The 60,948-nt window shown below is 53.1% G+C and overlaps 1 protein-coding gene across 1 annotated transcript; it reads left to right on the top strand.

The window, feature by feature from the left end:
* The first annotated feature begins 10,712 nt into the window (after positions 1-10,712).
* Tpcn2 (two pore segment channel 2) lies at positions 10,713-42,939 on the top strand. Its single transcript, XM_075972937.1, has 25 exons — positions 10,713-10,840; positions 14,620-14,684; positions 15,480-15,556; positions 15,924-16,101; positions 17,067-17,183; positions 20,377-20,483; positions 21,199-21,274; positions 24,768-24,867; positions 25,697-25,762; positions 26,643-26,707; positions 27,198-27,298; positions 27,743-27,824; positions 27,966-28,052; positions 32,986-33,105; positions 33,234-33,293; positions 34,205-34,333; positions 35,292-35,341; positions 38,111-38,210; positions 38,802-38,873; positions 39,424-39,497; positions 39,863-39,944; positions 40,070-40,152; positions 40,668-40,749; positions 41,466-41,560; positions 42,373-42,939. Exons 1-25 carry the CDS (start codon positions 10,783-10,785, stop codon positions 42,449-42,451), a joined length of 2,205 nt encoding a protein of 734 aa, XP_075829052.1. The 5' UTR covers positions 10,713-10,782; the 3' UTR covers positions 42,452-42,939.
* Positions 42,940-60,948: the final 18,009 nt, after the last annotated feature.

Raw genomic sequence — 60,948 nt, 5'->3', positions numbered from 1 at the left:
TGGGTCACACACAGGGCCCAACGGAAAGGCAAAAGTTGGTCTTAGAAGGAGAATTATTGTGCCAAAGAGACGGCTCAGTGAGTAAAATGCTTGCTGCCAAGGCTGCTGCCCTGAGTTCAGTCCCTAAGACCACAGGGTGGGACGAGAGAACAGCTCCTGGAAGATGTCCTCTGGCCTTTACAAGCACAGTGCAAATCCCACCCCTAAGCACCGAATTCACTAACATGAAAAACACCCAAGGGCATCTGACAAAGACTCACCCAGAATCCTCAGATACCCAGACCCTCAAGGCCTGTGGGATCTGAATTCAAGGATGCAGAGGCTGTGGGCTGCTCAGCTCTGGCAGCCTTATGGAAACAGGGATGTGAGAGAGAGCACCCCCTGATGAGCTACATGCAACATCCAGGTCTGAGGGGGCCTGAGTGCTTCCTGCCTGTGGGCAGGCGGGGCCTGGTGCAGCCCCTGCAGCCTCCTCTTAGGACAGCTGCCTCCACCTGGTACCCCTGCATCTCTGCACATATCACTAAGGACCAGGCGTTATGTTCACCCTCTGACATGCTTGTGTTGTGGAATATTATTTGAAGATGTGTTACATTTGTGCATGCTGTAGAACATTTGTTTAATGATGCAAAGATGTATTGCGTTCTTTTTTGTTGCATTGGTTTAACTCTGTGAAACTGTCTAAAACAACTGATTGGTCTAATAAAAAGCAGGAAGACAGGAGAAAGGATAGGCGGGGCTGGCAGGCAGAGAGAATAAATGGAAAGAGAAATCTAGGAGGAGAATCAGAGGAGGACTCTAGGGGCCAGCCACCCAGCTACACAGCAAGCCACGGAGTGAGAAGTAAAGAAAGGTCTAAAGGATGAAGATAAAAGCCCAGGGACAAAAGGTAGATGGGACAATTAGTTTAGAGAAGCTAGCTAGAAATAAGCCAGGCTTAGGCAGGCAGGACATTCATAAGTAAGAATAAGTTGTTCTGTGTGCATTTATTTGGGAGCTGGGTGGAAGGCTCCCCAAAAGAGTAAAGAGCCCAAAGAGCAAAGAAATAACCAACAACATGCCCATGTCTTCAGTTCTCCCTCAGCAGCCATCACATCAGCAAGTTCCCAACTAAACAAACCATTTGGGTGTCTCCCCAGATTCCCATTGCTAGTGTCATGGGCAAAGGAGCCCAAAATAGCACGCACTGCCAGGCCTGGCCTGGGAAGGGTTTGGCTTTCCCAGGGGGTCAGTCCTCGGGGGCAAGGGTCAGTCCTTGGGTCAGGGATGTATGGGTTGCTACCAACACCCTGCTTTGGGTTCTATGCCCAGCCTACGTGCTCTCCCCAGGCATAGGCTCGGCAGTGTGTCTGCTGAGCCACCATGTGAAGCTTGGGGACACTTGAGTCTCAGTCTCTCCAAATACAGGAGACGGATCATCTCTGGCAGACTGTGGGGGTGGTTTAAAGGCTGAAGTGAAACAGGGCACTAGAGAAGGGAATCTGTTTGTTTTTGAGGCAGGGTTTCAGGTAGTTATAGTTATATTTTTGTTTGTGTCTTAATAAATAAAGCTTGCTTGAAGATCAGAGGGCAGAGCTAAGTCACTAGAGACCAGGGAGGGGTGGCTCACATCTTTAATTCCAGTATTTAGGAGTCCCACACCTTTAATCCCAGGACTAGGAGGAAGAGACAGAAAGGATATGGGTGGACAAAGAGAGGAATATAAGGTGGGAAGAGACAGAAGCTCAGATGCAGTCTGAGGCAGCAGACTGAGGATTAGTAGACAGGATTGCCCCTCAGTGTGAGGATGCGGTAGATGTGAAAGGTCTCTCTAGTGGCTGCTCTGCTTCTCTGATCCTTCAGTGAGACAGGATTGCCCCTCAGTGTGAGGATTCGGTAGATGTGAGAGATCTCTCCAGTGGCTGCTCTGCTTCTCTGATCCTTCAGCTTTCACCCCTAATATCTGAGTCTGGGATTTATTTATTATAACCAACAAGAATTTGTGCTACAGGTAGCACTTTAACTTTCTGTGTAGCTGAGGATGACCTGGAAGTCCTAATCCTCCTGCCTCTGCCTCCCAGCACAGGGATTATAGGTGTGCACATCATGCCTGGTTTATATGGTCTTGAGAACTTAAGCAAGGGCATTTTTCATGTTAGCTAAACGCTCTACCAACTCTATCCCCAGTCCCTGTTTTGTTTCTTTTCTTTCTTTTTAAGATTTATTTATTATGTATATAGTGTTCTGGAATGTACCCCTATATGCCAGAAGAGGGCACCAGATCCCATTACAGATGGTTGTGAGCCACCATGTGGTTGCTGGGAATTGAACTCAGAACCTTTGGAAGAGCAGTCAGTGCTCTTAACCTCTGAGTCATCTCTTCAGCCTCCCACCCCCATTTTGTTTCTTTGCTACAGAGTCTTGGTATATAGACCAGGCCTGGAACTCATGGTAATCCTCCTGCCTCGGCCTCCAGAGTGCTGGGATTACAGGCATGTGGCTTGAGAGTATGATTTTAGAACTTCTCGTGACTGTTTGCCCCAAGATGGGTGTGAAGGGAAGGAGGCGGGGAGGACAGGCTTAGAGACTGAGGCCTCTACTCCCCGGTTTATGAATGCAGAATTGAGGGTCCTCAAGGCATCAGACTGGGGGTGATAACGGCCCCAAATTGTTCACTTGATAAGAAGTAATGAGTTTGGAATTCGCTTGATGCTGTTCCACTTTGCTTGAACAGAGTGTTGGGATTGTTCTTAGCGTGCAGAAGATAGGTGCTCAATAAATGCACATATAACTGGAAGAATGAATGAACAAAAACAAAGTTACCTGTTTAGATCTGTATGGGTACATGCTTGCTGCTTAGGTCACTCGTGAAACCCAGCTCTAGTGTGCAGGAGGCCCCAGTGTACCTGGGAGGGGAACATCTGGACCAGGCATGATTTGGACCTTAGTCTGTCAGTCCGGGTCATGAGGATGCTTGGGTCCCTTTGGAAGGACCCTGCAGGGTGCAGCCTCCCTGGATCCCTCAAACTTTCTCTCTCTCCAGGAATACTTGTGAAGTTGGTTGGGGGTGAGTTGGGATTCTGGGCTTTGTTTCCATTTCTGGAGGGTTCCTTTAAAACTCAGAAGCACTGAGGGGGTGGGTGTGCTCTGAGTAACACCCCAGCAGTGAGGGGAGTCTGACTTAGAGCCACTTTTGGCATGGTCTCCAGGGCCCTTGGGAGAGAAGGCTGGCCCTGGCTGGGCAAGCAAGATTCCTACAGGGACTCTGGGAGGGTAGGAGTGTTGGAGGGCCTGAGTCCAAGCCAGTGTCTCCACCAAGAGGTCATTTCTCTACACTGCAGGATCCAAGACGCAGGTCACAAAAGTACCTCACGGTCAGTGCAGCTGTGTGCAGTGGGTGTGGCAGGGTGTACTGTATGGTGCCCACGGGGAAAGGGGGGGGGCTGGGTCCCAGCATGAATCTCCAGTCTGTTTGCATGCCTTAGGGGCAGGGAAGGGAGTTTCCAGCAAGGTCCTCTTTCTCATCTGCACCCCGAACTCCTGGTTCAGGCTGTTTGAACTCCTCTGGCCCTGCACACTGACAGGAAGCATCCTGCTGTGGCTCTGGACAGCCCTTTCTGTTGAGCTGGGGGCAGCTCGCCTGCTGCGCCTGGGGCTGTGGGCTGAGTAGGAGATAGGCTGCAGCTGTTGCGGGACCTCGGTCCAGTCTATCCAGTGATCCAGCCGTGGCGGAGAGCCTTACAGAGCCCCTCCGGCCTCAGTTTCCTCATGGGAACTCAGGAGTGACAGGCCCCTTGGCCTCCAGTATGAATGAGCAAACTCAATTCCCCTGCCTCTGCCTCCTGAGTGGTGGCATTGAGATGCCTCTGTGTCCAGTGAAACTTCATTTACTCAGCCTCACTCAGTTACAGTAACATAGACCAGGACAATTTCCAAGAACCCCTGTGTTAGAGATGTATTCGCAGGCTGGGTGTGGGGGTACATACTTTATCCCTGCACTTCAGAGCCAGAGGCAGGTGGATCTCTGAGGCCAGCCTGGTCTACAGAGCAAGTTCCAGGACAGCCAGGGCTACATTGAGGAACCTGCCAGAGTCCCTTTTGAAGGCAGGAGCCATTATGCTGTATTGGTAAATGTAAGTGTCTATACACTGTGAGGGCTGAGTTGCTCTTTTTCCTGGAAGCTGAACTTCCCCAACCCATGACCTGGATCTGTTTTTGAGAATACCCTGACCCTCCCTGACCCCTCCCTAATCACATGGTGGGTGACCACATGTTTTTATTTAAAGATTTTTTTCTTTTTTGTATTTGCTTATTGCTCCATGTCTCCCTTCTGTAAAACTACTGGTGATTTTTACTCCTTAAAAGGGGCCCAAGAGGTGGATTCGGGGTTGCTCTCTTTAACCTGACTTAGGAGGCAGTGGCTGGCCAGCTCTTGAGTACACCCCAATAAAAATCAAGCTTGCTTCAACTTTGGCTCCAATTGTGGTAGTGGTCTTGTTCCCACCATTGGGCTTAGCAGTGGGCTGGATCTGGCCCAGGCCCAGAACTTGGTGGCTTGCAGCTAACCACAGGACACAACAAGAGTGACAGATATTGCTTCTTTGACTAGGTTATGAGGGCGGTCCTTCTGTCCTGCTGGCTCTCTCTGATGATAGAGCTGGCTGTCTTGTTGGGAGCTGCTTATGAACAGCATACAGTCTAGAAGGGATGCGGTATAGCCAGCCACTCCAGAGTGTGAGTGGAAGGGGGCCTTCCCCAGAGGAGCTGCACAGCTTTGTAATATAATAAAATGCAATTGTCTCCTGTTAATCTTGCTCCTGATTTCTGACCTGAACAACAGGTACAGACACCTTCAAGTCTGATCAAGAAACCTTGGAAGTTTCAGGAAGGTGATGTGTCTTGAGAAAGCACAGGCCCCTGTCAGACCTCATCTTCTGGGCCTCTTCCTTCCAGCTGGGCCAGAGCCTGTGCTTTTATAATAAAACCAACAGTAGGAGTTGGTGAGATGGGTCAGTGGCTAAGAACACTTCCCACTCTTGCAAAGGACCCGAGTTCAGTTCCCAGCACACGTATCAGGTGGCTCACTAGTGTGACTCCAGCCTGAGGGGATCTGATGTTTACTCTGGTGGTCTGATACTGCTCCTGGCCTCCTCGGGCACTGCACTCAGGAGCACACATACCATGCTCGCTTACGCATGCAGTTAAAAATCGTCCTGAATTCTGTGAGCTGTTCTAGCTTTTTTTTTTTTTAACTTGAGAGTGGGTAGTGGGCACCCTCTGTTTATAACCAGTTACCTTGAAGTCTAGGGAGTCTTGCTCTTAGCATGGGAAGTGGTAGTTTTTGGTGACTGAGGTTTAACTTGTGGATTCTACTGTAGAAACAGTGTCAGAATTGAACTGTGTTTTAGGGCACCATTGGGCATCCAGGGAGTATAGACTAGTCCCTGGTCAAACCCCGTGGCCAGCACTGCCCACTTATGCTGTGTCCTAAGCCAGGCTAGCAGAGTCATATGTAAGAATAGCCAGGTAGGAATCTGCCACCGCCTGTGAGAACTCCAAGCCTGACTTCCTGGATGCCGTCTGTCTGCACACCAGGGACATTCTAGCTGAACTAGGAACAGGACACGCTGTGTCTGAGACTCAGAGCCCTCTTGTGGTGCCACAAAGCTCCTTGTAGTTTATTTCTGTGTCCTATCTGTGACAAAGCCCCTCTGTGAGCCCTGCGGCCCCCAGTGGAGGATGACTAAAGGCAGCCACTTTCCATTCCAGCCTCTGGGAGTTCTAGAAGTACCAGGAAGTTCTTTAGTTGCAATAGACATTTCCCTGAGGCTGTGTGAACCCATTTCCCTTTTCTTAAAAAAAAAAAAAGTTAGGGCTGGAGAGGTGGCTCAGTGGCTAAGTCCTGTGTTCCACCCAGCGCTGAGTAAACTCGGTGTGGTAGGGCAGACCTGTGATTCCAGCACTTCAGAGATGCAGGCAGGAGGCTCCGTTCAGGGAGAACTAGACTACACAGTGAGTTTGAGGGCAGCCTGAGCTATGTGAGACTTGGTTTAAACCGAATTAATAATAAATTTTTACTTTTATCAGGCTTTATTATGCATGCTCTTGTTTAAACATATCAAAACAGATAACCTTGAAATCATGGCTTCTTTCTACCTGCCCTGGAATAACCACAGCCCTGACTTCAAGAACTGAATCACCCCATGTGCTGATGGGCTCCATGGAATCAATTTGCATGTATGTATTCTAATGAGGCAGAGCTGCCTGGGGGTGGGGGTTGTTGGGAGATGACGCTGGGTTCAAATTCAGGGGCTTAGGCATCCTGGACCAATGCTCTCCCACTGAGCTACATTCCAGCCTCTTGCTGACATTTCTTTCCTTTGAGCATCTGGTTCATTGGGGCCTATTGGGGACAGTTTCATCTTTAAACTTTATTTTCTGGGCCTGAGTGTTTTGGCTGCATGTGTGTGCACCACACGTTAGTGCCCTCAGATCAGAAGAAGGTGTTGGATCCCTTGGAACTGGGGTTATAGATGGTTGTGAACAGACAGGTGGGTGCTTGGGTCTGAAAGAACAAGTGTTCTTAGCTACTCAGCCACCTCTCCAGGACCCAGAAAATTTGATCTCGAAAACCATTAGATTTATTTTGTGTCTGTGCACACGTTTGCTGTGTGTGTATGTGTGTATGCGTGTGTGTTTGTGTGTGTGCACACGTTTGCTGTGTGTGTGTGTATGTGTGTGTGCACACGTTTGCTGTATGTGTGTGTATGCGTGTGTGTGTAGAGGTCAGGAGGTAATTTTCAGGAGTTGTTCTCTCCTTCTTCCACATGGGATAGGATATGGGTCCTAGGGATCAAATTTAGGTTGTCAGGCTTGGTGCCAAGTGCCTTCATCTGCTGAACCATCTCACTAGCCTGAACTACATAAGACTCTTATTCCTTGTGATCCTGTTTACATTAGGTTAGATGGTTTAAAAAAATTAAAGGCCAGGCGATGGTGGCACACACCTTTAATCCCAGCATTCGGGAGGCAGAGGCAGGCGGATCTCTGTGAGTTCGAGACCAGGCTGGTCTACAAGAGCTAGTTCCAGGACAGGCTCCACAACCACAGAGAAACCCTGTCTTGAAAAAGCAAAAAAAAAAAAAAAAAAAAAAAAAAATTAAAGAGCTGGCTGGTGTTGTACAATATTATTTTAAGACGTGTTACATTCGTTTATGCTGTGGAACACTTGTTTGATGATGCAAAGATGTGTTGTGTTCTTCTGTGTTGCATTTGTTTAGCTCTATGAAGCTGTGTTACTGTGCCTGTCTAAAACACCTGATGGTCTGTCTAATGAAGAGTTGAACGGCCAATAGCAAGGCAGGAGAAAGGATAGGCGGGGTTGGCAGGCAGAGAGAATAAATGGGAGGAGAAATCAAGGAAGGAACAAGAAAAAAGAGAGTACACCGGGGGCCAGCCACTGAGCTACACATTCAGTCACGGAGTAAAAGTGAAAGTAAGAGATACAGAAGAAAAATAAAAAGTACAGAGGCAAAAGGTAGATGGGATACATTTAATAAAAGGTGGCTAGAAACAAGCCAAGCTAAGGCCAGGCATCTATAATTAAGAATAAACCTCCGGCCAGCTGGTGGTAACACATGCCTTTAAACCCAGCACTTGGGAGTCAGAGGCTGGCAGATCTCTGTGAGTTAGAGGCCAGCCTGGTCTACAAGAGCTAGTTCCAGGACAGGCTCCAAAGCTACAGAGGAACCCTTTCTCGAAAAACCAAAAAAAAAAAAGAAAAAAAAGAAAAAAAAGAAAAAGAAGAAGAAAGAAAGAATAATTCTCTATGTGTGAATTATTTGGGAGCTGGGTGCTGGGTCCCTAAAGAGTAAAGAGTAAAAATAACCAACAACAGAGTGGAGGTTAATCCTTCCTTTATTCCCAGCACTAAGGAGACAGAGGCAGGCAGATTTCTTTGAGTGTGAGGCCAGCCTGGTCTACAAAGTGAGTTCCAGAATAGCCAAGGTTAAACAGAGAAGCCTTGTCTGGAAAAACAAAAAACAACAGCAAAAAAACACACACACACTGTCAAAATGAATAAATAAATAAACTTTAAAGAGACAGAGATTATCTGGATCTAGGCAGGAAGATTATAAATTTGAGGCCAGCCTGGGCCAGCCACTCAGCAAGATGGCTTTTAAATAAATACCATTAAACTATAAAATCAGATTGAGGACAGGGTGGAACGTCAGTATCTCGAGATGAACGAGGTCTAACAGCGAGATGACCCTGCTCAGTATTGTGAACGGCTCTACACTACCGCTGTGGACTCGTGAACTTGAATGTGGTAAACTTTATGAAAAACTGTTTTGCTTTCGGGTTTTTGTTTTTTTTCCTTTCTTTTTTTTCTTGTTCTCCCCCCTCCAGTTTTTCAAGACAAGATTTCTTTTTTTAAAAATATTTATTTATTTATTTATTTATTTATTTATTTATTTATTATGTATACAATATTCTGTGTTTATGCCTGCAGGCCAGAAGGGGGCACCAGACCCCATTACAGATGGTTGTGAGCCACCATGTGGTTGCTGGGAATTGAACTCAGGACCTTTGGAAGAGCAGGCAATGCTCTTAACCTCTGAGCCATCTCTCCAGCCCCCAAGACAAGATTTCTTAACCCAGCAGTGGTGGCACACACCTTTAATCTCAGCACTTGGGAAGCAGAGGCAGACAGATCTCTGAGTGTGAAGTCAGACTTCTAGAATAGCCAGGGCAAGCCGGGGGGTGGTGGCGCACGCCTTTAATCCCAGCACTCGGGAGGCAAAGGCAGGCGGATCTCTGTGAGTTTAAGACCAGCCTGTTCTACAAGAGCTAGTTCCAGGACAGGCTCCAAAACCACAAAGAAACCCTGTCTCGAAAAACAAACAAACAAAAAACAAAACAGAATAGCCAGGGCTGCACAGAAAAACCCTGTCTCAAAAACGAACAAACAAACAAACAAAAAAAACCCAAAACAAATAAACAAACAAGAAGAAGAAGGACAAAAGACAGGTGTGTCCTAACCGCCCTCCTCAGGGTGGTGAGTCAGAGGGCTGTAATGTCTTGTGTCAAACGGGAAGTGGTGTGTTTGGAACCAGAATTCAGTCTGTGCATGGATATAGTGACCCGAGGAGCTGGGAGCCACCCCAGGCACCCCAGTCATACATCTAGTAAGTGAGCATGGATCTTACCCCTGCCTGTCTCCAGTATGAGTCCAAAGCGGATTTCCCCATCTCTGAAGAATATCCCGGAGTGCGGCTGAAGACAGGGCCCTCTGGTGAAAGGTGTTGACTGTGCAAGTGTGGTAACACCCCAGGTTCAGTCCCTGGAACCAGAGGAACACTCGGAATGGAGAGAGCTGATTCCTGAAAGTTGCCCTGTGACCTCCACATGTGCAGTGTGGTATGTAAGAGCATATCTGCACTGACATACACACAGTGACACACATCACAAATACACACCACACACACATCACACACACCATACATCACACACGTCACACAACAGCAACAAATAAGAAGAAAAGAAAAAATTGGGAAAGATCTCAGCATGGTGGCCATAGCAAGGTTTCAGCCTTCTGAGGCCCCAAGAGAGAGAAGAATTCTGTCTTTGGACTTCTGACCTCTGAGATTGACAGGCAACAGATGACAGCTGTCTCTGTCTGCACCCCTCCTCCAGAACTAGCTAATAGCAGACTGGCATCAATTCTCTTCTCTCTGTGACTGGATTCCAGCATGTCCAGCTTCATGTTTTTTTCTCTTTCTTTCTTTCTTTCTTTCTTTCTTTCTTTCTTTCTTTCTTTCTTTCTTTCTTTCTTTCTTTCCTCCCTCCCTCCCTCCCTCCCTCCCTCCCTCCCTCCCTCCCCCCCTCTCTTTCTCTAGTTTTTTGAGACAGAGTTTCTCTGTGTAACAGTCCTAGCTGTCCTGGAACTAGCTCTTGTAGGTCAGGCTGGCCTCAAATTCACAGAAATCCGCCTGCCTCTGTGTCCCGAGTGCTGGGATTATAAAGGCGTGTGCCACCGCCGCCCGGCCCAGCTTCACGTTTTCAATTTTACCCTTAATTATATTAATTTTTCTTAATTTTAGAGGAAAACACAAACTCCTTTGGGGTGGGGGTGGTAGTGGTAGTGACCTCTGTGGTCAGTCTCTTGTACACAATACTCACGTGTGTCAGAGTCATGCAAAATGCTTGTTTAAACACCTCTGGGTTTGGGCGTAGCTAGAGGGAGATGGCTTGTTGGCGTGTCATAAGGACCTGGAAATAAAAAACGAACAAACAAGCAAGGAAATCTCAAAACAAAACAAGAGGTCCAGCCCAGAGAGTTGGACGTTCCTAGAGCTGGAAGAAGACAGCAGTAATTTGCACTGGTAAAATACTTCCTTAGGGCAGGGCGGTAGTGGCGGCGCGAGCCTTTAAACCTAGCACTCAGGAGACAGAGACAGACAGATCTCTGAATTCGAGGCTAGCCTGGTCTACAAGAGCTAGTTCCAGGACAGGCTCCAAAGCTACAGAGAAACTCTATTTCGAAAAAACAAAAACCAACCAACCAACCAACCAACCAAACAAACAAAACTTCCTTAGGGCTCAGCTTCCCGCACCTCTTTCCTTTCCTCCTGGAAGAAAACGGAGCTCCACCCACTGGAGGCGGGGCTTGTTGCTTCCGCCTCCCAGCACGATCCCTCCGTTCTCATTGGCTGTCGCTGGAAGTCATCACAGAACGATCGCTCCTTCTCCGGAACGCCGGGCTCAGTGCTGGGGCCAAGTCCTGCTTGTGTTGGCGGTGGGATGGCGGCCGAGAGGCAGCCCCTTCTGGTCAGGGATCGAGGTAGTGGAGCCCGCTCTGGTGAGTGATGTGGTACTTTCATTTTTACTTTTTTTATCTCCTAACTTTGAGACAGGATCTCAAGTAGCCAGGCTGGCTTTGAACTCCAGATCCTCTTGCCTATACTTCTGGAGTGCTGGGAGGGGGTTCCTGCACCACCAGTTCACCGTCTTCCTCGGGGGGCGGGGGACTGAGGCTTAGAGAAGAGTTTTTTAACCCACGGTACCCAGGCCTGAGTGGCAGAATATCCTTCTGGGAGTGACTTTGCTCTGGCTGCTAGGGACTGAAACTGGTGTCCCCAGGCCAGGGTAACTTCCTTCCTTGTCCACTTAAGTGAGTGGGGGAGGCTTATCCTCTTTCTCCTTCTCTTCCCTTCCTGTGGTCAGGGACATTGGTGGACTCAGGGAGAGTCATCCTCCCAGCCATCTTCAGAGGGTTAGGTGATTAATGCCTGAGAGGCAGAAGGTTCTTGTTCTCATTTTCCAGATGAGGAAACTGAGGCCGAGAGAGAGGAAAGGAGAGGAGCCCCCCACCCCCCCACCTCTGACCTACCTAAGGTCACAGTCCTGCACTCTGATGTGGTCACGGCCAGTACACTGCCCTGTGTGTGCACGCCTGGCCATTTAAAGTTCCCTTTCTGGACCTCCTTCCCTCTTCTGTTTGGGAGCAGACTAGATTGGCACAGTGGTCCCTGTCTGCCCACAGCTCATGTCTAGCCATTGAATAATGCCACGGATGGAGATGAGGAAGTCAGAAGCTGAGGTGACCACACATCTAACCCCCAACTCCCATCCCAAGTGTTGAGGTATATGGTTCAGGGACACCTGCTTTGTGTGGGGGCATCTGGGGAACCTTTCTGGGTGTAGGACTTTGGCAGATTGCTTAACTTGAGTCTTAATATAAGGGGGTAGTAATGGACTGGTGGGGTGGGGGACACATTTTGGGCATCCAAAGAGAGATGCTGTAGTCTGGTGTGTGGGTCCTGACAGATGTTGAGGATGGTAACATCATGATGTCTGTAAGTTCTGGCCCTGAAGAATGGACAAGTGACAGATTCAGTCTTCTCTGTTGAGACAAGACCCAAGGCTGGGGCAGCATCACATGAGAGACCCTGAGGGCTCTTTGTCCAAACACTGTGACTTTGGCTGAGGCTGTTGAGAACCCAGACAACGCTCTTGGTGTTCGCATCTCCTGGGCTGGGCTGTCCATGAGAATACATCTTTAGTCTCCACACAGCATCCTGTGGGTGAGAGATGGTCTCCAGGCTCTGGGTTTGGCTGTTCTGTAATCAGACCCTCAGAGCGGGGAGCTGTCGCTGCAGGCCTCCCCAAGGACCCCAGGGGTTCCTGCAGTTGTGACCTGCTGAGTCAGGCCTACCTGACTGTTCCCCCCTCCCTCTGCCAAATGTTACATAGAGTAGTTTTTTTTTTTTTTTTGGTTTTTCGAGACAGGGTTTCTCTGTGGTTTTGGAGCCTGTCCTGGCACTAGCTCTTGTAGACCAGGCTGGTCTCGAACTCCCAGAGATCCGCCTGCCTCTGCCTCCCAAGTGCTGGGATTAAAGGCGTGTGCCACCACCGCCTGGCTACATAGAGTAGTTTTGTCTTGTTCCTGGATCGTATGAGAAAGGACGAGGGTGCTTATAGACTTGTGGGCTAATTGCAAAGCTGGGGAACTTCGTCGTCGGATCCTGCTGGGAAGGGTTGAGAGGAAGCTACAGAGGGGTAAGGGACTTGCCCAGGTCATACAGCATGCTAGGCAGGGGTCCAGACTGGTTGTGTAGAGTCTAGAGTGAGAGGCAGAGAAAGTCTAGAACCTGGCTGTTGGGAAGTAGATATCCATAGGTATTGTGGGGGACACAGTGTCTGAGCCCCTGTCATCGTCCCTCACTTTGCCTCATCTGACCCTATATGCTCAGGAGAAGTCCCCTGGCCCTCGTGGTTGGAGTTATAGGTAGCAACAGGTGATTGCTGCCTAAGTTGATGAGCTCAGGGCAGGATAAGTAGCCCTGGGGGAGTCTCTGAACCCTCAGGTTGGAAGAGGATCCTCTGGCAGAGACAACGACCTGGGCATGGGCTTCGAGGTTCTGGAGAGCCAGGCCTTGACAGGGTCAAGTTCAGAATCTGTGGCACGGATGGGGCAGGGTGGCGAAGCAGCAGGAGACAGAGTGAGTGGACAGAATGGGTTCCCAAGTGTCGGGATGTGGTGCAGTGTGGACCCGGGGCATCGGGGACCCCCAGAAACCTATGACCTGCTTCCTAGAGCTTGTGACAAGCTTCCTAGAGCCACAGGTGGGAAGAATGCTGATGGGAGTGGGCAGGCCTTCTTCAGGCCCCTCATTCCTGGGTGAGCTCAGATAGCGAGACTCAGAACCTTCCCACCAGCAGGCAGAAGCTAGATGAAGTGGCCCCTGGTACAGAGCCCTAGGGTGCTGACCCACACCTGTGATGGCTTGTCTGAGTGGACATGAGTCCTTATTGTCAGTTCTGGGCCTCGGCTAGTGTCTTGTCTGAGAAACTTTTGTGGTTCATGGCTCTAGGCCCAGGCTACACTCTCTAGGGCATGACCGGGTTTCCAGACTTTACCAGGCTGCCCTCAGCTGCCTTTCTCTTTGGGCCAGTTGGTTTTCAGTTCTGCCATACAGGGAACACAGCAGTATGGCTTCTTCTTCATAGCCATCCCAGGAAGGCTTCAGGAGTGCCAGTACCCACAACCCTCAGAGCCTCTCTGAGAAGCAGTTAGGGTGTCTTTAGGATAAGCCTAATGGGCTTACATGCGGGGAAACAGATCCTGGTTGATAAGGACAGAGCCAGGAGTGTGGTACATCTCCGGTCATCCTCTGGGGTTTACTGCCTCTGTTCTGTGACCCTAGACGCAAGCCCCAAGAACTAGAGCAGGTGGCTCTTTAGAGAGGGCACACTGTGTAGGCTGCCGCTGGGGCTCTGTACATGTCTGTGCACTGCCTCAGGGCTTCTTGCTGTGTCGGCTCTGTTCTTAGCAGGGCATGGCTCCTGCGGGTCCCAGGAAGCCAGATTTTATAAAACCCAGAACTGCATAGTGAGATAGCTGGATGGTTCACTCTGTTTCAAGCATGCTGTTATGTGAACTGTTGGAGCTGTGCAGTCCCCTGGTTCCCTTGCTCAGGGGTGTATTCGGGAACCACCGGGTCCTGAAGGTGGGGAGGGGAGTGAGAGCTCTGTGGTTGTTGGTGATGGCGGGAGAGTGAGCAGATACCTTCCATTCTAGCCGTAGCTCCCATTTTGGTGTGAAATCTTGTGTTCCTTGGATAGAGATTGCCCCGACTCAGAGTGGAAGATTCTGGTTGAACAGGAGGTGGAGGTGGCATGGGTGACGATGGCAGCCCCTTCACTGAGCCCACTTGTGCACCAGGGGCTCCTGTGCCACATGGCTTCCACCCGAGAGCTAAGCAGGTGGCCACTGGCACGCACTTGGCAAGAGTGACCATTCCTGTTCCTTCCATGTGAGTAGATGGGGGCGGGGGCTCTGAGTATGGTGCCAGGGTCCTGCAGGTCACTACTGCCTCTGTGTCCTTGTGTGTGCTGTGCCCTGGGCAGCGGTGCTGTGCCCTGGGCAGCGGTGGTCATGGGGTAGAGCTGCCTTTGCTCCAGGCCTGATGTCTTCCACCCATGCCATATGTTTTTCTTCCCCCTGCTTGGTGCTCTGGCCTAGACAGGTACCTGCTGCAGAATGGAGGCCCCTGCTCCCGTCCTCCATGTGCTTGTCCTGTAGAGCGGAGGCTGCCGTGTTCCCTTGCTCACCTGCTGTGTTCCCTCTACCTGCAGGTGCCACAGCCAGACAGGAGCTCTGCATAGACCAGGCTGTGGTCTTCATTGAAGATGCCATAAAGGTGTGTGTGTAGTGGCTGCCCTACTGACCAGGAATCTGCCCTGTCCTTTGTCCCTTACTGTCCTGGGGCAGGGCCCTTCATTTAGGACAGACACAATGGCAGGTACCTGGACCCAGCTCTCCCTTGTCCTCTGATGGAGGCCGTCACCTTAGTGCTGGAGTAATGGTGTCGTTGATTTAGTATGTACTGAAGCCTGTCATGGGCCACTCTGTGCTAGGCTCAAGTCTGAGAGATACCTGCAGGATGGATACAGTTGAAGAGTAGAGCTGGCCTTCCATGCACAGCCTTAGCCTGTACTGAGGGAGGAGCTCTCTCTACTGGGCAAGCTCTGTAGCTTGTACTGGTCTAAGCCTGAGACTCAGTGAGGGGCTGACACAGACTCGCTATAGCACACCTAGATTAGGCCTGACTCTGGGGAGACTGGGTCACTGGATTGGGCCATGTGTGGTATGTGGGTACAGTCAGTGGACTGTGGGTACATATATGTATGAGCCACATATTCACATATGTGGCATTAAGGGAGACCCCTCCGACTCCCATATGTGTGTGCCACTGAGGGGAACCCCACTCAAGCCCAGTGTGTGCAGCACTGGGGGAGTCCACTCACACCCCTGAGTGTGATGTGCTGGAGAGACCCAACTCAAACCTCTTTGTGTATAGACTTGGGGAGACACTGGGCCAGAGACCCTAGTCCCTTCCCTGTATTGTGGCACTGGAGGACCCTGCTCATTTCGCTTTGTGCGTGGCTGTGTGGCGGGAGAGCCTGTCTCATGCTCATGTGCCCTTCGTTTCCAGTACCGCTCCATCTACCACCGCATGGATGCTGGCTCCTTGTGGCTTTACCGCTGGTACTACTCGAACCTGTGCCAACGGTGAGACTGCTTCCCAGTGGAACCGGGCTGTGCAGACCTACATGGTGGGGTGTGCCAACCCTACACTGTCTTGGACTAAACGTGCTCCCCATCCATGGACATAGGTGATCCGTGGTCCCTCTTCCACAGAGGAGCCATCTGTGTCCAGAAAGTTAGTGGTGGTAAGGGCTTCCTCCCCAGAATGCTGGGTCAGCCTAGCCCCTGAGTCTTGGGCAAGGCTGTGTTACTTGGCCAGGCATGGTAGCCCCAGCCAAGAAATGCCAGCTGCTGCCTTCTAGCCCCTGGACCCCAGTGCACCTCCCATTTGGCATCCTGGCCCAACAGGCAGCAGCCCTTTACCCACTGACAGTGTTTGTCTCCTTCCCAGAGTGCTGGGCTTCACCATTTTCTTGATCCTGGCCTTGGCTTTTGTGGAGTTCCCGTCATCATTCACAAGAACAGCAGATGTGCGCTACCGCTCCCAGCCCTGGCAGCCACCCTGTGGCCTGACGGAGACCATCGAGGCTCTCTGCATGCTGATCTTCTTGGTTGACCTCTCTGTGAAGGTGAGGTGGGTGGTATCAGGTCCTATTCACAAAGCTCCTGGTGTTGTCCAGAAGGCCTGAGCTATCATTGTGGGGCTGCTTGGGAGCCTTGGCACGTGACTGAAGGCGTGGTGTGTTGTGCTCTCTTAGGTTGTTTATATCTATTCGTGTGTGTGTGTGTGTGTGTGTGTGTGTGATTGGTGTGCTCAGTGTGTTTCTCATATTTTTCTATCCTTGCCCATGATGTGATGGGCAGCTCTAGGTTTTTGTTTTTGTTTTTTGAGATAGTGTTTCTCTGTGTAGCCCTGGCTGTCTTAGAACTTGCTCTGTTGACCAGGCTGGCCTCGAACTCACAGAAATCCACTTGCCTCTGCCTCCCGAGTGCTGGGATTAAAGGTGTGCGCCATCACCGCCCACCAGGTGCAGCTCTAGGTTTTAACTGGCAAGAATTTGGTATGCAAAAAAAAAAAAGCCAATTTTGTATTCACTGGTCCAAATGGCCTGGTGTGAGTGCATTCTCAAGGTGAAAGAGAGCAGAGATTGCTATCTACTCTGGAGGCAGGCGTGATGATGGGACATCAAGAGGGCAGGACGGGCAGGACCCCCACTCCTGCATCACCTTCCTGGCGTGGCTGTCAAGCCCACCCGGTGCTTGTCCTTTAGTCCTCCTGTCTTGAATGCTCTTTTGTTTGCTCGGCACGCACCGGTGGCTTAGATACACAAAGCTGGTGGGACCCGTGATACCGATGAGGAACCAGAGAGGCTGAGTGCCACCCTGAGTCACAGCTGTGAGTCGCTAGCAGCCTTGGCAGGAATGCATGCTTCCTGACCCTGCTCAGCTCCTCACTCCCCGCCAGCAGGGCACGGAGACTGAACTGTGAACCCCCCACTCTGTCGCCCATGGCCTTGTGCGTGCACCGATGTCCTCTGCCTGGCTACAGACCTGTCTGCCTGGCTTGCTGTTCACCCTTCCCCGTCTCTTGCAGGGTTACCTGGTGGGCCAGGCCCAGTTACAGGAGAACCTGTGGCTGCTGGCCTACTTCGTGGTGCTGGTTGTGTCCGTGGTGGACTGGATTGTTTCACTGAGCCTGACTTGTGAGGAGGTAGGTGGCGTGTCAGCTCCGAGACCGAGGCAGCCCTGTGGGTATGATGTGCAGGTGCAGCTGAGCCCTGAGCCATGTGTCCGTCTGCCTGGTGCTGTTCATGTCCTGGAGGGCCTTGGTTTCCCCCATCGTAGGAAAGGGACGGGCTCCACAGCCAAGGTTTCCCCTGTGGTGACCCATTGGGGAGAGGACCTGGAAGCAGGGTCGAAGTTGCTGTGACTCCTTATCCTTCAGGTTGTCACCTGGTCAGGTCCCTGATAAGAGAGCCATCCCAGGGCATCACTGTGCCCATAGGTGTTTGAGCTCAGCCCTAACAAGCCTCATCCACTGACTCAGCACTGACCACAGTGCCGTGCTTCCTTGGAAGCACCCAGGACTCTGGGGGGTGGTGTGGGCACTGAGGCAGGGGCAGGTTGGTTTGGCCTTCATGGATCTGTTAGTATGTGATGGGAAGATGGGTGGGAACTTAATAGAGGGACTAAGACTTAGTGGAGCCTAGAGGGCTGATGGGAAACTACACTTGGAATCCCAGCTGCAGAGCTGGCTTGTCCTCTGCCCTTTGGGTGGGTCCTGCCTGATAAGGACAGCCAGTGATGGGAAGGAGGGAAGCTTGTTTCTCACCACCAGCCCGCAGCCTCCCCCAGGCCCTACAGGGAGCTGGTGGGAGAGTGGTGGGCGGTAAGTCCCTGCCCCTGTACCCAGCAGATACTGAGGGGCACGGAGGCACAGTTCTACAGCTATTTGGCACCTTCCACTTCCTGTGTGTTGTCACCCCCACCCTCCGTAAGATGCAGCTCCTCTTCTGTTGAGGAAGAGGCGCCCATGCCTTCCTGGAACAGGAGGGAGATGGCCCTACAGCCAGTATTTCTCACTGAAGCTTCCCATGGGTCTCCGCACCTGGCTGGTTCCTAGTGTGCCTCTGCCGGGGTTCTTATGTGCTGCCAGGAGGGAGGAAGGTGAGGAGAAGAAGCTCCTTGTGATGTACGAATGAGTCCACCCGGTAAATGAGCCAGGGTTGGGGCACAGAGCGGCCTGGCCACTTATGTAGTTTATATAATGTCCCTCGGCAGCCTGCTCTTATCGCTGTGCCTCGTCCTTGTTAGCTGGCCAGGTTTGTTGTGGATACTGAGACCTTCACCCCTAGAGCTAGATTCTCTAGTTCTGCCTCCCCCTCTCCCCCATAGCTGAGTGCTGTGTCAGCCCTTCCAGGGCCTTGTGCATGCTGGGCAATGTTCTCCCGCTGAGTCACTCCCTGGCCCCGCAGCTATAGTTTTCCCTGGAGGACTTGGGGCCTCCTTATCATTCCTGAGTGGCAGTGTCCTGTTCTGTGTGCTGTATGGGTACTTCCAGACTAATAGGGTCCAGCACGGCAAGATGAATGTAGCCATGTGGTCACTGAAACCCAGTTTCATGAGCCTGAACCCTCAAACTCTGGACCCTTCCTGTAGGCTCCAGATCTGGTAGCCACAGGACAGGAGGGTTCCTCTGCCTTCCAGTGGTATGTGTCATACTGAGGTAGTGAGACCTGCTCACTGGGCCATTTCCAGGCTCTAGGATGGGGGTGGACAGAAGGACAGAGCTTAACTGGCATAGCTGTCTGTCCAGGGATGGATTGGTGTCCCACACGGGGAAGGGCACAGTGCCATCTGTCACCAGGAGCCATGCCTTGTGCTAGGCTCTGCTTCTGCAGAGTGAGTGTGTCGTTGGCCCCAGGTAGAGCCTTCACTCCTGTCCTGGTGGCTGCTTCATGTGTAGCTGAGGTCAGACGCTCAGGGTGTTTGTAGGACCTGCCGAGTTGATGTGCTGGTTACACACTTCCGGAGCCTGAACCCCCTCAGCACCCTGTGCCTGTTTGGAGGGACCTGTCCCTACAGCCCTCCAAACTCCTTGTTCCCAGGCCTTCAGCTCTTTCTATGACATTCTCTGCTCTCAGGAATCGTGCTCAGTTAGCAGACCCCTGCCTGCCACCTTTCTAAGGGACTTTCCCACCTAAGGCGGTCATGTCACATGAGGTCCGTCTCTGGTTAGGTACCTGTGTGACTCAGAACCTCTGTAGCTATCCGGGCCCTCTTGAAGCACCCCCACAGATGCCGAGTGGCTTGATGGGGAGGGCCAGACCAGGTTTGGCTTCTGCCCAGTTAAGTCCTCATGGTGAAAGGGTTGGGCGACATAAGGTCTGCCAGGCACTGGTGGTTGTGACCGCATGCACTGTCTGTCGCCGGGTGCTTGAGGTTGTGACCGCATGCACTGTCTGTCGCCGGGTGCTTGAGGTTGTGACCGCATGCACTGTCTGTCGCCGGGTGCTTGAGGTTGTGACCGCATGCACTGTCTATCACCGGGTGCTTGAGGTTGTGACCGCATGCACTGTCTGTCGCCGGGTGCTTGAGGTTGTGACCGCATGCACTGTCTATCACCGGGTGCTTGAGGTTGTGACCGCATGCACTGTCTGTCGCCGGGTGCTTGAGGTTGTGACCGCATGCACTGTCTATCACCGGGTGCTTGCTTCCACTCTGGGATCTGGGTTCTGATTCTCAGTGTCGCCATTTTTGGAGATGGTCGCCTGGCTGTGTTTTCTCTCATCCTTAGTCTGTGGCATTGCTAGGCCCACACAGCCAGCAAGACCATAAGTAACCTTTGTGTCCCCGTATGGCTGGAGTTGGTCCAGGCTCCAGAGGACTGGAGACCTGGGCTCTGGCCTGCCAACCATGGGTGGTATGTGGTGGTCCAGGGAGCTGAGGGCACTGACCTCTCAGTCACGGGAGCCAGGCAGGGCATCCGGGTTGGACCAGAGTCCTGAGCAGTTTTCTGGCTGCTGTGGTTCCTGTTGTCCTCTGATTCTGTCCCAAGCTTCTGTGTGAGAGCAGCCCAGGAGGACCAGCAAGTCCTCACAAGGTCCCTTGGGAGCTGTCATGTATGAGTACGCGTGGGCCATTGTCCTGTGTTACCAGGTGCTAGAAAGAGGCTGCTGATAGACCTTTGACAGGTGCTGTGATGGAGAAGAGCAGGACAGTGGGCAGGCGATGGGAGGCATCAGGCCAGGATGCAGGAATGCTGCGAGCTGTCAGCTGTGGCCAGCAGGCCTCGGACGGCTGGAATGGTTGGCAGGGCTGCTCACTCCCTTCTCCAGGGTCTGGGATCCCTGGAAGGAAGGGATGCGTGGTCCTGGTTCAGTGGCTGGCTTCTTGTCTTCCAGTCCCTGCGCATACGCCGGTCACTCCGTCCCTTCTTCCTGCTCCAGAATTCCTCCATGATGAAGAAGACCCTGAAGTGCATACGGTGGTCACTGCCAGAAATGGCCAGGTGAGCACTGGGGCCGGAAGCTGCAAGCTCTGCCAGAGGGACCAGAGGGATCAGAGGGTAGGCCCGCTCCAATGTGGGTATGGTTGGGGCAGCCCTCTGGGTACTCCCAGCCCAGCATCCTGCAGGAGTCAGTGGGCAGCGTTTGGGGTCCTGGTCAGACCTGGTCAGACATTATAGACTCATACCTACCACACCCATTGCTAAGTTGAGCAGATGCCTCATTTCTTGTCTCTGGGGTCTCCCATTGGTTGGTTGCACCTGCATCTTTAGTTCAGCTGCCTCTTACACTCTTTGTGGCTGTGCTGACCTGGAAGCCCTGTAGCGCTTGGGTTCAGTGCTATGGAGCTTCAATTCCCGAGCCCTCTCCCAGTCCTCTTGGCTCATGCCAGAAAAAAATATTATCCATGCTCTTCCTTTGCTTCCAGTCCCTTCTTTGGTAGGGCACTGCCTGTCTGGCCCCAAAAGATAGAAGTGACCTCTGTCCTCTGTGTTCTGGTCCCTGGCTGGCATGACCCACGGGTTGTATCCTACCACAAACAGAGGATCCAGGGTAGGCCTGGCTTCCGGTCCCTGTCCCAGGGCTAAAAATACTCAGTGTCTCCAAGGAGAGGAGGGAGCACTGTGCTCATACCCGAGGACGTGGGCAGGATGGTGTCATGCCTCTTGGGATGTGTGGCCTGTGCCGTGCCAGGCTGAGCACCACCCTTCCTCCCAGTGTCGGGCTGCTGCTGACCATTCACCTGTGCCTCTTCACCATCATTGGGATGCTGCTGTTCACCATTGGTGAGAAGGTGAGTATGGCTTTGACTATAGGTGAGGCTCATAGGCCCTTGTCCTGCAAAGCCTGCCTGGTCTGGAGTAGCCGGGGTGACCAAGGGTGACAGACCAGGAAGTGGGTCATGACGCCTCTTGAGGGGCTGTCTCTGCATGTCCAAACTTCCCATCACTGAAGCCTTTGTCCACCCCTGCCCTCTGTGCTGGTGACCTTCTTCATGTCCCTGTATGACAGGCTCTCCACGGAGGGTGGCTTGAAGAGTCCTCTCTAGTCTGACTATGCCTCTACCAGGGCTGCCCTTCCTGGTGCCTGCTCCAAGCCCCAGCAATGCTTGGCTAAGTTCCTGGCCTCTGACTCTGGGCCCCTGCCCTGCCCAGCTGCAGTTGAGACTTTGACCCTAGCAACTTGATGCCATGGAGAGGTGTCTAGCTGTCTATCTGTGGGGACATCTGCCTTGGCTGCTCACCTGTGAGTTCTGTATGTCTTGCCTCACATCTAGCAAGGGTTATGTCCAGGCCAGGTCACTGTCCTCCAGCATGGTCCATCCTGCATTTCTGCATCTGTTGGGGGGTGGCTGGTGTGATCACAGCTGGTCACCTCGTGACATTGAAGTGATAGAATGGAGTTGTGCTGCCAGGGCAGGAGTAGGCAAGATAGTGCCTTCCAAACATGGGGTGCTGGGGTGGTCCCGTGTGTTCCTGCATGTTAGCGTCTCTGTACCTGTGTGCCTGTCATGGCTGTATGACTCTCTGGAAAACTCTTGTCTGTGGGCGATTCAGGATGTGTAGTGTGGGTGTGTCTAGAAGGTTTCCCAACCCTGTAACTTCTTATGACATCCGTGTCTTCCACCCTTAGTCATTTGTGGCGCGTGCAGGTCTGTGAGTCTGTTTGTGCCATTTGTATGCCTGCCTGCCTGCGTCCCATGTGTTGTGTGTCTGTTGACGTCTCTCTGTGGACATGTCTGTGAGTGTCTCTTTGTGTGTATGTGAGTATGCATGTCTGTGTCTGGGTGTGTCTCCATGTTTATTATGTATGTGTTTCTGTGTGTCTCTCTGTGTGTATATGGGTGTGTCTGTGTGCATATCTTGGGTATGTCTCCATGTATGTATATGGCTATGTCTCTATGTACAAGTCTGGATGTGTCTCCATGTCTGTGTCTTTGTGTAGTATGTCTCTTTTTTTTCAAATTTTTTTTAAAGATTTATTTATTTATCATGTATACAGTATTCTCAGTACTCTGCCTGCAGGCCAGAAGAGGGCACCAGATCTTATTACAGATGGTTGTGAGCCACCATGTGGTTGCTGGGAGTTGAACTCAGGACCTTTGGAAGAGCAAGTGGTGCTCTTAACCACTGAGCCATCTCTCCAGCCCTGTGTAGTGTGTCTCCATCTCTGTTTGTAAGTGTCTCCATGATGTGTCTAGCGAGTGCCTGGGTCTATGTATCATGCCTGTGGTGGACAGGGGCAGAGACTGGACTGCCTTCCACACCCCTGAGACCTGTGTGTGACTGTCATATGACTATGGTCACTGCTGTTTCTCAGAGCTCAGGCTAAGCAGGCAGGCAGTGTGGGGGCTGGCAGTGGCTAGAGCCTCAACCGCAAGGTGAATGTGGGGGCCTTTCCCGAAGAGTGCTATATCCAATGCTACCAGAAGATTCCTCCTACAGACTGGGTTTCTGCCCCGGGAAGGGGAAGCAGGCTGAGCAGGATGAGGGTTGTGTAATTGAGGGTGTCTTCCTGTCATGGTCATGACAAGCATCCCGTGGTCTTGACAATCATCCCATTCCCTGTCTTCTGTTGTAATGGGGAGGATGTGAGGACCGACCCATGCTGAGTTCCTTGTCCCTGGTTATCTCCAACCTTGCCAGCCTGGCCTAGGGAACAAGTTGAAAGCCTGCTGCATGTCCCCATGGCCCAGCCTGGTGTCTCCAGGCTTTAATAGCTAAGGACACAGTAGCTAACCTTGTCTGAGCCCGTCTGTAGGCGTTGTCTATAGCTGGCTCGCTTGATACCCACATCTTCCTCGCCACATGGTGCTAGATTTGGGGCATGTTTTCCCTAACATCAGTGCTGTCATTGTACCTCACGGGCTGTGTGCCCCATCAGGGCTGTGGCCATGTGTTGGCAGTGAGCTGGATAGGAACCAGGTCCGCATAGCCAGGGTGCTCCCTCTGCTGCTGCAGGCCCATGGCTCAGAAGAGCTTATGCAGCCTGTGGAAGGAGTAGATTTGTGGGGCTGCTGCAAGAGACCTGCTGGGAGAAGGGCCAGGCTGGGAGCTCCTGCCTTGGAGGTTTCTCATTCCCTTGTCCCCCAACCTTAGTTGCCTTGTCTGGAAACTGATGCAGGTGCTAGAACCTTCCTCAGCCAACATGAAGCCTTCCCTGAGCTCACTCAGTTAGGGGATTGCTTCAGGCCCTGGAGGGCTACTTCAGTCCTCTGATACTGTCCCTGGACATGTCCCTGGGAGATGGCTTATCCTCTGGATTCCTTAGCTGAGCAGTGTCTTTGAAGGTGTTTGCTGTCCTGTCCTGAACCCATACAGGGCTCCCTGGTCCTCCCTGTGCCCAGCAGGTCTCTCAGCCTTGTTGCTACTTGTGACATTCCTGTCCCCCACTTCTACTCATTTGTGGCATCTGTTACCACTGGTTGCTCATGGGTGGCAGTGCTATTTTGTAGATGAGACAAGTGGGTTCTATGGTTAATGCTTGTCCTGGAGCCTGTGTGGCAGAGAGACTGCATCAGGTGGCTACTTTCTGGACTGTTGGCGGAGCTGGCCTTTGGGTGGCAGGAGGAACTTTTCTTTGAAGTTGTTTTAGGAAAAAGTTGGTTCTGTGTGCATGAAGTCTGCTTCCTATATGTCACCGGCCCTGTTTGCATTGCCACCCATTTTCTGGCTGGAGTCTGCAGCTTGGTAGACACAAAGTAGCTCTAGGGGACAACCCCGAGTTGGGGAGTCTGTATTTGCTGCCCTCTGTGTCAGGGAGGACAGAGGCTGGGAGTCAGGCATGACTACCCCTGCTGACAGCCACAGCTGTGTGGATAAGGCCTCTGAGTGCTGTGAGTGACCAGGAGCAGTGAGTCTCTCCCAGGGGGTCCCACCCAGATCACTAGAGACACCCCACTACCTTGTGGCAGCTTCCTTAAGGCCACACTTTCCAGTCTGGGTCTTTGCTCATCCCGCCCCAGCTCTTCCTCACTGTACACACAGCTCAAGGAGGCTGACTGGTCCTTCATGTTGTTGCTTGGCTGCCAGGCTGCTTTGCTCAGCTAGGCTGGCTCAGGGTTTCCTTCTGGGTAGGCCATGGTGGTCAGAAGCCTGTGTGTGTGCCTTCAGGCCCTGAGCTCAAAGCCTGCTGGGAAGTGATGGGCAGATGCAGGTCAGGGGTGCTTACCCCTCTCCCACCCCGAACCTCTGTGTGGTCCTGGCTGTGGGTCTGAGGGGGAGCTGTGTCAGACTAGACCTCAGCGGGGGGACAGAGGTCCAGGTGGATCCCTCATCTCCTCTTAGGATGAAGCACAGAATGAGGAGAGGCTGACCTACTTCCAGAACCTTCCAGAGGCGCTAACCTCACTCCTGGTGCTACTGACTACTTCCAACAACCCAGATGGTGCGTGTGGAGTGTGGGAGCTGGGGCGGGGGACAGAGAGCCTGGCCTGGTGTGTGTGGAGTGTGGGAGCTGGGGCAGGGAACAGAGAGCCTGGCCTGGTGCGTGTGGAGTGTGGGAACTGGAAGGAGCAGAGGGGCAGAGAGCCTGGCCTGGGAGGACCAGTTGGGATGCTGAGTTATGGCGCCCGTCCTGAGTGTATGAGCGCTTTTCATTAGCATGGGGATATGATACTGGGGTCTCCCTCTACCTTTCCTCCCACCCCTTGTGTTCTTGGTCCCTTCCAATCCCTTCTTTCTCTTTTGGTTCCCTTTGTCTTTACTCTTTGGGGACACTGGAAGTGTGTGGCAGTATGTGGTGCGGTGGCCTTGGTCAGTGGTTCCTATTGTGGCCTCTCTGGGGCCTGGCCACACTTCCTCTCACCACCCAGGCCTGCTGTGAGCTGTGTGCCATGCAGGAGCACCAAGTGTGGGAGATCCCAGGTCTTACCTGGCCGTGGTTGGGTACTCTAGCGTGGTCTGTGCCTGGATGGGAAAGCTGCTGCCCGATATCTGCTGGTCTTATCCTGGTCTCTAGGAGACCTCCCCTGAGGGCAACCTGCAATTCCCACCCCAGAAGTGCTGTGCACCTGACCCTAAGCTGGTCTCTGTGAGGAGAGCTGTGTAGCTTGGGGTGTGGTCACAGTGAAGGGGTGAAAATCTATCCCGGAGGGTACCAGTAATGGAACATGAAGTCCTCAGTCCCTCTGGGAAGGCAAGATGATGCAGGATCAAGATGGAAGTGGGGCAGCTGCTGCAGTGTGTGCTTACCTCTGACTCTTCCTTTGTCTCAGTGATGATTCCTGCGTATACCCAGAACCGGGTCTCTGCCCTCTTTTTCATACTCTTCACCTTGATAGGTAAGTGCAGGTGGGTCTGCGTGAACACCAGGCGGGCACTCACCCATGCTCCTCGGCTTGCTTCTTCCTGGAACTTTGCCTCCGTCTGCTTGCACCCTATAACTTCCCCTCCCCCACACCCCTTGACTTTACTAAATTTAACCTGTTTTCTCTTATAGCTTTACCGCAGTTCATCCCCTAGACCTTCACCTTCACCTGACTTCTCAGTGTGTCCCTACCCTGTAATTCCACCTCAGCCTGTCCTGCCATGGCTTCACCTCAGCCTGTCCTGCCATACCCTCACCTCAGCCTGCTCCCTCAGCTTGCTCCCAACTTATCCTTCATCTCAGCTTGTCCAGCTGTGGCTCCATCTCTGCTTCCCACCCTGCTATCTTTACCTCACCGCGCCCCCCATATACTTCCCTGCTCTGTCCCGTCTCCTCAGCGTGGCCCTTCTGGATACCACAGACACATCCTTCATCCCAGTCTAGCCCACTCCTCTAGCTTCACCCCAGTTTCCCATCCTGCACCTGCGTATGCCCCCCTGCACCTGTAACTTAACTCAGTCTGTTCCCCACCCCAGCTCCATCTTAGCCTGCCCTCTCTGCTCTTCCCCCGATATGTGACTGTTGCTGCCCCTGTCTGTCTTGCTATCCATGACTAGGGATGCTTGGCCTTCCCCCCTTGGGTAGACACGGATGCAGGAGTCTGGGGTTGTGTGTGTCCCCTGTTATCAGGCAGAAGGGAACTCTGGGAATGTGACCGTGGTTGCTCATCTTGTGCTCCTGGCCACCATGTCCAGGCTGGCTGAGACCTTTGAGCCTGGGGACGGTTGTGGCGTAGCTGCTGCAGGCTCTGCCTCACTGGCCTCTGGTCAGGTGCTTGTTTTATTCTTTCACAGGAAGCTTGTTTCTGATGAACCTGCTGACGGCCATCATCTACAATCAGTTCCGTGGCTACCTGATGGTGAGCCACCCTGAGCCCTGCTGGGCTCTGCCAGCGCTGGCCCCAGAGGCCAAGGCAGGGTTGGGCCCTGAGTCACCTGACCCTGTGGGACGGGGAGCCGGCTTGTCATTGCTTGTGGACCAGCTCAGACACACTGTCTCTGCTATGGGCCATTTCACGAGCACAGGTATTGCCATGGCTACCCTGCCTTTTCATAACAAGAGGAAAACACCCATGGCGTGCAGGTCCTGGGGTCTGATCTGCACCCTAAATACACAGAAAGAAATGCACGTCTTGGAGGCTTCTCTAGTGAGCTGTGGTCAGCAGCCATCCCTGCCTTGCCTCTGCTCGGCCCTGTCCTTTGAGGACTGTCCCCTATAGTGGTGCCCAAGGAGTGAAGGGCTTGCTCCCTAGGCTCCCCCTTAGCCCACTCCCCAGGGCAGGGTGGACGAGGATAGAGATGTGTGTGGGAACTGCCAGAGCTAGGTGTTCAGAGCCATCCTCTTTACAGAAGTCTCTACAGACCTCGTTGTTCCGGCGGCGGCTGGGGGCCCGTGCAGCCTATGAAGTCCTTGCATCCACGGCAGGGCAGACTGGAGCCATCCCTGAGGCGTGAGTGCTGGGTGGGGTCCTCCTTCTGGGAAGGGGAGCTGGGTGCTCACTAGGGGTTTCCCGAGTAGCCCCTGCTGACTGGCGCCAGACTGGATAGTCCATTTGGAGCTGTGTAAACTGCCAAGCCGTCAGTGCTTCCGTTATCCTGTTTACTAAGGCAGGCACCCACACTGCCAGGTGGGCAGAGAAAGGAGACAGACAGCTCTGGTGTGTCACTGAGAAAGTTCTGGGCTTGACCGCTCAGTGGCAGCACAGCCTGCTGTCCCTCTTTTCCAGGGGCGTCTCCAGGGGATCTTGGGTGGGGCCTGTAGGACCCTTCAGCTCACCCCATGTTGGAAGCTCACCAAGTCTCCTTTGCATGCAGCAGGGTGGATTCATAGCCAAGTTCAGGCCGGAGAAACTGGTGCTGGACATGCTCACTGGGGTGGGGTTTCTTTGCCGCAGAGTTGGGGTAAATCCTGAGGACTTTCTGCGAGTACTTCAGAAAACCCAGCTGCCCAAAATCTTCAAAGAGGCCATCATGCAGGTTGCTGCTCCTCCTGGGTCTGCCCCAGCTCTTGTTGGGTGGGTCGTCAGCCCAGTGCTCACCGCCCACGGGTCGGGAGGGGCCCAGGCATTGGGCATTGCTCTCCCATTGCCAGTGGCAGACCTGGCTTTTCTTCTGCAGAAGGTGCGTTCCTATGACGGCCGCCCGATGCTGGCTGATGAATTCCAGAAACTCTTCGATGAGGTTGACAAGGGTGTGATCAAAGAGGTAACTAGGTCTGGCCTGTGCCACCTGTCCAGTCTGGGCTAGTGGGGTTCCATTTCCCATGGTTTCTAATGACCCCTGCCAGGACTTGCCTGCCCTGGGGTCCCTGGGTTGGCAGTGGGAATCCTTTGGCTCTTGACAATTTGGGCTGAATTTGTTGGCTGGAGACATTTATCATTTGGGGAAGTGGCCTGGGCAAGCCTGACCAGAGGAACATTCCACAGCATTCTTCTGTCAGAAACAAAGTCCTTTGGCCATTCCTCTGGGAGGTCTAAATGCTAACCCTTTCCAAGGCCTTTGCCTCTCACTCTGGACGCTTGTGTACTGTCCCTTGGGAGTCTTAGCTTCCACTTCAGCCCCAGTCAGAAGGCAAGAATGTCTGTACGTGCCAGTGTGGGTTTCTGGGGTGAGCAGCCTTGCTGGGCATAGCTCAGGTACCCAGGCAGGCAGAGGGACTACTCTCCCTGCCAGTCCTCCCTGAGAGGACCAGGGCAGGTCTCGGGCTGGACAGGCTAAAGTGGGGTCAGATGTGTCCTGCTGCTCGAAGCCTTGGCAGTTCCAGGGCTGTGTGACCTGGCTGCTCAGCCTGCCTTAGGACACACGTTAGCCACAGCAACGGACATTTAATACCTTACGGAGACATTCCAGGCCCAGTACCTCTCAAGGCCTCTCCATGTGGCTGGCCCATGGTGGCTTCAGGTGGTCATCCCTGTGTGTGTCCCCAAATCATCTTCTTACAAGGACATAGTCATGTGGAATAAAACCCTCCCCACACCCTACCTTCCCACGGTCAGTCACCCCAGAGAGGCAGTATCTACAAATGTATCACATTCTCTAGGAGTAGGGCTGGGCTTGGGTGGAGAATTCTGTGGCGCATGAAGGATCAGCCTGTCTGTCCACTGCCCTGGGAGGGTTGTTGGCTTATGTGACCTGGTCGCCATCACGGTGGTTGTCCTCAGGCCTCCCCAGGCCTTCAGGAGGCATGCACTTGTTGCTGATGTCCTTGGGGGTGTTGCTTCTGCCCCCACCTTGGGACACAGGAGTCTGGTGAAGGTGACGTATCATCAGGGAGCACTGTGCATGGACTCTGCCATCAGCCCTCTGCTTGGACCAGGTGGGCACTGAGGTGTCAGAGGTCCCCTCGATTTGGGGCGTGTGAAACAAATGCTGTTGGATGCAGACTTGCAGTGATTAGAGCCTGGGAGGCTCAGGTGGTGGTTCCCCGCCTGGATAGGAGGTCTGCTGCCTCAGGAGGCTGCCGTGAGAATCCATACAGGCTGGGTTTGCTGTCCTTCAATCTAGGTACAGTCAGACCTGGCAAGAGCGCCATCTCCATCTAGGTTCTGTTTCTTAGTCTTGCCTGGTGCCTGTTGGGCTGCCCCTTCTCTTAATGCTGGGGCTTGCCAAACTCTGGGGAGCATAGCAGCTGTCAAACTTGACTCCTCTCTCCCGCTGCCAGGGTATTTTGGCATCCTGTCGCAGTGCTGCCGAGGAAAGACACACAGACTGTGTCTGGCAATCGAGGCTCAGTAGAGCAGGCTCAAGCTGGGGACAGCCTAGCACTTGAGCCGTATCCCTCCTCTGGCCCCTTTCCCGGCTGCTTTCTGGATTCTTTGAAATGGAGTCTTCCTGTGTAGCCATAGCTGTCCTTGAACTTACTATGTAGCCCAGGCTGGTCTCGAACTCACAGAAACTCACTGTCTTTGCTCAAGAATGCTGAGTGGAGTTAAAGCAATGCATGACTGCTCAGCTTTCCCAGTGACTTACCTGCTCTGTGGCCCATGCTGTTACTGGTGGTCCAAGATTTGAAGACTAGGATTGGGTCTTGAGATGTGTGCTCAAATCTGGAAGTTTTGAGAGCCTTGGGTCCTTACCCTTATAGTATGTCCCTCTTCCCTCCAAAACTGAGTGAGTGAGTTCAGTTATTTGGGGATTGCTAACTTTAGGGGCAGCCCCTTTTGAGAGGTGCCCTGCTGTAGGCTGGGCTGCTGCAGCTTGCGTGATCTGCTTACCTGTCAGCAGAGGGCTGGGTGCATGCTGGTGGCTGCTGGCGCTGTGCAGCTTCCAAAAAGTCCTTCAGTGAGTGTAGTCACCACTGTAGATGTGAAAGACTAGAAAACCCCCTCTCTTCCCTCCCCAGAGGCAGCCGCTGTCACGTGGGCACTGGTTGGTTCAGCTCTCAGGAGTGTATGGCTATGTTCTGCTAAGTTTGAACATGATGGAGATGCTGAACCTCTCTCAGCAAGGTGTCAGTGTGCTTCCAGTCAGGCAGAAACCACAGGGGAGCGAGCGTAAACAAGGCCCCATCCCTAAGAGGAAGTCTCAGAGGTGATGAAAGACCTGGGTAGAGAAGGAAGAGCCCCGGGGCTGAGGGACAGTGCCCGAGCAAGGATGACCTTAAAAGGGGACCTTCCCCGGCCGGACTCAGGCCTCCCTGGAGAAGTGTAGCTCATACCTGTAGAAAGAAGGTGGCCCAGAGCTCTTTGGGGAAGGTTTCCAGACATCGGTGGAGAATGTGGCTGAGATTCCTGTGCAGAAGATGATGCGGATCTCTGGGGAGCAGACCTCTGGCCTGCCTGAGCCAGTGCCGCTCTGCGGGCCATTGGCAAAGTGAGAGCATCTGCATTGGGAGCTGCGGGGGCCACGCTATCTGCCGCAGAGGCCAGGGTGTGCAGAGCGCTAAAGGGCCTCTGGGCAGCCAGCCCCTGCACACCAGCTCACTTGTCAGCAGGTCAGGCTGAAGCTCTAGGTGCCGGGACTACATGTCTGCAGAGTCACCATGTGTCCTGATGCCACACCACTGCATGATACCTGAAGCTGCAGGGGCTGCGCATTGCTGTCTTCTCCTGCGCTGTCTGTTGAGAGCCACCCCGTGCCTGCTGTAGGTAGGGATGCTGGCAGGCTCTGTAGTCACAGTGGAGCTGGTGCTGACAGTGAACCAGAGCTGAGAAGTAGCAGCTGCTTTGAGGACCCTTCCCAGAGGAGTCATTCTGTTCAGCACAGTGTGTTGACATCTTTCTGTGTACAGTGCCATGTGCAGTTGTAGGCATGCTTGTCCCTGATACGGAGTTCATCAAGTTTGAGATCTTTCCGTGCAAACCACTCTTGGTGATGAACTCTCTTTCCTGCACCCCGCTGGCAGCCTTAACTATTCTTCACTTGGAGCTGTCACCTGAAACGTGGCCTTTGCTAGTCACTGAAGAAGTCAGTGGTTCTGTTTCATCATAGAAACTTATGGTGTGTGTGAGGTGTTATTTCTACCCCTGGGTGTAGGTGTTCTCCCAAATAAACACACTGAGGCTTACATTAGTTACAAATGCTTGGCCAATAACTCAGGCTTGTTACTAGCTCTTGTATTTAAATTAACCCATATTTCTTATCTACACTCTGCCATGTGGCTTGGTACCTTTTCTCAGTACTGCACGCCCAGCTTGCTTTTCCCTGCGTCTGCTGGCAACTCCTCTGATTCTGCCCTTCTTCATCTGAACATCCTTGGTTTGGTTGTCCCGCCTATACTTCCTGCCTGGCTACCAGCCAGTCAGTTCTTTGTTAACCAATGAGAGTCATACATACTCACAGTGTACAGAGGATTATCCCATGGTACCTGGGGGGAAGCAGGAGCATCCTCTCTGCCTCCTTAGGGTGGACGGGCGCATATCAGACCGCTCCCATGGTTTGCTGCGTCAGTCTGCTGCGCCACCTCCCACTCTTTCCCTGTACCTGTGCCAGGGGTGCCACAGGAAGTCATGGACCTCAGAAAACACTGGTCTTGTGAGGCCGCCCTCCACTGCTGTCCACTCTGGACGGCCACAGTGCCCCTGGGTTGTCGTTCTGTTGTCCTAGCACTTGGCGAGCCAGCTTTAGGAATGTCTCACAAAGTACTGCCCATTCGATATGCCTTTGCAGTTTTGGTTATTTGTTTATTTATTCAGTTATTTTTGTTTTTCAAGACAGTGTTTTCAAGACAGCCAGTAGCCCTGGCTGTGCTGTAACTTGCTCTGTAGACCAGGTTGGCCTCGAACTTGGAGCTCAGAGATCCGCCAGCCTCTGCCTCCCAAGTGCTGGGATCAAAGGTGTGTGCCACCACTGCCTGGTGCAATTTTAATTTTTACTGTATTTTATATATGTTTTGTGTGATGTATGGGCGTACACGCATGCCACAGTGCATGTGTGGGTCAGAGGACCACTTACTGGAAGCTGTTCTTTTCCCACATGGGTCCTAGGGGTAGAGCTCAGCTCATCAGGCTCAGTAACAAGGCCTTTTTGTGCATGAGGGGTTTGTCTACATGTATGTGTATATACCTCTTGTGTGCTTGGTCCCTGCGGAGGTCAGAAGAGGTCACTGGATCACCTGGAACTGGAGTATAGATGACTGTGAAGTACCATGGTGGTGATGGGAACTGAGCCTGGATCCTCTGCAAGAGCAGCTAGTGTTCTTAACTGCTGAGCCATCTCTCTAGCTCCCAAGCGTGCATCTCGTTTTTTAAAACTATTTTATTTATTTTATGTATATGGGTGTTTTGTCTGCATGCATATCTGTGCACCGTATGCGTGCTGGTGCATCCAGAGGCCAGAAGAGGGTGTTGTATCTCCTAAGACTAGAATTATAGATAGTTGTAAGCCACCAAGTGTGTACTGGGAATTGAACTTGGGTCCTCTGGAGAAGCAGCCTGTCCCCTTAACCACTAAGTCATCTTTCCAGTGCCCCCTCCCCCTGCAAGCATACATTTCAAATGACTCATGTGTCATGGTTACATACAGGGCGTTAGACATTTAGGTCATTTCGCTATATAAGACCACTGCTATAAAGGTCACTGTGATAAGGCTCTCGTGTGTTTGGGATTACTTCTGAAGCTACATGGGTCAGAGCAGGAGGTAAGGCAGGAGGATGTCTCCTGCCTCACCACAGCTCTGAGAGTGTGGCTTCCCTTTGTAGCACCCGCCAAAGCCCCAGTACCAGTCTCCGTTTCTGCAGAGCGTCCAGTTCATCTTCAGTCACCGCTACTTCGACTACCTGGGGAACGTCATTGCTCTGGGAAACCTCCTGTCTATCTGTGTGAGTGGGGCTTACCCTGTGGTGGTGTGGGAGGCCCTCTCCTGCAGCCAGCCTTCCCCTGTGCCCGCCTCCCCGCTAACACTGTGACTGGCCACAGTGATAAGCCATCCTCCTCTGTGGCTCTGCAGGTATTCCTGGTGCTGGACTCAGACCTGCTGCCTGGGGAACGTGATGACTTTGTCCTGGAGGTGAGTTTAAGGGTGTCTGCTGGCCTGTGGAACTGTCAGCTCTGCCAGGGGCAGAGCAGTGAGGAGGAGGAACAGGGCGGAGACAGAGTGGCTGAGTCCAAAGCAGAGATCCCTTATGGGGGTGGAGGCTCTGGTTAGATGGGCAGAGTGTCTGGGTGGGGACTCCCATGGGCCCCTGCTTAGAGGGGTGGGAAACCGAGGGTCCTGGGTCTTGTAGAGAGAAGAGACCAGCTAGGCTGCAGTGCCTACTGGGTCCTATGGACTGTGTGGCTTCAGGCTTTGGGCCTTGCCTCCAAGAATTAACCGTGATCTCTTCTGATGTTGAAAGGGTCTGTCAAATCCCTTGGGAATTGAAGCATTCCACTTGGAACTTTAAACAGAAGCCTATTGTTTATGTTAGATTCTGTTTGTGGCTGTGTGGAGGCTGTCTCACAGTTCAGAATGAACAGAACTGTGTACACCTGGGGAGTGAGCCTCCCCTTGGTCTGTCCTGTGTGTGTGGGGGAGTCTATATGACTCCCTTTAGAGGAAGAGTTGCTTGTGTTTCCTTCCTGGTGGAGGCCATCTTCCTTGATGAGTTCTCACCCCAAGCTCTCTGTCCTGTTGGGGAGAAACTTCTGCAAGCTCAGGTTCCCCAGGCAAGAGCTGGCCTAGAATGTTCCCTTTCATTGCCCATTGGTTGGGGAGGTGTGGGCCAGGTGCAGATCTACATTCCTGGGGTGTCTGTGGACCTCAGAAATAGGACAAAACAAGAAGCAGAAATGCCAGCGATGCCCTAAGCACGAGGGACGGGGTCCCGGAAGGGCAGCAGCGGAGGTGGGGGGGAATGCTGTGGCCACAGGCTTTGATGTCCTAGGATCAGCTCTGGGATGCAGCAGTAAGGCTGGTGCTGGGTTCTTCTGCCTCTTCAGATTTTTGACTACGTCTTCATCTTGTACTACGTGCTGGAGCTACTTTTCAAGGTGTTCGCGCTGGGCCTGCGGGGCTACTTGTCCTACTGTAGCAACGTGTTTGATGGCATCCTCACCATTGTCCTCCTGGTAAAGTCCGTGCAAGCTGGGGTACCTCTCCTGGCAGCTGCGTGAGCCTGGCTGGCAGCTTTTACTGGGCCCTTTGGGTTTATAGTGTAGTATAGATAGATATATCAGATAGTATTTTGGACTTCCCAGGAGAAAGTGGGGCTCCTGGTTTGAGGGATCTAGGGTGAAGTGCGCGATTGGATGCAGGAACTTTGATCCCATTGTGTGTGAGTGCTACAGGGGCTGGACTACCACTTCTCATCCTGAGGGAGGTCCAGCAGGACCCAGCGCTATCGGCAGCTAATGCAGCCCCTGGCGCAGCCCTCCAGTGCCACTGATTCACAGTGCAGCCTGTAAAGTGAGTGTCAGGGGTCTCAGCTACCCAGGATGCCCTCGAAAATCCATGAACTTTCTCTTTTTTTTTAAAAAAAAATATTTCTTATTGTTTGTTTACTTTATTTTATGTGCACTGGTGTGAAGGTGTCAGATCCCCTGGAACTGGATCTTCAGACAGTTGTGAGCTGCCATGTGGGTGCTGGTAATTGAACCCGGGTCCTCTGGAAGAGCAGTCAGTGCTCTTAACCGTTGAGCCGTCTCTCCAGCCCCTCCATGAACTTTCTTTTTCCCACTTTCTGGGAGTGAGGGGCTCACACTTGGTGTGGGTATTAACAGCAGTGACCTCAAGTGACATTTCGAGAACCAGTGGCCCCTGAGGACATGCATAGAGAGACTTACTTGAGCCAGGAAATTTGGTCCATCTATGACTAAGTGGCTTCTGAAGTCCTGACTGAGTGTTCTGGCTGGCAGAAGTCTGACATCTGGATGTATGGGGACAGGCCTGAGCTCTCGAGTTCCACTGCATGCTCAGGAGATGCACTGAAGTCTTGGGATTCTGTTGCACGCTGCCTGGGATGGCACTGCTGGAGGTGCCACCTGGGTTGGCACTGCTGGACGAAGCCCCCTTCTCTCTGTGGTTTAGGTTTTGGAGATTTCTACTCTGGCTGTATACCGATTGCCACACTCAGGATGGTATGTGATTGCAGAGAACCTGGGGATACCACCTGAGCAGTGACCTGTCTCACTGCATCCTGGTGACAGATTCCAGTACCACACAGAGCCCCTGGACACTGGCATGTGCCATTTTACCATAGAGTTCTTGGACTGTGGGCTGAGTCTGCCCTGAGTGGGGGACATGCAGAGACGGACACCGCTCCTCGTTCAGGCAGTCCCCTTTGCAGTGGCTTGCTGGACAGTGGTGTTCCCTTGTAAGGTATTCTAACAAGTGGCCATGTCCCTTCTTCCCTGCCATCCAGCATGGAAAATGTGGCTCAACTCAGGTCTAGGGAGTCTGGGGTCAAAGACGGATTGGTCTGGGTCCCTTGGCTGTAGTGTGGGAAGATCCCCTTGCTAGTACCTGCCCAGCATGTGACCTTGGCTCATCCCTGTGCTCTGAGTGTCTGTTTATTTTTTGTAAAAGGGTGTCCCTGCCTTCCTGAGGTGTTAGGACATTGTTTGAGCCCACTGAGACCCATTCTTACTCTACTGACAGACTTCTGGGTAGGGTCCGAGGACTTTTGGCATAGCCAATGGGTGCTAGGCTTATACCGGTGCCTTGGTGGGTGAGGCTGCCCTGTGCCGAGGATGGCACATTAGATTGCTATGAGAGGCTCCTATGAGTCAAGACTTGGCTAGCATAGGCCTGTGGCCACTTCTGTCTACTTTGGATCCCTGCCCTGCCTTGACTTAGACAGTAACACAGTTGGGAGAAACTTCTTAGGGCTGGGGGTTCAGCATAGACCTGCAGAATTGCCTCTGGGGTGTCTGCTGGGATAGCTTGGAGATGGGCAGGGACAGTCCACCCATGTTGCCAGGCAGGAGCCGTGAGAGAGCAGCAATCCTGTTTCTGATGTGAGCCAAGCCCTCCTCAAGCTTTGTCCCATCACCTTGGGAGTTGTGAGGGTGACATTTGGGGCAAGAATGGCTTCAGAGAAGCCATGGGGACACCGGAGTCCAGTGGCAACCACAGAGTTGGGTCAGGACTAGATCATAGGATAGGAGGTTGTGCCAGAAGTCATAGGCCCAGATGGGACAGGGTCAGTGATGGGACAGAGCCAAAGGTCAGATAATAGGTTGAGGTTGGGACAAGCTTCCTGTTAGTCCTTTCGGAACTGAGCTTGGCAGATCTGGGACCTGGGGCATTGAATACCATCTCTGCCTTCATGCTATGGGGTTGCTCTGGGAGATGTGACCATGGCTGTCACTGCTAGGAGGTGTGACCGTGGCTGTGACTATGCTGGGAGGTGTGACCGTGGCTGTGACTGTGCTGGGAGGTGTGACCGTGGCTGTGGCTGTGCTAGGAGGTGTGACCGTGGCTGTGACTGTTCTAGGAGGTGTGACTGTGGCTGTGGCTGTGCTGGGAGGTGTGACCGTGGCTGTGGCTGTGCTGGGAGGTATGACCATGGCTGTGACTTTGCTAGGAGGTGTGACCGTGGCTGTGCTGGGAGGTATGACCTTGGCTGTGACTGTTCTAGGAGGTGTGACCGTGGCTGTGACTGTTCTAGGAGGTGTGACCGTGGCTGTGGCTGTGCTAGGAGGTGTGACCGTGGCTGTGACTGTTCTAGGAGGTGTGACCGTGGCTGTGACTGTTCTAGGAGGTGTGACCATGGCTGTGACTTTGCTAGGAGGTGTGACCGTGGCTGTGACTGTGCTGGGAGGTGTGACCGTGGCTGTGGCTGTGCTAGGAGGTGTGACCGTGGCTGTGACTGTTCTAGGAGGTGTGACCGTGGCTGTGGCTGTGCTAGAGGTGTGACCATGGCTGTGACTGTTCTAGGAGGTGTGACCGTGGCTGTGACTGTTAGGAGGTGTGACCGTGGCTGTGACTGTTCTAGGAGGTGTGACCGTGGCTGTGACTGTTAGGAGGTGTGACCGTGGCTGTGACTGTTCTAGGAGGTGTGACCGTGGCTGTGACTGTTAGGAGGTGTGACCGTGGCTGTGACTGTTCTAGGAGGTGTGACCGTGGCTGTGGCTGTGCTGGGAGGTGTGACTGTGGCTGTGGCTGTGCTAGGAGGTGTGACCGTGGCTGTGACTGTTCTAGGAGGTGTGACCGTGGCTGTGACTGTTCTAGGAGGTGTGACTGTGGCTGTGGCTGTGCTGGGAGGTGTGACCGTGGCTGTGACTGTTAGGAGGTGTGACCGTGGCTGTGACTGTTCTAGGAGGTGTGACCGTGGCTGTGGCTGTTCTAGGAGGTGTGACCGTGGCTGTGACTGTGCTAGGAGGTGTGACCGTGGCTGTGGCTGTGCTGGGAGGTGTGACTGTGGCTGTGGCTGTTAGGAGGTGTAGCTGTGGCTGTGACTGTTAGGAGGTGTAGCTGTGGCTGTGACTGTTAGGAGGTGTGACCGTGGCTGTGACTGTTCTAGGAGGTGTGACTGTGGCTGTGCTAGGAGGTGTGACCGTGGCTGTGACTGTTCTAGGAGGTGTGACTGTGGCTGTGGCTGTGCTGGGAGGTGTGACCGTGGCTGTGGCTGTTCTAGGAGGTGTGACCGTGGCTGTGGCTGTAGCAGTGCTGGGAGGTGTGGATGTGGTTGTGGCTGTGCTAAGTATGGCTGTAGTTACCATGTGGCTGTGGCTTTGGCTACCTGGGCACTAGGTGTGAGAAGGGTATGGCCAGGCTCAGTCTCCCACCTCCTGGGAGCTTTTTCTGTCTAGTGTCCATACAGTTACTGTTGCTGTCTGTTCGCCCCTGCTACCTAGCTGCTCCGTTCCCCTGGACCTCCTAACATGGCTCCTGTGTCTTCCTAGGAAGCCCAAGCAGTATGGCCCACTGTCGCTGTGGGACATGACACGGCTGGTGAACACACTGATTGTGTTCCGTTTCCTACGCATCATCCTGAATGTGAAGGTATGTTCACGCGCTCGCGTGTGTGTGCGCTTGCGCACACACACACACACACACACACACAGAGTGATCTGGGGCAGGGGCAGTCATCACCAGGGAACACACCTTCAAGCCCCCTTAGCATTCTTGAGCTGCTGGGGTGGGGTCACTGGATCAAGAGCTCATACTTCCATTTCTTTTAGCTTCTGGATCACAGAGATGCAAATCATGTCTCACTGGGCGGGCAGGCAGAGGGTGGTCACAGGGTCTGGATGTGGCTCTAAAAGGGACCTGTGACTCAGCACCCACAGGAGGCTGGGCATATTTGGGGGATATGTGAGCTTGTGTGTGAGTGTGGGTGTGAACGTGTATGGGTATGTAGGGTTTCTTTTGTGGTGGATGTGTACAGGATGTATGTAGTGTGGGCATCTAAGGGAGTATGATGTATGTAGGAGTGTAGGTGGCCTTGAGGTGGTGTCCAAGTGTGTGTGGATCGCTATGGGGTAGCTTGCTGGTCCCCCCTGCTCTCCTAATCAGGGCGATGGTGTGTGTTGTGGAGTGCACTGTTGTCTCCGGGGCAGGAAGAGTTAGACTAAACCCTCTTCCTACCCACAGCCAATGGCCATAGTAACCAGCACCATCCTAGGCCTGATCCAGAACCTGAGGGCATTTGGTGGGATCCTGGTGGTAAGTCCTGGCTGGGTTGGCTCTGTGGAGTCTAAGTGGCATGTGTCTGGCTTGGCTTCGCTCTGGTGAAGTTCACAGCAGTGCCAGGATGCCAGACTTGGTCCCTTCCTTCCAAAGAGGACCTGGGGTTACTATCCCCACTCTGTTCCAGGGTCCTGTGGTAACTGCCCAGTCCCTCATGACTCCTGGGTCTTGCACCACAGTGAGAAACAGTGAGAAAATCACAAATGGCCTATTCAGGGCCCACACAGCCCCCATAGGCCCAAGCTTGAGATTTTGAAAGATGCTCTTTGTAGACATATTTCAGGGCTTGTAGCCATGTGTGCCAGGCAGAAGCCGAGATGTTCCTGGGCCTTGGCTGAGGCCAGATGGCCTGGTCTGTCCTCTCTGATAGCAGGCCTACAACTGTGGAACTTGAGAAGCACCTAGATCTCCTGGAGAGCTAGCCTGGTGCTTCCGATCTCCCCGGCTTCCATCTTTAGGACAGGGTCATCTGTGTGCTCCCCTGACTCCCCTCCTTTGGCTATACTGACAGCAGCTTCTCCTCCAGGTGGTATATTACGTGTTCGCCATCATTGGGATCAACCTATTCCGAGGTGTCATTGTGCCTCCAGGCAACAGCAGGTAAGGGACTGACTGTGCCTGAGGCCATTAGCCTATGGGCACCTCTTTGGGCCTTTTCCTTAAACATCTCTTGTAGGTGTCCTGTCCTGGGTCTCCTGAGGGTCCCCTTCATGAGGGTCTAGGCTATGACGGTGCTGCGGTGGGACTGGGGGTAGAGTGCCATCCTCAGAACCTGGAGTCTAAGATTGTAGGGATGGGGGCCTCTTGGATCATGTCATATACTCTCCCTGTGTGGCTGGAAAGTAGCATCTTCCTTTGCCTTTCCCCTGGGACTAATTAGTCCATGCTGGACTGAAGAGTGGGCCAGTGCTTGGCTGAGCAGGCCCCTGGCTACAGCTCCTAACCAAGGGACATTGTGTCTCCAGCCTGGTGCCTAACAACAGCTCAGCCCCGTGTGGAAGCTTCGAGCAGCTAGGTTACTGGCCCAACAACTTTGATGACTTTGCTGTGAGTCCTCTGCCTTGTTCCCCCGGTCCAGCTCACCTGGAACACCCCTCTGCCTTGCCCGTTCCCTGGGTTCCTCCTGTGCCTTGTCCTGGGCCCTCCTGGACCCTACCTCTGCCGCCCCACAGGCTGCTCTGATCACGCTGTGGAACGTGATGGTGGTGAACAATTGGCAGGTACTCCTGGACGCCTATCGGCGCTACTCAGGCCCGTAAGTCTGTCTGCCCCAGTGCTGGCTCTGAGTTGGGCAGACTGTGGAGGGAACTAGTCCCTGACCTTAGAAGGCTGGCCAAGCCTTGTCCTGGCAGGCTTCAGCCTTCATCCACACTACACTGGGAGACAGCCAGAGTCCTGGGCTCATGCACTCTAGGGGTGCAAGTGTGAGAGAAATAAATGGTGTATATTATTGCCTGGGGTTTCTGGGGATTTCCATGGGGTGGAGTCCTAGGGGAACAGCGAGGTAACTCATTTAGCTCATAGCTTGGAGAACTTTGACCAGCTCAGCAGAGCAGCCTGGGTTTAAATCTAACTTTTACCTCATGCTAGGCTTCTCTGGTGTCTCTGGCACCTCCAAGTCCTGGCGTTATGGGTACATTACTACACTCTACACTGGAGTTAGCAGCAGGGTGTGATGAGGCCATTACTGATGTGCGTTGGAAGCTGTTTGACTTTCTGTAATGATCTCACCCCACTCAAAATGAGTCCTGGCCTCCTTGTCCTTTACAGGTGGTCAACGGTGTATTTTGTGCTATGGTGGTTGGTGTCCTCTGTCATCTGGGTCAACCTGTTTCTGGCTCTGCTTCTGGAGGTACCGGATATCTCTGTCCAGGCCTGAGATTGCCTACTGAGCTGTCTAGCGTCTTGGTGGGTGGGTCCCACTACTGACCAAGACTACAGGCGGAAGGGAACCTGGCTGGGGGCCTCTGAGCTGCTTATCCTGGCTTATCTGTCTTAGGGTGCCTATCGCTACAGCGAAATATCAAAAAACAAGTTGGGGAGGAAAGGGTTTATTTGACTTAGACTTTCAAATCACTGTTCATCACTGAAGAAATTCTGGATAGGAACTCAAACAGGGCACGGATTCTGGAGGCAGGAGCTGATGCAGAGGCCATGGAGGGTGCTGCTTAGTGGCTTGCTCAGCCTGTTTTCTTATAGAACCCAGGACCACCAATCCAGGGATGGTACCACCCACAATGGGCTGGGCCCTCCCCCAGTGATCACTAAATGAGAAAATGGCTTACAGCTGGATCTCATGGAGGCGTTCCCTCAGCTGATGACTCCAGCTTGTGTCAAATTGACACACAAAACTAGCAAGTACAAGGTCTTGGGGTTCTCAGGACCCCAAGCTGTTTTGAGGATGGAGTCGGGCATCTTGTTATTTCACTGGTGTGGATCTCATAGGCTCTGCATCCAGGTGTCCAGGGTGAGCTGCTCCCTACAGAGACTGTACTGTGACTCTAGATTGGGCAATGGGGTTCTGGCTCCAAAGCTGGTGCCATACTTATATCTTTCTTCTTGCTCCAGAACTTTCTCCACAGATGGGACCCTCAAAGTCATAATCAGCTCCTTGTTGGTACCCGGCAGACCACCTATCAGATGTCTGTGGAGCTCATGTTCAGGTGTGGGCCTTGGGAGTGTGCCTCCAGGCATGGAGCTGACAGGGCAGGGGTGGGGGGGCTTCCACTGAGTCCCCTGGGCTGCCGCTGAGCCTCCATCCAGTCCCCTGGGCTGCCGCTGAGCCTCCATCCAGTCCCCTGGGCTGCCGCTGAGCCTCCATCCAGTCCCCTGGGCTGCCGCTGAACTGGCAAGAGATGCTCACAGCTTAATACAACTGTGGACACTTGTGCTTCCACCAGGGACGTGGACTCTGCTCTACTTGGGGTCTAGCATGTAGCAGGGACCATCTACCCTCCCGTGTCTTATAGCTTCATATTGATGCCATGGGACACAGCCAGGTGGCCTGAAGGAGCCACACCTTCTCCTTATGTGACATCATGGAGGTTGTCCTCTGCTTGCATAGGACATCTGTCATGGGCTCCATGTCCTTTCACCAGCGTTGGCTATGTGCCAGCTGTAGTCACGCCAGTGGGTGTGAGAAGGACTCTCGAAGGTTCCAGGCTTTCACTTAACTCTTTTTGGGGCAGGGTAGAGCCCAGGCTGTGTACATGGTACTTTCTCCATTGAACCCTTCTTAGCCTCCTCTCGTGTGCTCATCACTGCACACAAAGGTTTTAACATCTGCATCTCCCTGAGGCAGGACCTATAGGCTGATGTCCCCCTGCCCTGCCACAGACTGTTTTGAAAGTACCTCCTGGTTGGGGACTGAATCCTGGGTACTCGTAGACTATGCCTGCTGGCTTGGCTTGCAGCCTCTGAGAGACCCAGGCACATCTCTCTCTGAAGCTTTTGTGTGATTGTCCCTACTCTGCAGGGACATCCTAGAAGAACCCAAGGAGGAGGAACTGATGGAGAAGCTGCACAAGCACCCTCACTTGCAGCTGTACAGGTGACATCAGAACGGCCTCCCAGCCAGGGTGGCAGGACAGAGATGCTGGCCTACGGCCCATGCTGTGGAGGCAGCAGCTGGTAGAGACCAAGCAAGAAAAGACGGTGCCTGGGGCAGACCACTTGGGGACGGACGTGGGTGCAGTCTGTGGCCTTGGCAGGCCGTGGTCGGCACTGCAGGGCAGCCTCCCTCCAGTTGCTGCTCTCCCAAGCTGCTCTGGTGAGACTTACTAAGCAAAGAGAGTGATTTTTGCAGGGACCTCAAAGCCCAGGAAGTGAGAAGGCCTCAGCTCCCCTTGTCCCCCACAGGCTATCTGTGTCTTCAGCGTTGGTGGCCTCTGTGAACCCAAGCCTGCAGAGGGCCTGTGGGGGGTAACTGGCAGGTCTTTGGGGCCTCAGGGTGGTTTCACACGTCAAGAATGTCACCGTTTCGTTTCACAGTGTCTGTGAATGCCAATCATTTTCTGTTTTGTAAAGAATGAGTTTGTTCTTACTCTGTACTTGCTTCTCTCTGTCCCGGGGCTGTTGGGTAGGCTTGCTTAGCTTGTGGACCACACGAGCATCAGGTTGTGAGGCGTGATCTCTTACCTGTGTGAGACGTACCTGTTAGTGCACAAGTCTAAGCCAGAGGTGGTTCTGTTTTGTGTGTCCTCAGAGTTTGTGGCAGAGGTAGCTGGGGTAGGAAGGTAGGGGAATTCATTAACTCAGGGCACTAGACTGGCCTTTGGTTTTCTCATTTCAGATGCCAACTCTGGGGGTTGGTGGTAGAGTTTTTTAGGATCTTTCAGGCGACAGGCTGGCTCCAAGTGATGTCTGCCATGGGCAATGATAAGGAATCTGGGGCTTGGGTACTACTCTTTTGGGGCTGTGAGCCTCTGGATTTTCCCATGGTCTGGGAGAGGAATCTGCGGGAAGTGTAATTGAGGAATCTTCAAAAAAGTCAGGAAAGCACAGTGCTCAGGCGGTGAGTGCTGGAGAGAGGTGCTGGCTCCCTGCAGGAGGTTCAGGGTACCCTAGCTCAGGGGTGACTTGGGAATCCTGGTTCTTTTCCTGACATCGTCATTGTGGGGCCTTTGGAACTCCTGAAGACAGTCTGAGACCTGCCCCTCCCAGGAGGCTGGATTGGAAAACATACCCAATTATCCTGAGCTGGACCAGATGGGCCACATGTGGCAGTAGTGTCTCTGTTCCTGACCTTGACTCTTAAGCCTTGGGTGCCACCTGCTGGAGAGATGGACTCCCCAGAGGCTGCTCCTTGGTTTTCCCGGCCAGCACCTCAGAGTAAGCCTGGTCTGGTGCCTGCTGGGTGGATGGCAGTGCCCTGGTTCTGCTTCTGCTGTCCAGTGCTGCCCAGTCCACTCCGTACCACCACCCTTGCTTTTGTGCAGAAATCTACCCTGCAGGCCATTTTAATCGGGCAGAGCTGGGTGCTGGGAGATGATTTCCACTCAGACTGCCCTGCCTGCAGTAAGGGTAGCTGAGATGACATCGCTGGAGTGTGTGCAGAGGGACTGGAGGAACCCCAGCGATATTCTGTGGGCCTCCTCGGCTCACTGTCCTGTCCAAAGAGAAGGTGGGAGTGGGGGGTGACTGAGGCCGAAGAGCCTGGCACTAGGGTCTGAGTCCCACTAGGGGCCTTTTGTCCCTATGGCCAGGGTATCCTGGGGTCAGCAGGAGGCACGAGAGGCTGAGCCTGTCAGGGCAACAGTGAGCATGGTGGGGTAGAGTGGGCACCCTTGGCCTGAACCCTGAGTTTGGAATGCCCACATATCTGTAGTGCACTGGGGTGAGTTGTCACACATGTCTAGTGCACACTGGGAGACAATGAGGGGACCTGAGGACACGTGGAGACCACATCCACCTGGGTGACTAGGTCCAGCTAGTGCTTGCGACCTGAACACTGAGACATTTTCATTTTCTACACTGGATATCTTGGGCAGTAGCTGATCCCAGGGGCTCCTGCAAGTCCTTGGCACCCAATCCCAGGTCATGTTGTAAGCACTGCCAGGACTTGTGTGACTGTGTGGCTCTGCCTCCCTGGTTTTTGCGGACCCTCTAGGCTATACCTGGGACCTCACTAGGTCCTTGGAAGAGCAGCCAGCGCTCTTTACTGCTGAGCCTTCTCTCCAGCCTAGCACTTCCAGGGTCAGCCCTACACAAGGAATCTTCTGGTTTCTTCTTTCTCCCAATGGTTGCTACCCTCCTTAATGTGTGTCTCTGAGCATTTTCAAAAACAGTTAAGCAGTGAACACTTGCTACTGGTTCCTGTCACTGCCCACTGCCTACCCCCTCCCTTGCAGAGCTACCCCAAGTGTCATCCTGGGGGTCACATCAGCCTCTAAAGGTGGCCTTGGGAACCTTTGTCTCCATCAACAGTTCTCAACTTGTGTTTCATGACCCCCAAAGGGGTCACATATCACACATCCTGCATACCAGATATTTACATTACGATTCATAACAGCAGAATTATGGTTATGAAGTAGCAATAAAATAATTTTATGGCGGGGGAGTCACCACGACATGAGGAACTGTAAACCACTGCTCCAGATCTTTGCTGTGTGGCTAGAAACGCCAGCACTATTACAGGGAGGTTTCAGCTGCTTTGTTGCCATGGGATCACGTGCGTTTCTAAATTCTGACCAGATGGGCAAGGTGGCACACACCTTTAATCCCAGTATTCAGGAGGCAGAGGCGGGTGATCTCTGAGCTGCCATCCTGGTCTACATAGGACAGCCAGGGCTACATAGAGCAATTCTGTGAAGCAAAACAAACCCCACCTTGGGAGAAGACGCTAGCCTTCTCTGTCTTATCTTTTCATTATTATCATTACTGTTGTTGTTAATTGACACAGGGCAGTCCTCCGCTCTCAGCACCCCCCTTGCTGAGACACCGTGTGAGCCTCCATTCCTGTTGGGATTTTTCACCTCAGCACCCCCCTTGCTGAGACACTGTGAGCCCTGGTCTGAGTCTCCAGAGAGCTGCTGGTAGTTCGGCCTGTCTGTGTTAACAGTGCAGTTGGCCTCTGTGACTGGGTGCTCTGCCCTGGCTTTAGCTCACGGTCACAAATATTTGAAGGCTGACTATGCCCAGGTCTTGCTGCTGCCCCACGGCGTATGGCGGGCACTGAGTAAGCTAGGGTGAGCTGCAGATGTCCTCTTGATGTGGTTTGAAGTGTGCAGGCTGACATGAGAACACTGGATCACTTAACGTGGATCTTGGTGTCCTGGGTGGGACTGGGTCCATCCTGGAGCCGTACCCTGAGGCTCCTGAGATGCCAGTAATTCTGGGGTCCACAAGAGAACCCCTGCCCAAGTGCCACAGGAGGTGACCAAAGGATGGACTCATCTCTTGGGGAGATAGGGCTGGGGAGAAGGAGCCTTGGGTTCTGGACCTGATGCATGGTCATGTGTTTGACTTTATTGTGACCTGTTGAACATTAACATGGGATAGAAAAGGGAACAAGAGAGGTGTTGGGCAGGGAGCGAGGTTGGGTCCTCAGGTAGCTTTGTTTCAGAGCTGGGCTAAGTTTTCTGTTTTCCTCTAAGGGTGGCTGTGTGGACAGATCGTGTGCTTGGTACTGAGTCTACTGCTGAGGTGGGGGGGTGACCTGGTCCTCCTGGGGAGGGTGTGGCTGGGGGTGACCTGGTTCTCCTGGGGTGTGTGTGTGGCTGGGGGTGACCTGGTCCTCCTTGGGAGGGTGTGGCTGGGGGATTACCTGGCCCTCCTGGGGGTATGTGTGGCTGGGGGTGACCTGGCCCTCCTGGGGGTGTGTGTGGGTGGGGGTGACCTGGCCATTCTGGGGAGGGTGTGGTTGGGTGTTCCTGGGGTGGTGGTGTGTGACTGACCAGGGCTGTGGAACAGAGGTGGTGGCAGGAGAGAGTGTCGGGGCAGCATCTGGATGGGGTCAGGGTAGCCTGGTGGGGGTTGGAGTATGTATATCATCCACTGCACCTGGGGTCAGAGCAGTGTTAGCTGGAGCAGGAATCCTGCTGTTCTCTCCAGAAGTGTCACCTGTGGGAGCAGATGGTGGCCACTGGGCGTCTTCCTGTTGCCTCCTGATATCTTCCTCTCGGTGGCTGGCTGGGATCCAGGACCGATGCCTGATCTGTCGCTGGGGCCCAGGAGCAGGGCGTTTGATGTGGTCTTGGTCCGCTCCTCCTAGATGCAGTTGCTTCTCCCTAGACCAGCCCGGATTGAGTTTCCAGCCTTGGAGATAATTGGCGGTTTTTATTCACAGGTTAGAACAGCACCTTGCTTCAGAAAGAAAGCCCGTGGGGCTTGGGCACACCACTGCTCTTAAAAGTTAGAGCAGGCGTGGGGCTCAGGTGACTCGCCTCACATCAAAGTGGCCAGCAGACGCTGGGGGCAGCGGGCGGGCATTGCCCTGCCCTCTAATCACACTTTGGGGCCTGAGCTTTTCTTCTGGGTCATTCAGTCAGAGCCTCACCAGGCAGGAGTAGGACACACACCTGTGGGGCACCTGCCCTACAGCAGTTGGTTAATCCATGCAGGGACCGGGGCCCCAGCAGCACCTGTCTCTAGGTTAGCCAGGTCTTCCTCCTCGGCCCTGTACCTTTGGCCTTTAATGGGAAGTGGGGGTTCTCATATAGCCCAGGCTGGTCTTGTACTCACCTTGAACTTCCGGCCCTCCTTTCTTTGCCCTTCTAATGTTGGTATTATAGCCCTGTACCACCAAGCCCAGCTTAGGTAGGTAGTGCTGGGATCAAGTCCAGGGCTTCATGCATGCTAGACCAGTACTCTACCAATCAAGTCCCAGCACCAGCTGTGGCCTCTTCTTTTGGAGCACAGCTAACATGCATTGTCTTCCACAGAGGACAGGCCAAGAACATTCTACCTAACCAAACCCAAGTCCAAGGCCTAGCAGTCACCAAGAGGAGGACTGTGTGGGCATTGTTCAGGACCCTGCCTCAGAACTTGTGATTGAGGAGGTGGCCCAGGGGTCCTTCCTGGAGTGTGCCTGGCTCCCCTCCTCTGCCTCTTGCTTATTTTCAGCAAACAGAAGGAACGTCCACAGTTTCTGTTGGGTTTATTCTCAAAGCAGACTCGGAGAGGCACAGTTAACTCAGGCCCTTCCCCAGAGGTCAGACGAAGCAAATGGTTCATCAAGGAAGAGTGTTGCTGTGGGCCCCTCCCCACTGAGGTTGGCATGTGTGCCTCAGTCAGCGCAGTCCTAGCAGGAAACCGTCCTCTCTATCGCCTTGGCCGAGGATCTGTGTTCAAGCCTCCCACTTGTACATGGAGAACCTGGTTGGAGCATGTCCTGTGCAGGGGCAGAGAGGGACTCAAGTTTCTGGGTAGAGGTTGAATCCCACGGCTCATCCACTACCTGAAGCTGCGTGCTTGAGCTGGCCACGGCCTGGGTCCACTTGCTTCCTGCCTTGGTCTTAGATATTCAGAGCATGTCTCCTAGCTGTCCCTCTTCTGGAGGAGGTGGTAGGTGGTGGAGAAGCCCAGCCTCGATCAGGGACTTCCTGCAGGTGGTACCTGGGTTTCCAGACCTTGGTAATGGGTGGACTGTTACCATCCCTGATGGAGGGGGTTGCTGGGGTCCACTGTCTCCACACCTCCTACCCTGGGCTGGGAGCCATCAGTACCAAACTGTTCACTTGTGATTAGAGCCCAGGATCAGCCAGGCTGATTAGCCAGGCTCTGCAGCAGGGGTTATGTTACCCCACACACCCTGGTAGTCTTGTATGAGTTCTGCTTGCCACTGAAGAGAACAAGGACAGGGCTGAGGGAGGGGACTGGTGCACTTAGGGATGGCAATTCTGCACCAACAGCTTCACCCAGAGCATCCTTTTGTATGGAGGTACCCAAGAAACCAAGGTCAGAACCCTTGTTTTCCAGATAGGGAAACTGAGGCCAGAGAGAAGAGAGGCTGCTGATGCTGTGTGGCCCAAATGGGCTGAACCCTGGACTCTTGTCGGAGCTGATCCATGGTGGTCTCACTAGACTCGTGCTGGATGCAGGATGGGAGAAGCTCTCCTTTCCTCCCCCCTCTCCTGGTGACAAGCTTGGTAGCTCATGATGGGAGTCAGGCTGCCCCCAAGAGCCTCAACTCTGTGTGAAGTTTGAGTGTTTAATCCCATTGCATTATTTTTTATCATGTTCTTCAGTGTTTGGGATGAAGCCATTCATACACACTCAAGCACATGGTCAGTGTGGACTCCATCCATTTGTGATTACTGAAAGAATGGGACTCCAGTGTCTTGATATCTAACTCCTGGAAAGGGTTTGTGTGGCTCGTGTGTGGGTGCATGTGTGTACATGTATATGTGTATATATGCATACAGAGGCCAGAGGATAACCTCAGACGTCCATTCCCCAGGACCTAGCCACCTTGTTTTTGAGACAGAATCTCTCATTAGGCTGGAACTCAACAAGTAGCCCGCAGCCCCCTTTCCCTGGGATTACAAGTACGCACTACCATCCCTTAGTTATTTTAACATGGCTCCAAGGCTCTTGGTAGGACCCGAGGCTGTTTCCTTTTCCTTCTGCACCTCCTGGAGCCCCCCCTCCCCTGAGGGCAGTCACAGTGGAACTGGTGGGAGGTGGTTTGGGGCAGAGGCTTTGCTCCCCTGGTGATGAAGATGGCAGATGTGGACAGCTGCCTTTGGTACCTTGGGCTTCTCCCCATGCCTGACTGGACACTGATAGAGTCCATGTCTGGACATTCATGTTCTCTCCTGGAGCCATTGTTGGGGCTTAGGATAATTCACTATTGCATCCTTGCCCTCGCCTCCCGAAATCTGTGCCTGCCACATTGACTGGCAACACCCCTCCCCTGGCCTAGTCCACACTCCACTCTGCTGCTGCTGTGGCATCCCTGTTGCCAACCTCCCCCTCCCTTAGCTCTCTTTGGTGGGTGAGAGGCATGGGAACCAGGATCCGGTACTGGCCTGTTTACTCTCTTCAGTCTCTCCCATCTCTCTCCTCTCTCCCTTCAAAGTTTTATTACTTTGTGTGTATAGGTGTTTTACCTGAATCCATGTCTATACCATGTGCATGCAGTATCCTTGGAGACCAGAAGAGAACATTGGATTCCCTGGAACTGGAGTTACAGACATTTGTGAGCCACCATGTAGGTGCTGGGGTTCACTGGATTTAAGCAGTGCTCTTAACTGCTGAGCCATCTCTACAGCCCAGATCTCTAGATGTGAGAAGGCCCGTGCCTGGAAGAGCCACGTTCTGATGGAAACACCCTATTTTAAATGTATTTTATTGAGTGAGTGTGTGTGTGTGTGTGGAGTGGGGGGGGCATGTGCTTGTCACAGCATGTGTGTGGAGATCAGAAACAACTTTTGGGAGTCAGTTGAGGCCAGGTCTCATGTTTGGAGCACTGTAAAGCATGCTGTAGGCTGGTGAGCCCACAGACTTCTTGCTGATTCTCCTCTCCTGCCCCCCCCCCCCCCCATCTCTCAGTAGGAGTGCTGGTATCGCAGATGCACACCGCCACATCTGGCTTTCTTTTTTTTCTTTATTGTTTTTAGCATGGGTTCCTGGGATGGAACTCAGATCATCAGGGTTGGGCGGCAAGTACTTTTACCCACTGAGCCATCTTCCCCGCTGCAGGTGTCTGCTCAGGTGAGCCACAGAGGTGAGCCTGCCAGGCTTCCCCTGAGGGTAGATCTGCAGGCCCCTGGGCCTGGACTCGTGCTTCTCAGTATTCTTAACCATTCAACGACACACTTCAAGTACCCAGAAAACATGTTTGAAAGAATTAGCACCTCCCTCAAATCCTATCCCAACTATGACAGTTTATGAGCTACTTTAGTGTAAGATAGAACATTCTGGATAGGATAGAGATGAGGACGGAAGCTTAGGCTTATGCACTTTTCTGTGCCTGGGACCTTTGCCTATTGGCAGGATCCCAGGTTCCCTCTTAGAACTGATTTTCGATCATGCCTCACACACAAGAGTGAATTCAGAATTTTGGGAGCACCCAGCAGCCTAATACACTGTCATATGTGTGATGTCTGTTTAAGAGCCAGATGTGGTCACATCTGTCATCCCAGCACTTGGGAGGTGGAAGTGGGAGGGTGGGATTTCAAGGGTAAGTTCCGAGCCAGTGTGAGTCACATGAGACCTTGACTCAGTGATGATAAATAATAACTATTAGCATTATATAAAGTGAGAATAATGTTTTAAGAGTTGGCAGTGGTGGTTATACGGTATCTCAGTGGGCCCAGGGCCACAGCTGAGGCTGTGGATGCTGTGTGCATTGAGGGGTGTTGGTGATACCATCTGATTTTCTTGTCCAGGGTTCCTGGCCTCTGGGGACTCCAAGAATGTGCCAGTAGGGTTCAGACCTGTCTGCTGGACTGTGATATTGGACGAGCTCCTGTCCAGTTCTTAGTTAGGGCTTAGCTTCCTTGCTTAGTAGTGGACTTGAGGGGAGGGGACCCAGCCACTCCAGGAGGACCCATGCTGGTAGCGTTTAGATGCTTCTTGGACAGCTGTTTTTTTTTTCGTTCTGGTACAGCTGGGTGTGGTAGGCATGGTCAAGCATGCCACCTGCCCTGGATGCTTTAGCCCCAGGAAAGAAAACCATGGTATAAGGCCCTCACCTCACTGCCAGGCTCCCCCTGTGACAGCTAGGAACGTGGAAGTTGTCATGGTCCCCTAATCTGTAGTATCTATCAGAACTCCTGAAGAGCTTGCTGGGCAGATTGCTGGGCCCCACCCTCAATTTCTGGCTCATAAACCTGATCTGGGGGTCCCCAAGCTGAACTGCTCCTTATGATGCACAAACCTGGGGGATGTACCCTGAGAGTGGCCATGTCCCCCCCCCACACACACCCTGCTCAAGTAACCTCTGAAAGTACCTAATCCCTAAGCACTGTGTGACCTTACCTGGGGATAGAATCTGCAGAGGTAGATCTTGAGATGGAGTCACAGTGGGTACAGGGTCTGCCTCACAGAATGATTGGTGTCCCTGTGAGGGGAGACAGAAGAGTCCCATGGAGATGGAGGTGGACATCACGTGATACAGCTCTGTCTTGAGGGAGGCCCGAGACTCTAGAAGCCAGAGCCACGGAAGGCTCCTCCCCTAGGCCCTTCAGAAGGACAGGGCCCAGATGCCAGCAAGCATGGATGCCTGGCCTTGTGAGCTGTGAAGGGAGACAGTCTCTGGTCTGAGACCCCCAGTTTGTGGTGGCCTGTCACAGCATCTTCGGGCAGCACAGCCCTCGGCGAGTGCCTCTTAGCATCATCTCATGCTGATGATGGACCCCAGGCCACCAAGACTCCTGGAGTTGGGCTAGAGTTGAAAGTCAGTGGGGACAGGGTAGCTTAAATGCCATTTTCTGGCTGTGTCTCTGTGTAGTGATCCAGGTAAGCAGGTTATGTCCCCATTGGCTTATCTCTTTGTTCTGAGGTGGTAGCACTGGAAGCTGGCTGAGCTGGGATCAGGAGCATCAGTGGGACGGAGGGCTGCTCTGCAGTGATTTGTCTTGAGGCTGTGTCATAGGGAAAGCATGCTGTCCTGACCTGGAGTGGTTCCCGAGCAGGCACGTGCTGGCCGGTTCTTAGCACTGCCTTCCTAGGTGGGAAGTGTTCTGGCCCCCATGAATCGATCTGTCAGCCTCAGGAATCTGCAGACCTCAGAAGACAGGTATATTTATCAGTGGCACTCAGGCAAGAGCTGGGGGGCTTTCTAGGCCAGGGGTCTGTTCTGTTATCTTCTGCTGCCTCTGTTTCCTAGTGTACAAGTTAGGATTGGCATGATCTCTGGGGCTGCAGGCACTCTGGAACTCTTAAGAAAGGCTTTTTATGGCGTGTAGCATCACTGGGAAGTGACTTTCAGAAGTCCGGTAGGATGGTAGAGGAGGGAACGGGTTGCAGTTTTCATGGGCTCTTGGCTGGTGGGGACCTGACTACTTGCCATGGCAGTTTGGGGCTCCTGACAGCTCCTCCTTCCCCCTGTGTCTGTATACAGCTTCTTGGCCCTGTGTACACCTGTCTCAGTGAGTGGTCGGAGCAGTTTCCCTCTCCCAGCTGAGGTGTGCACTGGGGTGGCAGGCACCTGTGTGCAGATCCAGAGGCCGTTCGTTGGTGAAGAGTTAGTCCTAGTGGGGCCTAAGGTGGGCTGACATCACCAGTACCTTGTAAATCCACAAGATGCCCAGAGTTGGCCTGGGTAACGGGATAGGTGCCCTTTATAGGGTCCAGCTGGTAGTATGAACTGGTGCCCAGAGCTGATTTACATACAGGTGAGGCCCTGTGGCAGGCCTAGGTTGTCCAGGCAATGGTAGGAAGAGTCCCAGACCAGGGCACCTGAAATCCCTGGCCTGGCCAGCAGAGGACAGCAGAGCTCCAGTGGCAATGGGTGGGTCCTGTCCAGTGCCCTCATCTCCCCATATTAGTGTTAGGCTGGTGGTTTTTCAAGTGGTCTTCCTTATAATTTTCATAAAGGCCTCCTCCTCTGGGCAGCTCTTCCTAGCCCCCAAGGCCCATGTGTATTGTCCCCTTTACTGTCCCTCATTCCGCATTTGCATATCCTTGTCCATCTTCTGCCTATGGGACCCTGAGGACCTGTGTGGCTGGCCTGGGGCCACTGTCAGCATTTCCTGTGTGCTCTGCAGCTGGCCTCATTGGATATGCAGGCTACCCTCCATGTTCCTCTCGACTGATATGTGTATTTGGGGGTTCTCTGTCATGGACATTCTTTGGCTAGAATGTGAACCCCACCAGGATAGGAACATATTTTGCTTCTGGTCAAGTCTCTGGTGCCCAGGAAGGTGCTAGCATATAGAAAGATTCCCAGTAAATATCTATTGCCCAAACCAATGGGAAGATTGACAGATGGAGGAATGGATGTATACTGCTGGTCAGCCACATGGGGTCCAGTTTGGGGTGCAAATCTGGCCATGTTCTGACATACTCTCTGTTCTCCATGGACATTGAAGAGGGCAGAAGGCACCAGAGCCTGAATGGGGAAATGGTTGGCCTTGGGCTAGGCCAGTGTTGGAGCAGACCCTGGGGTGACAGTGGCCACCATGGGGACTCTGTCATGTGCAATTTGACATGCACAAGTGGATATCCTTATTTCTGTTTGGCAGGAAGGAACTGGGGCTCAGACCTTTCTCGACATGTCCCTTCTATGTACATCTGATGCTTCTAGAAATCAACCTGGTGCTGACTATGACTATGCTGATAGTCATAGTCAGAGACTATGCTGGTGTTGATGTGATAGGCAGCTCACACGGTGGGGGCGGGGGTGGAGTGGAGGTGTGAAGTCACTGCCTCCTTCAAGCAGGGTTCATGGTCCCTAGAGTCCAAAGCACTGCTGTAGTCAGATACGTTCAGCATTTTTGTGAGATGCCAGGAATGTGTTTGGAAGCACTAGGGACCAGATGGCCTTGCTTTCCCCTGGCAAGCCATTCTACCACATAACTAAAGGGCAGGGACTCCTCGTGACCACGGCATGCAGAGCCGTGATCTCTGCTCCTGCCAGTGCTGGTGGCTGGTAGCCAATGGAGGGGAACTCCAGGCCAGGCAGGAGTGGAGGAGGAGAAGCTGGTGAGGGGTGGGGGAAGGAAACCCTCCTCTGGGCGCACCATGGTGGACTACCGACTTCTGTTTTGTCGTCCCTTATCCCCAAGTGGTCACTAAAGTGACAGGGATGAAGTCCACATGGTGGGCAGCAGCTGACCCATAGGGTGTTGTTCTGACCTCCTGGGATAGCCTCTTTGAAACCGAGCATGCGTGCAGCTTTACACTGCAGAAACTCATCTTCAGATTCTGAGAGCCTGAAGTTCAAGGCGGGGTGGTACCTGCAGCCTCTGAAGATGCAAAAAGACTTTTTTCAGCTTTGGACGTTGCTGACTCCGTTGCCATGACCTGAGCAAAGCAACTTAAGGGAGGAGGAAGTCATTGTGGTTCACGGTTTAAAGGGATACAGTCCCTCAGAAGAGGAAGGCATGGTCCATGGAAGCTCTGCTACCGTGGGAGTGGCTCGGGAAGCAGAGTGATAAATGCTGATGACCAGCTCACTTTCTCCTTTTCATTCACTCTACAACCCTCACCCATGGGATGGTGCTCTCCACGTTCAGGGTGGGTCTCCCCTCAGTTAAATGTCTCTGGAAGCCCCTTCATAACCCATAGGTGTGTCTCCCAGGTGATTGTGAATCCAGTCAGGCTGATGATAGGTAAGTCTTCCCATTGGACACGTAGCTGGCCAGACAGGCTTCTCCCTGTGGTATTGTCTGACCTCTTCTGCCTGGCATTCCCCCTCTTACAAGGATGCCAGTGCTGAACTTAGGACTCATCTTATTCCAGTATGACCCCAGCTTGGCTGATTGCACCTGCAAACCCCTGAGGCACAAAGCCTTATTCTGAGGTGGGCTGTGAACCTGTGGACATGCTTGGCTCAGCATGGCTCGGCACAGGTGTTTTCTCCAGAAAGCAGGGTCTACCTGCTGGCAGATCCTCTGGGCTCCCATGAAGGCTCCTGCCCCCGGCACTGTTATGAATGGACATTTGCTAGATGTGTCAGGTGTGGGAAGGACAGATCGGAGAGACAACAGGACAGGGTGACTGTGGCATCCCTTCTCAGCCCCAGCCCTGTCTGCTGCTTCATAGATGGTTGACCTCAGTGACGGATGGTGCAGATCTCTCTACCACTCCAGCCAGCTGCTGGTTCATAAAGAAGATGGAGATAGCAGACAGCTCCTGGGGGACCATGGGCACCTTGGTTGCTCCTGGGGAACCATGGGCACCTTGGTTGCGCCTAGGGAACCATGGGCAGCTTGGTTCAGAGGTGGCCAAGAGTTGCTGTTGGGTCTCCTCTGCCAGGCGGCTCGCATGTTTTTTGTACTTTCGCAGTCATCTGTAGATGAAAATTAGTGGCTGCCCCTCCTCTGAATGTCAGACCGTGTCTTCTGAAGGTGACCTTCTTTTCTCTGAACCCTGGTCTACCCCATGATGCCCCATTAGTACCCAAGATGAAACTGGTCGGGCTGGAGAGATGACTCAATGGTTAAGAGCACTGCTTGCTCTTCCAAATGTCCTAAGTTCAATTCCCAGCAACCACATGGTGGTTCACAACCATCTGTAATGGGGTCTGGTGCCCTCTTCTGTCTTGCAGACATACATGTAGACAGACTACTGAGAATACTGTGTACATAATTAATAAATAAGTCTTTTTTAAAAAGATAAAACTGGTCTTTGCCTTCGTTTCCTACTACATCATGTACTTGGAGCTGGTCCTGGCTGCAGTGTATGTGAAACCAGCAATGAAAAATTTAGGGTCCTCATGCCAACACCACTCAGTACCATTCTCCCTGCTTCTAGCCAGCAGGCCAGGGGACCTAGCAGTGTTAATTCCAAGTGGTCGCTAACAGTTTGTCTATGGTGAGGAGATCACCCTGAATGAGTGTAAGACCATGGTAGCCAGCCCTTAGCCTATGGCATTCACAGTGGGCGTTTTCTTCTGCTAGGCCTCTTCCACCTGTGGAATATGTGGGGTTCCCATCACTCCCCTTGGGTCTCCTTGGGCCGTCATGGACAGCACCAAGTCAGCTGGCAGGGCTGTGAATTCAAGCTTTCTCATGTCCTTGGTCTGGGCCCCTCTGTCACACAGCTAATGATCCCCAAACAAGTCAGGCAGTGTCCTCAGGGAGTGCCCATTTGAAGGGGCCCCACTGTGGGTCTTTGTAACATGAGCCACAGCCCCTCAGGCCAGGGTTCCCATGCATCAGAGGGGCACACCTGTGGTCAGCCCCCCTCCGGCCCTGAAAGACAACCCTAGTGTTGCCTGGCCTGCAGAGTGCCACCCGCCCCCCTCACCTGGCTCCCTCACCAGTGGGAGCCCAGAGGAGGACTTTTGATCTTAGGAGAGCGGCACTTTTGCCAAGAGCCCCAGACAGGGCTGCCTGGCCCTGTCCCAAGCCCGCTTCCTTCGACAGCTCCCGGGAAACACCTCTGAAAAATGGCTCTAGGCAGCGAGCTGTGGGGTGGCAGACCTTGCCCTGGCTCTTCCTTGGCTACTAGCCTGGGTCCCAGGACGCAGGGCCATATGGCAGGTTCAGAAATGCAGCCAGACCCTGACATTCCTGTGCGAGGGTCCTGGAGGCCAAAGAGCCTCCCACATACAGGCCACCCTGTCTCTGCCAGCATGGAGATCTCATGAACTCACCCTGACTTAGATCTTTGGGATGGGAGGGGGCACAAAGGCTTCTAGATTCCCTTCTGGAAACTTTCCTGAGTGGTCCAACCAAAGAAGGGGTCTCTCCCAATGATCTGTGCCCTCATTGGTTTAGGGATGATCCCCTGGGGGCACTCAGCCAGATTCGAGCCTGGATGGGTACTTTATTTCTGTCATGTTCAGTCAGGGTAGTTATCTTTAATAAGGCCATCACGGGCATTTCCTCGTAAGTTCATTTTAAGGAAATGTTTGTACGGTATGATTTTCCCACAGCCAGGAGACAATGCCCCATCCCTTGCCAAAGATCACATTTGCCACCCTCGGCCTTCCCAAAGCTGGAAGGTGAGTCTGGAGCCCGGCCAGGAGGGTGCTGCCAAGGGCTCTCATTGATCACTATCAGGGTGCATTTGATTAATATACCACGTGGACACGGGCCGTGCTTGGCTAGCCCCCCCTGGCATCCTGCCGTGGAGGGGCTCTGGGAGCGGGGAGGGGGAGGGAGCGGCTGGTGTGCACAGTGGCTTCAGTGACCGTGCTAGAGCTTGGCCTGCGCCTGCTCTCAGCTCTCTGAAGCCCTTCCTGTGCCCGGCTCCGCGTGCCCAGGGCAGACCTTTGTATTTCCAGTTTATCCAGATCCACAGTACAAAACCACATCACCCCAGCCCGGAGCCCTGTCTCCCAGGCCTCCGTGGGAAGATGCCTCCGGGTCATTCTCTGAGCCTGTGGGCACAGAGAGGAGCAGGTCCCAGCCACCTGTCCTCTGAGATGGCCTGGTGGGGACGGGCCTAGGTACTGCCAGGGTGTGCAACTCTCCCCTGTCGTGTGGTCCCAGTCAGGTGAGCTCCGAACTGTCTCTAAGGAAGGCACAAAAGAACAGGATGGATCAGCAAGGGACAGTGTAGGTGACCCCAGCTCCTGACTAAAGGGAACCATGGGGAGGGAGGAGGGAGCACTCGAGGCCTGGGATCATGGCTGTGGAGGAACAGCCATGGTGGACTGTGCAGATCAGAGCTGTGGCAATCGGGCTGATTCCTGGGAAGTGTAGGCCACCCATGTGAGCTTTTGGTGAGCCGTGACCACTAGGTGACTCCAGCAAGCAAGTATGTTCTCCAAACGGCTAAGGATCTGCTTTATGGGTTTAGGGAAGCCTGAAGTGGAGGGGGCCTCTAGAGAACAAGGTGTGAGGCTCTTGTGGCAGGAAGTCTAGCCCCAGCATGGCAGAAGCATGGCCACACTGTGGAAAGAGGCCTGGATATCCCCGCAGGGAAAGCTTATCTGGAGCAGATAGAGAAAGCTCTCTATGGTCTGGGATGCACTGTAGCAGGTGAGTGTGCCACGTTAGGAAGACCCTAATGGCCAGCCACCTGTGCTACGAATCTGCTGGGTGCTTGCCCTGGCTTCTATCTCTTGACTCTGGCCCCATGGGATGAGAGTTTCAGGGGACCCAGGGATGTTAGGTTATCATCCATGGCCATGCCCACCCCCCATTTCAGGACAAGGGCTTTCCATGCCAACTCCTATGCCAGCCCCCAGTGCCAACGTTGCAGCTCCCTTCCATGCCCTATCCTGTAGGGCTTGTTGCAGCTAGACCTCTCCCTACCCTCCTTGCCTGAGCTCCTCGGTCTGAGACACTCTTCAGTCATAGTCCCCGCCCCCGCCAACTCTGATTCCTTTCCTCCCCTGCCCTCTCTTTTTCCACGCCAGTGGATCACGTCCCTCCCTGGTTCAGACCCAGCCATGAGCTTCTGCCACAGTAGTGCTGGGTCCCTTGAGGATATGTGCCTCCGCATCTGCATGTCTTCATCTGTGTCCTGCCTCGTCACTGTCCCATAGTGTGCTTCAGGGTCAGGCTATATTCGTATTTATATTATGCAAAATGGGGTCTGAAAGAGAGGTGCCCTACAGTTACACACGTCTGTAATCCCAGCACTCAGGAAACGGAGGCAAAGGACTGAGAGTTAGGGCTAACCAGGACTACCTAGTGAGATCCTGTCTCCAATAGAAGAGAGTGGGTGGTTCAAGTCCTCACCTCCCAGGACCCATGGTCAGGACCCTCTTTTGTCATGTGATGAAGGTTAACCCCATGATGGTTTTTTGCCCATCCCCTGAGCTCATGGCTCCCATTGCATGGTGTCAAGAGCAGGAGGTTTTCTCTGGTGCTTTATGGAACCTCCAGGGACTGGTTAGGGTCAGAGGAGTCAAAGTAGGGACCTGAGAGGGAATTTTGATGGCCTTATCAAAGACAGACAGACACATCTACATGTACCATGTCTTCTATAGAATGCCCTGTGCTACCTGGGGATACCACCAGCAAGAGGGTTAATGCCAGGTGCAGCTTGTAGCCCTTTATCAGAGCCATGAGCTCAAATAAACCTCCCTTTGTAACTCACCCAGCCTGTGTGGCTGTGTGATTGACAATAGAAGGACACAGAGGAATCTCAGGCCGACATTCTGCATCGTCCTTGTTAGCCTGAGAGCCAATGACAAGTGTCCTCAATGACAAGACATGAGCAAGAGAAGGACACTGGGGGAGAGACTGAGGATGTGACCATAAGCCAAGGAATACAGCCAGCCAGCCACTAGAGGCTGAAGAGGCAGGTGGTGGGATCCTTTCTCTGGAGGGAGCGTGGCTTGTTTTCAGTCTGGTTGCCTCTGGGACTACAGAGGAATTTGTTGCTTTCAGACCATTGGGTGTGAAATTGTTTGTCATGGCTGCCTCTGCCACCGATGTGCCTTCCTTGAGTGTGTCTGACGTCTCAGCTGATACATGCTTCCTAATGCCTGTCTGGGTCACTGCGGCCCTTGGGGAGCCTCAGTATAATCCACTCTTACGCTTTTGCCACGGTCTCTATCACTTCTGATGATGCAGTGGCAGCCCGAGAATACTCAGGATGCTGCCATCACCTGCTCGCTGCACGTGTCCTCTGCACTGTCTTGGCATGGAGGAGAGTAGGAGGTACATGGCTGCTCACATATGGCTGGGTTGAAACCATCATCCTTGGGCCAAAGGCATGACCTGGAGGTGAAGCTTGGATGCAGGCTGTGGAGGGACGGGTGTCCCAGGAGGGAACCCTGTGAACAGTGCTCAGAGGACAAACACAAGACTGGGGGGCAGCCTGGCTTTGTCCCTTGATTGAGATCCTTGTCCAGTTTTAAGGAGACAGTGAGCTTTCTGGGGGGATGATTTATTTTCTCCACCTACCCATCCATGTGCCTCTTCCCCACCTGTCCCCTCACCCACCGTCCTTTCCTTCCCTGTCCTCATCCATCTAACACCCATCCATCCATCCATCCATCTCCCCAACCTTCATTATCCAACCCTTATTTATCTGTCCACCCATACATCACCCCAACATTCATCTATCCAACTCCCATCCATCCATCCATCCATCCACCCATCCAGTCTCCAGCAACCATCTCTCCCTCAACATTTATCCATTCATCCCTCCATCCATTTACCCCTCCAGCCAGCCATTCACCCACTACTCACCAACCAAAGCAATTCTTCTCTTCTCTCCCCCTACCTCCTTTCTTCCTGCCTCCTCCTATCTACCCACCTACCTACTCATCAACTAAATTAATTCTTCTTCCCCTTTCTTTCTCTTCCATCCCTCCCTCCAATCATCTTCCTTTCCTATCTCTCCCTTGTTGATACCCATTCTGTTCTGCACTCCATTTTCTCAGAGGGTACAGGGAAATAGGATCTCATGGTCAAGATGGGCACCTGCAGGCTCTCAATGCCCAAATACTTTGCTCTGGCCAAGTCAGCTGAAGGAACATGTGGGCCTAAAATTAGGCAGGTGTGAACACCCCCTGAAACTCCCATGGGCAGCTTTTTGCACGTCTTTCCCTGTCTGTTCATGGGTACAGTGTGTTCGGACCTTTGGAACATTCCTCAGCTTTGATTGAATGTGGGAAGAATCATTTATGGAATTAGCATATAAATGACAGAAGTCAGCAGCTCTTACAGTAGCCGGCGCTGTCAGGCGGGGCAGCCGTGGGATGAACCCTGTCTGGTCCCCACACTCTTCTGTTGCTTCCAAGACACAAGACACACACTCTGCTCTTTTCCCAGACTAGCAGCTTGGGGAAGGGTACATGTCCTCTTGGTGACAGCCATAGGGAGAGCAGGTCTTGGCCAGGGAGGAGCAGAGTACGTGGGAAAACTCCTCCAGGGCAGTGGCTCGTGGTGGGAAGATCTTCCCACAGCAAATCTCATGGCCTGCATTCGAGTGCAAAGTTATGCAGAGGAGAAACCAAGACATCCTAGTTGTCATGTCTGGCATGGCCAGGGCAGGCATTTTACACATTTTATAGCCTTGTGACTTCCAGGAC

This window comes from Microtus pennsylvanicus, chromosome 5, assembly GCF_037038515.1.
Source record: "Microtus pennsylvanicus isolate mMicPen1 chromosome 5, mMicPen1.hap1, whole genome shotgun sequence".
Lineage (NCBI taxonomy): Eukaryota > Metazoa > Chordata > Mammalia > Rodentia > Cricetidae > Microtus > Microtus pennsylvanicus.
The sequence above is the reverse complement of the archived record's forward strand: the minus strand, read 5'-3'. Positions and strand labels throughout refer to the sequence as shown.

What these genes read in the sequence shown, in the direction of transcription:
- Tpcn2 (XM_075972937.1), top strand. Translation starts at nt 10,783, where the DNA reads ATGGCGGCCGAGAGGCAGCCCCTTCTGGTCAGGGATCGAGGTAGTGGA. An exon ending in TCATTGAAGATGCCATAAAG is followed by an intron (nt 14,685 to 15,479) that starts GTGTGTGTGTAG and finishes CTTCGTTTCCAG; the next exon opens with TACCGCTCCATCTACCACCG. An exon ending in TCCTCACCATTGTCCTCCTG is followed by an intron (nt 34,334 to 35,291) that starts GTAAAGTCCGTG and finishes TCTGTGGTTTAG; the next exon opens with GTTTTGGAGATTTCTACTCT.